Consider the following 72,089-nt stretch of genomic DNA (forward strand, 5'->3'; position numbering starts at 1 on the left):
ATTTTTTGGTACCGTAATGGATTAACGTTTTAGCATTTTGTTTTCTATTTAGATGATTGTCAATTGTATTTTTTATGATTGTTACTCTAGTTCGTGAGGAAAAAGAATGAAGAAAAATAACTTCATGAAAAAAGCAAGTAGTAAAAAAAGACAAAAACTAGAAAAAAAGGGTAAATATGCAATTTTCTAAAGTTCAGTAAAATGAAGGGTAAAATAGTCTTTCTATAATTTAATTTTAATAAATTAAATCAAAATAGGTAAATTTTCAATTTTACTAGTTAATAGAGGGAAAATATGCAATTTAACTTTTTGGCTCAGGTATATATATGCAATAGGGGTGTGCACGGTTCGGTTCGGTTCGGTTCGGTTTTTGGGTAAAACAAAAACCGTAACCGAAAGTTCGGTTTTTGGTTTTTCAAAACCGTTCGGTTTCAGTTTTTTCGGTTTCGGTTATTTCGGTTTTAGCAACGGTTCGGTACGGTTTTTGGTTTTTGAAACAAATTATGTAAGATTCAAAACTTAAAAGTATAATTCAAAGTTTAAGAATCTTTTCTAAATGTTTAAATTTAAGTTAATATATTTAGTCTTTTAAATTAATATTATTCACATAAAGCTAACCTTCTAATCTATTTTAATGTTTATCCAAAGTTTTTGTTAAGACGTTTTCTTTTATAATACTTTGAAAACTATTTAATTTTTATATTAAACTTTATTAGTTATTGTAAACAATGGATAATTTTAATGATAAATAAACATGGTAATGTTTTTATTATAAATATTTAACAAATAAGAATAAAATTAATATTTCTTAGTAGTATGGGTAAACACTTAAATAACTTAAACATAAAAATATATAGACTTGGTATACTATTAAAACTTATCGGTTCGGTTCGGTTATTTTCGGTTATTGAAAATGATTATTCGAAAACCGAACCGAAATTTTCGGTTATTAAAAATCCGAAAACCGAACCGTCGGTTTTTGTTTCGGTTCGGTTTTTTCAGTCTGGATTTTTCGGTTATTTCGGTTACGGTTCGATTATTTCGGTTTTCTGCTCACCCCTAATTATGCAATTTCAGGGTTTTTTAAGGGAAAAAAAAAAAAAAAAAACTCTTACTCGAAAATCTAAAAACTAACTAGGGTTTAAGGGTCTTTTCCTGTGTTTAGGGTTTTTGCCAGGAAAACCTCCACTTCACCCACAGGCCACCGTGCGTTTAAAACGTCATCTCTCTCACTCTATCCCCAATACTTCACTTCCAAAATGCACCATTCTCCATTCACCCTCTTCATTTCATAAAAACCCCAATCACCACCAAATGGATGACGTAGATGACGATTTCGGTGATTTATACGCAGACGTTGAAGTGGAGGCAACCTCCGCCATCAACACTGCTCCACCATTCTCCAAAACACAGTGTGTAACCGATGAAATCGATCGAGCATGTGTTAGTGTTAACAACGATGAGGATGAAGACGATGACGATGAGGATGACGATTTGGACATTGTTTTGAATAGCGATGATGATAGTATTAAGCGCAGTGACGGTTATACAATTTTAAGTGTCCGAAATAGAGAGTTGCAAGATGAAGATGATGATAATGTAGGTTCAGAGGTATTGTTTTTGTTTATGAATTTTGTTTGATTTTTTTTTTTTATATATTGATTGAGCTTAAAATGTTTAGGTATTGTGGTTTGTTTTCATGGAATGTAAGGGAATTGAAATTTGGTTTGGAATTTAGGTGTGTTCGTTGGAATTTAGATTTTTTTTCTGTTATTGTTCAAATCTCATTCTTCTTTTGTTGAAACGAATGACATAATTCCAATTCCATCCAGATTCCATTCAGTGTTGTAGGAATCACTAGGCGCTAGTCAGTCGGTGGGGTACCAACTAGCAATTAATCGGGATTAATAGGGATTACTCGGAATTAATCGGATTGGGATTTTTATATGTGATTTTTTAGTTATCTACACACACACATTTTTATATGTACTTTATTAAAGTAGACATACTTTAACCTCTTATTGACCCGTTTTTTAAGTAACTGGCGGAAATTTATAAGGTAATAAGGTTTGGTCGAAATTTGGCCGGAATCTGGACACAATTTGGCCAGATAGGACCGCCATTGACCGCCTAGCGATTAATCGGTGAACCACTGATTGGTGATTAATCGGCGACTGATCAGGATTTTTACAACCATGATTCCATTCCATTCCATTCTGTGAAACGAACACTACCTTAGTTTCTTTGTTGTTGATTGGATTTGTTTTTGTATGTAGTATCTAAGGTCTCAATCAGTAGCGTATGGAAGCGATTTGAAAGGAATCGGATGTTTGTCAGCGGCTTATTGGCAGCAGTTGGGGTCAAGGTCAATGGGAGCTCAAACTGCACAAAGATTCTCACTTCCCAGGGCTAGGTAAGTGTTAAAGTTTATACGCACAGAGTTCGGTCACATATGCAGGATTATTGTGTTATTAGTGATGGATAATTGGATACTATGAGCTGCCATAATAGGGGCTAATTGTGCATTATAGGAATTGTGCATTTGCTAAGTGGTTTCTTGTCGAATTGTTTGGATTTATGTGTACTTTACAGGAACATACTAGATGTGAACATTGATGTATTTGAGCAGAAGCCTTGGAGGCATCCCGGAGCCGATATAACAGACTATTTCAATTTCGGGTTTAATGAAGATAGTTGGAAGGTTTATTGCAACCAAGTGGTAATAATTTGATATTTCAGTATCCGGTATCTTCATTTAAGTATCTACTTAAATTTTAATTTTTGGCAAGCTTGCGGTAAATGTTATTAGATTGACTTTGATAGGGGAAAGTTGGTTAATGTTGTGAACAGGATGAATATCGTCATAGAGGATTTGTGTCTAGTGGGACCACACCCTCAGAGCCTGCTCAGTCAACAGAAGTGTACACGGTATGCAAAAACCGAGAATTTGTAAATTGAATTTAGTGCTATTTTCAAGGTCATTTAGTGCACATTTTGTTAGTTACAGAATAAAGGCCAAGCTATTCAAGTAGAAGACAGCATTTTTGAGCGTCAATCATCCATGGATGTAAGGCGCCAACTGGACCGTGATTCAGATGCTATACAAGTATTGCTTTTCACCCTTATTATAGCTAAAGTTTTGAACTACTTGAAGCTCTTATTCCTATATGTTAACGACATCCTTGTTAATGACATCCTTGTAACAGATCACCATTTTGGATCCAGCGGACACTTCCGTACCTGAAGCATCCGATCATGGAGATGGTTGTGGTGATGACATGACTGATCATCTTTCGTTTAGTAGTGCAAGCATCGATGAATCCGTTGAAGAGAAGGATGTGGAGACGTACATACATCCCCCTAAAATGAGAAGTGGTTCTGAAATTTATGCAATTCATCAGGTCGTAACAGATGAAACAGTCGGAACTTCAAATGATACAAAAGAATCTAATTTGGTAGAAAAATCATTTGAGGCAGAAAAGATCCCTGCAAATCGTTCTTATTCATATGAAGATGATGCGTATATGGATACGCGAAAAGCCTACACTCACGACAGATGTCTTACTCGGTTGACTCGGTCAATGAAGTCCGACTACCATCATTCGGAGGACTCAGGCAAATTAGACGACAACAGAAGACCTGACGAGAATAGATATCGTGCCAGAAAGTTGGGTGACGATAGAAAAAATCGCAACCGTATATATCATAAAAGGAGTAATAGTCCTGTATATAACAATCATGAAAATGATTACATCATCTCAAAAAGAACATATGACAAAAGAAAATCTGATGAGTATAGATATCATGCTAGACACAATAATGGGATTTTTCCCGTGTTTGATGAGGTGCACTCTACTTTTCGCCAAAGATTGCATGCTTTTGATCCGTATAATGCGGAAGACATATCATATTCAAAATCAGAAGTGCCTTCAGATTACTACGGTGAAAAGTTTTGTGGCTATGAAGATTGGGATACTGAAAAGTTTGGAGCCAATATGGATCGGTCCATTTCCAGAAGTTTAGAAGAGGATGAATATTATGATGAACGAAGAAGATATATTGAAGATAGAGGAGAAATGGAGGAATCTTATCTTGATCCGGGGCATTATAATGATACACATATAGAGAAGTTAAGATCTTTTACTAATAGTGACAGAAAAAGATATGATATTGAATATACTAGATGGGAATTTAGAGGCCCTGGAAGAAACAAGAGGACGGTTTGCGGTGTATATTCTGAATTAGATAATCCTTTGTTAAAAAGAGACAATGAACGGTCTTTTGCATCGCGATCTTCTGAAGAATCCCATATCAAGAGTTGCAGATGGGATGGTAACATGATGCCTAAACGTAGTGTTTACAGAAGACGTGAAAGTTACAGAGGACAATATTCTGAACCTTTTGATAGAGAAGATTACATGATTGACGTTGATGGTGGCGTTGAATGTGAAGATGAAATTATGTTTAGGCACGAAGATGCTAAATTTTGTGCTCACCGAAATTCATTTTTGTTTGGAAAGGTTTCAAGACGTAAAAGGTTTGTTTCTGAACCTGATCCTTATCCTGATCACGTGGAGGAGTTGATTGATGATCCGTATGATGGGTCTGGTTATGTCAAGGAGTTGACCGCTGGTCAACATGCAAATCGGTGTAGATATTTTAAACAGAAAAATGAAGTTTTCGGTGCTAGTAAATCTAGTAAAGCATATAGAAAAAGTCGTGAAAGACTACCACTGAGCTTCAGGAATCCACAGTTGGTTGTTGGGGAAGTAAAGGTAAAATTAGGGAAACTAAGGATCAAATATTGTATCGGTTTAATTATATACAGTTATATCATATATTGGCAATACTTCTTTGATCATGCTATTGCTTTCATTAATATTGATCTGCACTAGTTTTGTTTCGTCATTTTACTACAGGTAACAAGTCTGCAAGCTCCATTATTGTTCTGGTCCAATTATGAACTCATTATTGTTAGAGATACTTTGCGGGCAGGACAATATGAGTTGGCTCGGGTTGGACCGAGTCGTCAACACTTTTGTCTTTAAACTTTTTTGGATTTTTTAAACAATGCGTATACTAACTATAATTATAAAAGGCTATTTATTGAACATACAAATACCAAACAGAATTGTGAGATCCGCATAAACATTTGTACATTTTGTTTCAACTGTGATACATAAGATAGTTATGTAACGGCTTGCCCTACTTCCATACAATAGGCTAATTTGTTTATTTCCTTGTTTTAATCTCCTTGATATATTATTATTGTAACTACTACATGATGACAAGTTTTCAGCTCTCACGAACGGGTCTATAGGTAAAGCTATGATTTACCTTATTTTGACATGCATAGATGTCATGTAATTCCAAGAGATAATAACTGGGCGGGGCGGGTCACAACAGGTTCATGTCAAAACATGCAAGTTTTCATCCCTGCAAAAAAACGAACCATGTTACCCGAAAAACTTTTTTATTTTTTATTTTTTTTCTATATATAATCGGGGTGTCAAATATTATAACGTAATTTATATTTTTTAATTGAGTAATTTTGAATAAACTGATTTAGGAGGTTTATATTTAGAAAATACACTTTGGGCTACTTCTGACCTGTTTGACCTGCTCTCTTTAGCTAATTTTTTTTATCTTATTTGTTTGACCCATTAGAGATTATACCATATTCTTAATGAACCCAGTAACAAGTAAATTGGACAAATCTAGTCAAAATTGTCAATTCTGGTTATTTCTGTTGCAGTCATCACTTGTCAATGGACTTAGTTTGATGTAGAACTTATACATTTTGGTCCTTTCTCAACATATTTTATGAGATATGATGTGAACTTGATTTCACTGAAAGGAATTTACATATCTATCAACTCTGCAGTTCTCTAAAAAACACAAGAAACCCAAATGGATGGATCTCGACACATGTCTAAACGATAAGGCGGCCCGAGCTGATGAAACAAAAGCAGCTGATGAAGCGTTGGACATTGAGGAAGGCCAGATTCTAACTGAAGAAGTAAAAGTGGGACCCATGATGGATAAAACCAGGTCATACGCAAATGGGTCCCGCAATCAAAACGGAAAATCTGGGTTTGATAGTACTCGGATTCTTGAGGCAATGGCAAAGATGGAAAAACGAAGAGCACGTTTTAATGCTCCTGTTGCTGTCGCTAGAAAGGATTCATATAGCTCGATCAAGGTTGCCGCTGTGGACCCGATTCAAGAAACTGGCTCAAATAAGCAACAAAGACCTGCTAGAAAGAGGAGATGGGGAGCGAGCGAGAAGTGACACATGGGGAATACAGGTAACGAAACTGAAATGTTTTGTAGTTTTCCTGAACATATTAGCAGTAACATGATCCCAATTTTGTGAACATATTAAATCTTTTGATGTTTACAAAGTGAAATCAGATTTAATAAATGATAAAGCACGCTTACGTATTGATCTGCCATATTTTACGTCAGATTCATGCTATGGTCATGTTAAACGTGTTGTGTCATGTGTGTTATTAAGATACTTATATTTACTCATGTAAACATGTCTTGTCATGTTATGTAACCCACTTATTAAACATGCTCCTGTTAGTGTTTATGAAAATGAAAATATGTCAGTGTCAAAAGTGACCTTCGTAACACAACATGACATGTTTTGTTAGCTGTAAATAGATATATGTCTTGTATGGGCCTAATAAAGAACTTTTACTTGTAACAAAGCTATTTAACCAACCTAAAAATCTATTGAAGCAAAAAAGTTGATCAATTCATTATTCCTGAAGCAAATTCAAATATCAACCAGTAGTCTATGGATATGAGTATGTTTCTCTGTGATGTTATATGTACTTCACTCTACTGTTTTTTGCTTTCACCACTTCTTTTGTTTCAGGTAGTTTGTAGTTTTCTGGTACTCTTTTAGTGCTTGTTGTTATAGAGCTTAGGGTCTCTCTGGAAGCAGACTCTCTATCCTCAACGATAGAGGTAAGGTTTGCCTACATCCCACCCTCCCCACACCCTACCATTAGCTTTGCTAATTGTGTGATTTACTGGGTATGGTGGTTGTTGTTGTAACCAGTAGTAACCCACTTGGGGTCAAAACGATGACCCAAGTTAAGTAGAAACAATATTAATTTCAAGCGTGGCTCGATATTAAAACTTAAAGCTTGTAACTTGACTCGAATTTAACCAAGTCTCATTTTCAAGCTCGAGATCATCAATGCTTTCACGTACGAATTGACATGTGCCGAAATCCTTCCATTCGGGTTTGAATCAACTGCACATGCACTCTTGAGATCTGAATCAGCTGATTTCGGTTTAGATCGACTCCAGTCGTGTGCACAGAGAATTTTAGCACACAAGTTTGGATGGGCTTACAAGCTCATAAAGTTTATGGGTCTAGTATTTTAATACACCGATCTCATTTGACATGACTGTCTACTCGAATAGTTCATGCTTAAACTCGAATCAATAACATCAAGTTCTAGTATAGTTCATGCTCAAACACGAATCACTACCATCCAGTTGATTTTGATGATTAGTTTGGACTCTCGTGTGACTAAAAAATCCACTATCGACTGTTTGCTGGTTAGTAGGATGATTTAGTAAATGAAGAACGGCAAAACAATCTATCATTGCTTAATCCATCACCCAAGAAGATTTTGTAGCTTTATTCGTGGCCTCGAGTTTTCAACACTATGAGCAAGTCAATGAATATTTATTGTGATAATACATCAACAATTTATTTCCAACAATGATAAGTGCTCCAAAGGCGGAATACGCTTATAACTTAATCGTTAAAGAGGAGATTTAGAAACGAGCATGTATATCTGAAATATATTAGTACATATTTCATGGGTGCAAATCCTAATGCTTAGGGAAAACATTGGTTATATCTGATTATCTGTGACAACGTCCGTGCTCTCACACTTGTGAGGTCAATAGCAATGTGTGATGTTATTTCTTATTTATAATGCAAGATTATTTGAAAAAGAAATTTGTAAGTATTTGCATAACAAATGAATAACACCCAAATCGTCTAACACTTGGTTGTTGTTTGTTTTTTCTGAAAAGCTCTGCGCATGCTCTTTTGTCTGTGCCGCGCAGACCACGCGTAGACATTGTCACGCGCAGACTGTTTGTTTTTCCGAATACGTTTCATTAAAAAACGTCCGCGCGAGCTCTTCTTGGCTTAGACTTGGCCCAACCACTTCTAAGATCTTCTAAGGTCTGTAGTGGGTTACACAACACCACCCACCACCACCGTCCATCACCACCACCACCGGTCACCACCACTGTCCACCACCCACCACTGTCCATCACCACCACCACCATCGTCCGCCACCTACCACCGTCCATCACCACCACCATCGTCCATCACCACCACCGTCCACCACCATCACCATCCAGCAGCACCACCACCCACCACCACCGTTCGTACACCACCAACAGTTTATTTTAGAAGTCTGCATACGTTAAAAAAACAAACAGCCTTCTTTGTAGACTGCAGATGTTTGGTCCACCACTTTTTCTACAGATGTCTACAGATGTGGTCTACAGACCGGAGACATTTTACCTCTTAAAAAAACAAATAGCAGCTTGTGCCATAGTAAAGGGACTCGTATAGTCATGTCAACACCTAAGTAAAGGATCTCATGTCCCGGTCATGGAGCACAAGTTCATGTCACATAACACATATTCCGCTCTTAGATATATCGTGAAGGGCAAAGTCCAAAGGCACAAGCCCCAAACTCAAGAAGACTAACCAATAGAAGGCGAGAATAACGATATTTGGTCATGATCAAGTCATTGGTTTGAAATTTGACAAACCAACCAACAATAGACGAGGCAGACAATGAGATAGACACACCAAGTTAACTATACCAAGAATAAGCATTAACAATACATGTAAACCCTTTACACCATAGAGGAGAGAAATCTAGACATGAATAGATGACTAAATGCTTCCATAAATATAATGCTTTTTTTTTTCAAAAAAAAAAAAAAAAAGAGCATTATAAACGAAACCCAACAATTTATGTAGCATTCATTACACCCTCAACTACCTCATCTTTTGGCAAATTTGAATCACTGACGGACTACTGGAGTATCATCGTGCCACCAGCGGACCCATCCGATCATATCCATCTCCACTAGGCAATAATGTTTATACACCAATTCAGAAGAAAACCCAATAAACCTGGGAAAAAAAAACCCTTGTAGAAATCGAACCCATAACCTAATAGTCCATAAACCTTATCATATTTCTAAGATATCACTAGGCTATAATGTCATGGGTCAACTACCTCATCTAATACCTTCTACTCTAAAGTACTCATACTAGTAACGAGAAACATGTGAAACGAATGGTTTTCACAAACAACTTATGGATGTATCATGACAAACTCATTTTGTTGATGTATGTGGAAGGGATTACATACAATATTGTGTGTGATCTTCAAGATTATGAGGTGTAACAATAATAGTTTAATTTACAAAAGTTTACATTTACATTTACATATACATATATAGAAAGATCTCATACAAAGTATCTTATCGTACAAAATGTATGACTGGCATAAAAAAGTAAAAAACGCGATGAAATTTTTGTAATTATTTTACTCGTAAAATACCCTATAAAGATAAAAATTACCTTACAAGATCAAAATTATCCTACCGGCTCATTTTTCAAAATTACCTAAAAGAACAAAATTACTATACAAGATCATTTGTACAGTAATTTTGATAATTACCGTACGACTAAAATAATTATGAAAATGTCTCCTTGTTTTATATATTTTTCCACTCTATTGGTATGTTTTGTATGATAAAATACTTTGTATTTGATCTTTTATCTACATACATAAAATAAATAAATAAATAAATAAATAAGTAAACTTCCACTAAAATGTCAATATAGTATTAGGTTTTTCAATTTCACAATGCTGTTTAGATCAATCCAACCCCATCCTTCCATATGTGACCATGTGGAGTTAAAGAAGAACGAATAAGAGGACTTCTCAAACGACTTTCGATTTAAGAAAGACGGATATGAGATGCAACTCAAGACCGATATCCACTCTTATATATTTGTTTATACCAAAAGAAGGTTCATACAATTTTTATCTGTTTCATCAATCATACGTAATTTTCTACGCATTTTCAATGTTTTTTGGCGTAGAAAACCGGATAATTTTCCAGTAGTACTAAAAACAACTAAAACATGGAGACTTATAACTTGAATACGTGTGCACATGAACACCATAAACACCTACTTTTATGTTTATTATTCATAATTTCCTGGCTTTTATGACAAATTTATTTTCCACCAGTAGGTAGCCGATTGAATCCTCGTTTGTAACTACCATCTTTTCTTTTCTTGACAATGTACAATATTGTTACGCCTATTATCACACAACAAATCAATAAACCTACAACCAAATAAACAAAACCAAAATAAATTAAATTTCTAAATATTGTATGATTTTATTAATGAAATTATCTACCCTATATGCTTACCAATGGATAAAAGACCCCACTTGAACTTACTTGACACCAAACCTGCAACATAATTGAATCATTAAAGGTTATTCCACAACAAAAGTGAACTTTAAACTCTTTTATACTTGACACAATCATAACATGTTCTCAAACTAGAAGCTATATTTCAATTCAAAATTCATAAATAAACTTTGTAAAATAAAATATCACCTCGCTCGTGGCAATTTGCATAACGCCCCCCTTTGCCACACGAACAAGAGAACATTTGTTCATTATCATATACACATAATCCGCTACTAGCCTCGCAAGATGCACATTCGACGCTTGTTGACCATTTTAACTCGAAACCTTGTTTCATACCTTTTCCAAAATCTGTTGTTATAGAACTCTCAATACTCATAGGAATTGTTACCAACGAATCACAATTGGTTTTCCAATCGAACTTTGGAACCGATCCATCCAAGAACACATAAGAATGCCTAGCCCCGACTTGAAGACACTTTATTGGCTCAACACCAGAAGGATAAACCGTGCAATTATAAAAAAAGTTTACTAGCTTGACATTGTTGCTATAAGTCAAGAAACTAGATCTGTTTATCACAACATCATGTGGAGCCACGGGACAAGTTGTGTCACCTAGCTCATAAAATGATACAACAAAACTGTTTTCGGAGTTGTTGACACTTTTGACACGATACAAATGGTTATTATCTAGTTGAATTGTTGGCGTCTTGTTGATACATGTAACACCTAGACTCGTATATCCAAAATGATTGGGTTTTTGCGATCGTTGCCAAAAGGGGTAGGCGAAATTGACACCATCTCCACAAGAAAATGAGGGAGGAGGATATTTGGGCAAAGAGTTGCCTTTGATGATGAAGATGAAGAGAAAGATAGAGGGAATAAATTGATGTAGAGATGCCATGAAACTTTTTTCATCTTTTGAAAGATGGAACCTTATAAGAAAAACATATAATGGTTAATAAAATACTTATAGTTGTTATTTATTTTAATTTTAAAGTCAACTGTTTTAGTTTTAAAGTGATACAAAGTGTGCTAAAAAAATTTAACAATACACCAACTTAGGGTTTAAACTTATATGATATCGCATAAAATAAATTTAAGTCAATGGAGCAAGTAAGTAGTAAGTGGTTTATACTCTATTATAATGGAAATGTTTTTTTATAACTTGAAGAGGTATGGTCCCAATTCTATGCATACATAGCAGGGATCACATCACTTTCTTTGTCCTATATGGCGCCTACATCAGCAAGCAAACCCAGAAGAAGCTTTTGGAAGACGTCAAGGTGGCACCGAAGATGCTCCTCCAGACAGAAAGGACGATACGTGTCACCATTAATCGGACGCCATTTAGACTTGCGACATAACCTAGGGGCAGACCGACAACTGCAGTACAATTCCTCCAGCATGGACAAATGATGGCGCACCACGTGGACCACCATCCTGACCATAGCAGGGGAGACCAAGAGGATATTCCCCTTGGTCGGACAGCTGGCGCCCAATAGCAGCTGGCAAAGTCGTTCCTCCCTCCTTCACCCTCCGGCTATAAATAGGACCCTTCGTCATTCAGGTTATCCATTCTGTTCTCCTTACTTTCACCTAACAACACACAATATTTCTTTCTCAGGGCAGTACTTATTCTCACGCCGGTGTCACACCCCAACCGATGGCGGAAACATCGGGGCATGGCACTGAGCGAAACAGATTGTCAAAAGAAATTCCATAACGACTAAATTACCAAATAGGTGCTAAGTAACGTATGTAACACCCAAATGTGCGTAAAGCAAAAACGGATCAAGTATACTCACAGATTGTGTTTAACAAGTAAACACTCTCTTGGATTGAAGGGAGTATTGGGAGAGATTAGCCTGAACAGTTAACGATAGCATAAACGATGAGCGGCGCGTTAAACGATGCAAGGGTGATAAGTGTCGGATGGTAATCCGATCGGATGGCAATCCGATCGGATGGCAATCCAATCGGATGGCCATTCGACTGGATTGACAACTTGTTTGGTAAGAATGTGTTTGTGTATGATGGCTTTGAAGTTTTCGTTGTAGCATTTTGAAAACAGAGAAGTATCTCTACCCTTCAGGTCGATCGATCGAACGGCAGTTCGATCGGATGGCGATCCGATTAGTAGGACACTTAGTGAGAGCAAGTTCACCGCAGGTTTGTCACTTGATCGGATGGCAATCCGATCGGGTGGCCATCCATTGATTACTGACTATGCATTGAACATGTCGAAAATCATTTAAGTGTTGAAGTTCCAAACGTCACATGGTCGGATGGTCGTTCGATCGGATAGCAATCCGATCGGATGGTAATCCGTTCGACGTTCAGATCTTTTGAAAAGATGAGTAGAAAGTTTAAGTGGTGAACCTTCAAGGTGCAATCCGATCGGATTGCAGTTCGATCGGATGGCAATCCGATCGGACGGCAATCCGTCCCGCGACCTGATCGTGTTGCTAACTTGGAAATTCGTTAAGTTTGCGGTTTGTTCGAGACAATATCTCAACGTGCTAAACAACAGAAACCCCCATCAAGACCCAAGTGATCCGATCGAATAGGAATCACCCTAGTCCGATCGGTTAACTGTTCGAGACGGTGGTTCATGTTTAACCCGAAATCAGTTGTCTCTTGGATAGAATTTAGATCTTGAACCGACACATCACTAAAAAAGAGTAGCAGATCAGAATGAGCTCCGATTCTATCGGTTTTGAGTGCATTGAGTGTAAAAGAGTTGAAAGAAAGTTAGAAAACCATCTTTCAATCCTTTTCACCATGAATATGCGTAGATCTATGCGAAATCGTTGTGTAATTATGTGGAAATCCTTCAGATCCAAGTTGTTCTTGGTGGAATGAAGTCAAAACTTGAAGTTCATAAGAACTCCATGATGACATCACCCTAGAACACCTCAAATCCACTGATTTTACGGTTAAAAGTTAAGATTCAAAGGTGAAAAAGATGAAGGAGTGCATGTAGATCATAGAAGTACAAGATTTAGGTTGGAAACTTACAAGAATAGCGAGAAATCGAGAGAAATAGAGCTTGAGGGCGGCTGGTCGAGCAGAGGAGCTGTCACATCACAAGTGATGTAACAGGAGGGTATTTAGAGGGTTTCCAAAAGAGGAAAGGGAGCATGGATCGGATTGGTCACCGATCAGATGGCAATCCGATCGGATGGCCACTCGATCGGTTGGCCACTCGATCCTGGTGTTCGACCTGTTGAGTTTCGTCATTTCGATTCGCGTGTTGAGCGTTGCGATGCGTTTCGAGCGAGTGATGCGATAAATTAATAATAAACACACAAATACTATATCTAACATACAATCATCACAAATAACTGGCGTTCAGCGTCTGCGATTCGATTGTGATAGAGTTGTGATTGCGTTTCGATTAATCACCATCAACATAAACATAATTAAACATGCATAAGCAACACATAAAGAGCACACACACGTAAAACAATATCCAAAACGCATAATTCGGGTTGCGAATGCGATTGCGATGCGATAAGCGATATAACATCGATTAAACCTCGATTATTCACAGATACTCCACATAATACAACTAAAGTAAACAAAATAAAAGATTCGATTACAAGTTAAAGAAGTCAAAACAGTAGTTGATCAAGGAGTGGCAGATCGCAATTAGCAATCTTTTCTTCCTTTGACTTCAATCTTGACTTTGACTGACTTTCAAAACACGGGGTGTTACAGCCTCCCCTAGTTGAGGGAATTTCGTCCTGAAATTAGGCTTTAGCCGTAACAAACAACTGCGGGTATTTCGCCTTCATGTCGCTTTCGAGTTCCCAAGTGAACTCGGCGCCGCCTTTTCCTTCCCAGCGGACCTTCACAATGGGAATACGAAGTGTAATGTTTCGTCCACTTGAAGATCCTCCAGTAGAACTTGTAAATTATGCTCAGCCAGACACTTTCTGAGGTTCGAAACATGGAAAGTCGGGTGGACGTTGCTAAGTTCCTCCGGTAGTTCGAGTCTGTAGGCCACTTTTCCGATCCTTTCCAGAATCTTAATATGTCCAACATATCGAGGCGTGAGTTTCCCTTTCTTGCCGAATCTGACCACACCATTCCAAGGTGATACCTTTAGGAGTACGTGATAGCCAACGTCAAATTCAAGAGGCTTGCGTCGTCTATTGGCGTAACTTTTCTGATGACTCTGAGCTTTCAGCAAATTGTCTTTTGGAGGATTTTGTCAGTCGTTTCTTGCAACAGCTCAGGACCGGTTATCTGCGAGTCTCCGATCTCGTGCCATACAATAGGCGATCGACATTTTCTTCCATATAAAGCCTCAAATGGTGCCATATGAATTCTGGAATGATAACTGTTATTGTACGAGAATTCGAGTAAAGGTAAGTATGTGTCCCAATTACCACCGAAATCTATGAAACATGAGCAGAGCATGTCATCAAGGGTACGAATCGTTCTTTTAGTCTGACCATCGGTTTGGGGATGGAAAGCGGTACTTAGGTTAAGCGTAGTACCGAGAGCAGATTGAAACGTTTCCCAAAGACGCGAGGTAAACCGACCATCGCGGTCAGAAATGATGTCGCGAGGCGTCCCATGTCGACATATGATCTCATTGGTGTAGATTCTGGCTAATTTTTCTACCTTGTAGTCTTCTCGTATCGGCAGAAAATGAGCGGATTTAGTCAAACGGTCGACGACAACCCAGATGCTGTCGTGACTTGATGGCGTGCGTGGAAGTTTCGTCATGAAGTCCATAGCTATACTCTCCCATTTCCACATGGGGATCTCGGGTTGGACGAGTAAGCCAGAGGGTCTTTGATGCTCGGCCTTGACTTTCGAGCAAGTCAGGCACTTCGAAACATAAAGAGCGATATCTTTCTTCATGCCCGGCCACCAGTACTTGTAGCGAAGGTCTTGGTACATTTTGCCGGCACCGGGATGAATAGAATATCGATATTTGTGGGCTTCCTCCATCAGAATCTGTCGTAAATCGGTCCGTTTAGGGATCCAAATTCGGTCCAGATAATGGAATATCCCATTCAACTTATTCACTAGCTGGGCTCCATCATTGAAAATTCTTTCCTTCTTCAAGGTGCGTTCGGTGAAACAAGCATGTTGGGCTTCGCGGATAAGAGTTTCGAGCTAAGCTTGGATATTACGAACGTTGTGTAAATAGCTTCGTCTGCTGAGGGCGTCGACAATGACATTTGCTTTGCCAGGATGCTAATGAATATCACAGTCGTAATCATTGAGAAGTTCCAACCATCGGCGTTGACGCATATTCAGTTCTTTTTGACTAAAGATGTATTGTAGGCTCCTATGGTCGGTGAAGACCGTACACTTGGTACCATAAAGGTAGTGTCGCCAAATCTTCAACGCAAAAACAACTGCGCCAAGCTCGAGGTCGTGGTCGTGGGTGGTATAGTTCTTCTCGTGGATCTTGAGAAGACGAGATGCGTAAGCGATAACCTTGTCCCGTTGCATGAGAACACAACAAAGACCAAGGTTCGAGGCATCGTAATAGATAACGGAGTCATCGTTTCCGTCAGGTAAAGCAAGGACGGGAGCATTGCAGAGCATGCGCTTGAGGGTTTGGAAGGCAGTCTCTTATTCAGTTCCCCAAACAAAAGGCTTGTCTTTTTGCGTGAGAGAAGTAAGCGGCACAGAGATTTTAGAGAATCCTTCGATAAATCGGCGATAATAGCCCGCTAGTCCGAGAAAAGAACGAACTTCAGACGGGTTCTTAGGTGTAACCCAACTCTTAACAGCTACGAACTTCGTGGGGTCGACGTGGATACCTTGACTATTGACAATATGACCGAGGAATTGAACCTCCTCCAGCCAAAATTTACACTTGGAGAACTTGGCATAGAGTCGATTCCCCTGGAGTAGCTCGAGAACCAAACGTAGATGTTGCGCGTGTTTGGCTTCGACTTGGAATAGATAAGGATACCATCGATGAACACGATGACGAAGCGGTCAAGAAATGGTTTACACACGCGATTCATCAGATCCATGAAAACCGCGGGTGCGTGGTTAAACCAAAAGGCATAACAATGAACTCCTAGTGGCCGTAACGAGTGCGAAATGCAGTCTTGGGTATATCCTCCTCTTGAATGCGTAACTGGTGATAGCCTGAGAGTAGATCGATCTTTGAGAAACACGTAGCACCTTGTAACTGATCAAACAAATCATCGATTCGAGGCAGGGGATAACGATTCTTGATGGTCAGCTTATTCAATTCCCTGTAGTCGATGCACATCCGAAACGACCCATCCCTCTTTTTGAGGAAAAGGACTGGTGTGCCCCACGGAGAGGTGCTAGGGCGAATGAAGCCTTTATCAAGCAATTCCTGGAGCTGACTCGAGAGTTCGTGCATTTCGGACGGAGCGAGTCGATAAGGAGCTCTAGCAATAGGGTTGGCTCCAGGAATGAGGTTGATGCGAAATTCGATATCACGACTCGGAGGTAAACCAGGAAGCTCGTCAGGAAATACAAGAGGAAAATCACGAACCACAGGCACCTTATCTATCTCCTTAACTTCCTTTTTCTCCACTACTACAATGTGTGCCAAGAAAGCTTGGTATTCCTTGCAGAGATACTTGCTAGCCTGGACACACGACATGAGTTGGAGTTTCTTCGACGCGACTTCACCGTAAACACACAATTGATCACCATTAGCGAGCGAGAAGCGAATCATCTTATTGAAACAAATAACTTCAGCATGGTTTTCGCGAAGAAAGTCCATGCCTACTATAACGTCAAAACTACCGAGCTGCATCGGAATAAGGTCAATAGAAAAGACGTGATTGTTGAGTTCGAGAGTACAATCACGAAGAACAGAATTGACAGCGACGGTTCTTCCGGTGGCAACTTCAACATCAAACGTCGAGTGGAGATGGGCGCGCTTACGATTAAGGAGCTTTTTGAATTCAAACGATACAAAACAGTTATCGGCCCCAGTATCAAACAAACACAAAGCATAAATACCATTCACAAGGAACGTACCATTAACCACATTGTTATCGGCTTGAGCTTGGCGGACATTGATGTTGAAAGTGCGCCCGCGAGCTGCTGGTTGCTGTTGTTGGGGCTGCTGTTGTTGTGGCTCTTGCTTCACCACTCGATTCGGGCACATGTTCGAGAAGTGGTTGGGATCACCACACGCAAAGCAAGCTCTAGCATGGATCACGGGTGCAGGAGTCGCTTGCTGGCCTTGAGGAGCGGGAAGTAGAGCTTGTTGGGCAGGAGCTGGACCTTGTGCTGGAGTTGGAGCTTGACGAGGACCTGTACGGCAATTGGCGGTGAAATGGCCGTACATGTTGCAATGCACACAGTATCTGGAGGCGATTCCCACTGGGTGGTGATAAGTACAAGTAGGGCAAGCCGGGTGAGGACCAGTGTACGCACGCTTAGCCGGCGGTGCGTTGGTAACCGGTGCCGCTACTTGGCGGTGTTGAGGCTGCGGTTGAGCAGGAACTGATTGGAGCGGGGCAGCGGTGGTGACAGCGCAATTTTTGCTACTGTTGTTGTTGTTCTTCCTCTTGTGACGAGAGGACTTTGAAGATTGTGGAGCGGCGGCGGTTTCAGCGGTTGCAGCAGTGGTGGCTTGGTGTAGGTTCTTGGAGGCTTTATCCCAGTAACCAGACTTGACTCGCTTATCGTTGATCTCAGCGGCGAGTAAGTAGGTTTCCTCAATTGTTGTTGTCTTTGCAGCTTGAACGAAATCAGCCACGCAATCCGGAAGAGCATGGATATACTTCTTGATGGTGATTTCGGGCATAGTAACTTGGGCCTGGACAGATTATGCTTAGCTGCTTGAAGCGAGTAGTCAAACCAGCGTTGTCTCCATCTTTCTGCTTGATATGCCAGAATTCGTCCTCCATCTTTTTGTGTTCGTGGGGAGGGCAGAACTCTTGCATCATAACATCCTTCAACTCATCCCATGTCAACCCGTAAGCTGCATCATTTCCGCGTTTGTTTCTCTCGGACGTCCACCAATCTAGAGCTCGGGATTGGAAGACGCCAGTTGCGTTAAGAGTACGGAGATTATCAGGACAGCCACTCTGGCGCAGGGTGACCTCGATCGAATCAAACCATTGGAACATGGCCGTAGGCCCATCTTCACCGGTAAACTCTTTCGGGCCGCAGGCTTTGAACTGTTTGAAGCTAAAAGCAGCTTTTGGCGAATCAGTCCAAGACTCTTCAGAAGACTTGCTAGCGTTTTCATTCAGCTCACTAACAATCTGGGGGATGAGCTTCGCTATCTGCTTAGCAACCAACGAGGCGATGCGCTTGTCATCATGATTGCGGCGAGCTGATCGGGAGTGAACTGATCCAAATGACGACATTGTCTGCAACAGACATCGCCATAGGACTTAACACTATATAAAATCGAATAAACCCTAGTATAGATTCCCACTTCACTCTAAACCATTACATATAAAGCACAGGAACACATTAACCATACAATCACATAAGCACAAAATCACATAAGCATATAATCACAGAACACATAAGCACGTAGGGGCACGTAAGCACGTAAGGCACAGAAGCATAAGTGGCAGTCAGAACACAGAAACCTATTATTCAAAGTTCGTGCACGTTCGAGAATAGCGGTTGCGATTAGCGAGTAACACAGCGAGTAGTGTAGCATAAGCAGGTACTATAGCATGCGATTTTCAACAATTAGCAGCGATTTGTTAGCGTTGTGTAGTGTGTCGTGTGCGATAGGTGGAGCCAGAAGCATTAAATCGAAACCATCAGTATCTCAATACGCTAACAAATAAACGAAACCACATAAAACACATAAAATCCACATAAAACGATAAATATCAGAGTCAGCAGTTGCGGGCTCAAAATTGAAACACATAAAATCAACGATTGCGAGATTGAAATCGAGGATAGATTGTCTAAGGCTTGATAGATGTCGACTACCCAAAGTGATTCAACTATTCACTAGGACTTTCAGTACACGCTTTAGCTTTCGAGACTGTGCTCTCGCCTTGATTTTGGGCGAACGACACGCATCCTTCCAGTTACAGTGTGACTTCAAGTCGTTGGAGTCCGTCGAGGCTTTGGTGAGAGTTTTGTAAAACCAAAATAAAGGTCGGAACAAGTCGTCGAGGTTCAGGTTTCACCACTAACTTAGCGACTTTATTCCTGTTTTGATAAAATAGAGAAGAAAATCTGCGTTAAAGTATGGATTTCACTCCTTATTCAACGCAAATTCTCCTGTTTATAGATAAAAATGCGGGGCGAACAAGCAATTTAGTCGTGAGTTTGCGATTTTCACAGCTAATCTCGATCCAATCACTCGTTCATTTTTCGAAAATTAGAGTGCAGTAATAGTGTAGTGTAAGCGAGAATAGCGAGGAATAGCAAGTAAGCTCGTACGATAACCCCTAAAAGGGCATGCACAAGTCGGTCTGTTGGTACTTAGACTATAGACTAGGTCATTTCTAAGTCATCGACCCGGACTAGGTCGAGTCTTGCCTAATTCCCGGCTCTGATACCAATCTGTCACACCCCAACCGATGGCGGAAACATCGGGGCATGGCACTGAGCGAAATAGATTGTCAGGAGAAATTCCATAACTACTAAATTACCAAATAGTTAATATTATGTCCCATACCATAACCCATTAAGTAATCTAATTATTACAGACATAAATATTCTCAAAACAAAACATGTTCCGACAACTCAGATTTAAATAAATAAATTGTCTTTGTTTCTAGACTCCATCCTACTTGATTCCACAAAAGCAGATAAAGCACAACATCCTAAGCACCTGTCACATACGTTAAAGTAAAGGTCAATACACATAGTGTAAAGGTGAGCATACAAGTTTGATAATAATAATAATAGAGTTCGAAATAGTTTACGCATAACCAGCATGTAACATGTATAAAGTGAAAGCTAGTAGGTTATCGATAGAGAAATATGCACAGACGTGACTGCGAGTTGTAGAATGCGCAACACATATCCCCACTGGGACACGTGAAGTAAAGCCCTTAACAACCCCTGTCCATAACAGGTGCTAAGTCCAAACTATAGTACTATCGTTGCTAAGGTGTCAGGCAACAATCACTGTGTTAACATAACATACAAGCATTCATCGAATAACACGTAACATGCGATAGTGGTTAGCATATAAATAGTGTTTGCGTTGTGTGTCGATTATGATTTAGCATAAGTAACATATGTAACACCCAAATGTACGTAAAGCAAAAAGGGATCGAGTATACTAACAGATTGTGTTTAACAAGTAAACACTCTCTTGGATTGAAGGGAGCGCTGGGAGAGATTAGCCTGAATAGTTAACGATAGCATAAACGATGAGTGGTGCGTTAAACGATGCAAGGGTGATAAGTGTCGGATGGTAATCCGATTGGATGGCCAGTCGATCGGATGTCAATCCATTCGGATGGTCATCCAATCGGATGGCCATTCGATTGGATTGACATCTTGTTTGGTAAGAATGTGTTTGTGTATGATGGCTTTGAAGTTTTCGTTGTAGCATTTTGAAAACAAAGAAGTATCTCTACCCTTCAGGTCGATCGATCGAACGGCCGTTCGATCGGATGGCGATCCGATTAGTAGGACACTTAGTGAGAGCAAGTTCACCGCAGGTTTGTCACTTGATTTGATGGCAATCCGATCAGGTGGCAATCCGTTAATTACTGACTATGCATTGAACATGTCGAAAATCGTTTAAGTGTTGAAGTTCCAAACGTCACATGGTCGGATGGTCATTCAATCGGATGGCAATCCGATTGGACGGTAATCCGTTTGACGTTCAGATCTTTTGAAAAATTGAGTAGAAAGTTTAAGTGCTGAACCTTCAAGGTGCAATCCGATCGGATTGCAGTTTGATCGGATGGCAATCCGATCGGACGTCAATCCGTCTTGCGACTTGATCGTGTTGCTAACTTGGAAAATCGTTAAGTTTGCGGTTTGTTCGAGACGATATGACAACGTGCTAAACAACATAAACCCCCATCAAGACCCAAGTGATCCGATCGAACAGGAATTACCCTAGTCCGATCGGTTAACTGTTCGAGACGGTGGTTCATGTTTAACCCGAAATCAGTTGTCTCTTGGATAGAATTCAGATCTTGAACCGACACATCACTAAGAAAGAGTAGAAGATCAGAACGAGCTCCGATTCTATCGATTTTGAGTGCATTGAGTGTAAAAGAGTTGAAAGAACGTTAGAAAACCATTTTTCAATCCTTTTAACCATGAAAATGTGTAGATCTATGCGAAATCGTTGTGTAATTATGTGGAAATCCTTCAGATCTAAGTTATTCTTGGTCGAATGAAGTCAAAACTTGAAGTTCATAAGAACTCCATGATGACATCACCCTAGAACACCTCAAATCCACTGATTTCACGGTTAAAAGTCAAGTTTCAAAGGTGAAAAAGATGAAGGAGTGCATGTAGATCATAGAAGTACAATACTTAGGTTGGAAACTTACAAGAATAGCGAGAAATCGAGAGAAATAGAGCTTGAGGGTGGCTGGTCGAGCAGAGGAGCTGTCACATCACAAGTGATGTGACAGGAGGGTATTTTTAGGGTTTCCAAAAGAGGAAAGGGAGCATGGATCAGATTGGTCACCGATCGGATGGCAACTCGATCGGATGGCAATCCGATCGGATGGCAATCCGATTCGGATGGCACTCCGATCGGATGGCCACTCGATCGGTTGGCCACTCGATCCTGGTGTCCGACGTGTTGAGTTTCATCGTTTCGTGTTGAGCGTTGCGTTGCGATGCGTTTCGAGCGAGCAATGCGATAAATTAATAATATACACACAAATACTATATCTAACATACGATTAGGGGTGAGCAATTTAACCACCATAACCGATAACCGAATCATAACCGACATAACCGAACCACTAATAACCGATAACCAATATAACCAATGGTTATGGTTACGAAACTTTGTATAATCGCTCAATCGGTTATGGTTATGGTTATGAAGCTTTGGTTAACCGATATAACCAAAACCGAACCGAATTTGTAATGTTAACTTTATATAATGGATTTGTGTTTTACAAAACCATATAGAGAGTTTTTACTAAGATAAAAGTATGTTAGTAACAAAATGATCTTGATGTAGATCTCATTTATTTTGATAAAGAACTAAGGTGTTATGGCCATTATTTTTTTTTGTTTGAGAATTACCTTATTAAAAATAACCCCAAATCGGTAGTTTAACCAAAAAGTTTAGTCTTTGTTATCTTATAAAATAGGCTCAAGCTAAGTTCAAATCGTGCACAACCCTATTTATTTCAAACCTTGCTTGGTTAATTAACCGAAATTAACCAAAACTGAACCATAACCGACTTCATAACCGATTAACCGTAACCGAAGTTTGGTTATGGTTATGGTTACCAAAACTCCATAACCGAACTAGCGGTTATGGTTATGGTTAATAGTAAAAACCGAACCAAACCAACCCATGCACACCCCTACATACAATCATCATAAATAACTGTCGTTTAGCGTCTGAGATTCGATTGCGATAGAGTTCCGATTGTGTTTCGATTAATCACTATAAACATAAACATAATTAAACATGCACAAGCAACACATAAAGAGCACACACACGTAAAACAATATCCAGAACGCATAATTCGGGTTGTGAATGCGATTGCGATGCGATAAGCGATATAACATCGATTAAACCTCAATTATTCACAGATACTACACATAATACAACTAAAGTAAACAAAATAAAAGATTCGATTACAAGTCAAAGAAGTCAAAATAGTAGTTGAGTAAGGAGGGGCAGATCGCAATTAGCAATCTTTTCTTCCTTTGACTTCAATCTTGACTTTGACTTTCGAAACACGGGGTGTTACAGCCGGAGCCCGGTTAAGAGGGAAACCCCCATATTCCCCCCTTAACGAGCTAACGGTGTTGCTGTTTTGTAGGACCTCAGTCTTAGGCGAGTAGAGAAGGAGATTGAACCCACATAAGAGACGACCCAACTAGTTAACCTTCGATGTTAACCAGCGTTTCATCATTGGCACCCACCGCATCTTTTGCAAACCATTTTCATCTCCTTTTTCTTCGAAAAACTCTCTAAATGACTGAACCAAACCCTTCCCCTCACCTGGACGGAGAAATCTCTTCCTTTGAACTGATTACGGACACCGCTCACGTCCAATGGCATCAAGGGAACGAGACCGTCAGGGAGGAGCAAGTAAACAATGAGTTACCTGATATCTTTGGGAGCACCTCCAGAGTTATCAATCAAACCACAAACGGAGCAGCTTTCGAAACTCCACCCGGAGTAGTTAACCAAACACCCCCAGAAGTTCCAACACCAAACCATGGGGCTGGTCCGTCAGCACCATCGGGTCAGGCACAGTTGAACTTCTCGGCACTTTTAGGGCTACCTGAAGGAAAAACTCTGGCCTCCTGGTATGCCGAGCAAACGGGGTCTCTGCACCTTGTCTATGCACAACTCAGCGCACATCAAGCTTTGCTCCAAGCGCAAGCTAATCAGTCCGCTTTTGTCACTCCACCACAAAAGCCTCCAAACACCCATATCCCTCAACAAACGCATGCGCGGAACCAGCATCCCGAGAAAGCACCCAACATCAGAAGGCAAAGTGTGCACGACACGCGTGACACTTATGGTGAAACGGAAAGCAACTATGTGCAACACACTCACCAGCAGAGGAAACCAGTACACAGCCGCCTAGGCTCGGGCAATATAAACGATGAATGGGACAGCTACAATGAAGATGATGACACAACGTACAAGAGAGAAAGCATGGTATTCAGCAGATTGCCACCAGAACATGAAGCGTATAAACCCCATAAACGCGCGGGGTATAATCCAAATGCAGAACATGATTATTCGTTAAGCTACCGCCCTGAAGGCATAGCTGAAAAGTCAAAGTTCATCAGAGAGATCGCAACAACCGATATCGACAAGACCAAACTGCCACACAATGTGGGAAATTACAATGGCTTAACAGATCTTGATGACTACCTCCAAGTCTTCAACGGCGCAGGGTTAATAGGTGGTTGGACGCTACCAAGTTGGTGTCATCTCTTCACGCAAACCTTTGTCGGCGCAGCGCGCGTCTGGTTTGATAGCCTACCAGCAGGAAGAATTAAATCCTGGATGGATTTTCGAGATAAGTTCCTCGCGCATTTCTCCCTACAGCGCAGACACACTAGAGATCCAGCAGATTGTTTGAACATCTGGAGGAAAGACCATGAAAGCGTTGAAGACTTCATCACTAGATACAACAAAGAGTGTCTAGAAATCGGAGATGCAGGGGAGAAGATGATGCGCGCACACTTTATGAGGGCCGTTAAATGCGATGACCTGATCAAAAGAGTCAAAGGAAGGGATGGGGGTCCCAAAGACTGGGATACCTTTATTGAAGCAGCGAAAACAATTGCGAGAACTGACAAACAACTGACCGGCGATGATAGCCGTCAGTACAGTTACAACCAGCATGATAGACGGAACAAGAAAGGCAAGGGTCAGCCCTGGAAATCATCTGGTTATAGAGAACGAAGTCCGCCAGCTGAGGACGTGCGCGCCAAGATCAACCAGATCAGTCATCGCAAAGAAGTTAAAAAGAGAATAGAGAAAAGCAATGGACGCATTTGACGAAAACCCCCTTCGAAGTTCTGTCCACAGAAAATCATCAGTTCAAACCTCCCTTGCAAATGAGAAATAAGAGGGGGCAAGACCCAAACCTCTTCTGTGAGTTCCATAAAGACACAGGTCACCTCACAGATGACTGCATCAGCCTCAAACAAGAGATAGAACGCTCTTTGAAAAATGGCAAACTCACACATCTAGTAAAAGGTGGAAAAAGGGACAATCGACAGATCCAAAGAAGGGAAGAAGGCCCAGACAACAAAAAGCTTCGAAAGTTAGAAACTCACATGATCCAAGGTGGTTAAAGAAGACCACGGAAGAACTACAACAAGCGTGCCCAAGATGATTCTTGGCACGAAAGACAAGTCGTCTTCCCTGTGGTACGAGGGGGTCCAAGAGAAAGAAGACCTATAGTCATTCCTGGTGTGTTCGGCCATTACCAGACTGACTACATTTTTATAGATCCAGGGAGCACCGCGGACATCATTTATAAGCAATGTTTTAACCAACTCGACCAAGAAGACAAAGCGCGCCTAGAGCCAGTGGATTACCCACTCACTGGTTTCTGCAACGAGGCCGTTTTCCCTCTAGGCCAGATATCATTCCCGGTGCTACTCTCCGATGGAAGGAATTCAAGAACGGAAGAAGTCACATTCATGGTGTTACCAGCAAATTCAAGACATGATATCCTTTTGGGAAGAGAGTCCCAAGGAGATTTTAGCATGATTTGCTCAGGACCATATTCAGCTGTTGGTTTCCCAATAGAAATAGGGATAGCCATAATTTATGCAAGCAAAGAGGTCCTCGCGACCGATGAAATCAGACCAGCAAAAACAAGCAAACCCACTCCGCGCGCAGAACCCAAAAAATGGATTCTGAACAACAAGTATCCAGAGCAAACTGTCACCTTGGGCCCAGCAATGTCAGATCTCACGCGCGTGGCGCTAAAAAAGTTACTATTCGAGAACATAGACGTGTTTGCCTGGACACCAACCTATATGGTTGGCGTTCCACGGCACATAACAGAACACAGGCTGAATGTTTCTGAAAATGCCAAACCAGTGGTACACACGAAACGTCATCTGGGAGACATAAAGCACGATGCTATGCAAGAACAGATTACAGAATTACTAAACGCTGGTTTCATCAGAGAAGTTCGTTATCAAACCTGGGTGGCCAGCCCAGTGATGGTCACTAAAGGAAACAGCGGTTGGAGAATGTGCGTGGACTACAAAGATCTGAACAAAGCATGCCCGCGCGATTGCTACGCTTTACCGGAGATTGACGAAAAGATCGATTCACTAGCGTCTTTCAGGTGGAAATGTTTCCTCGGTTGTTATAAAGGATACCATCGGGTGCAGATGGCTATCCAGGATGAGGACAAAACTGCATTTCGCACATCAACAGGGTTGTACTGTTATACAAAAATGCCCTTTGGTCTAAAGAATGCAGGCACAACTTACCAGAGACTGATGAATGAAACATTCAGCGATGCTATCGGCAAATACATCGAAGTATACATGGATGACCTGGTCATCATGAGCAAAGAAAAAAGTATGATGCTGGTAAACATTCAAAAAACGTTCGATACGTTGCGCGGGTAAATATTAAGCTAAATCCAGCGAAGTGTTCCTTTGGGATGGAAGAAGGGAAGTTCCTGGGTTTTATCGTTACAAAGGATGGGTTTAAGGTCAATCCTGAAAAGGTGCAAGCGATAGAGCGGATGCCTTCACCATCGACGATAAAAGAAATGCAGAAGTTGGCCGGACGGTTAGCAGCACTCAACCGTTTCCTCGCCAATCACAGTAAAATCTTTCCCGTTTATCAAAACACTCCGCAACTGTGTAAAGAAGAATCAGTTCCAATGGACTCCAGAAGCCGAGCATGCATTCCGATAGATGAAAGACTGTCTCATACGATTGCCAACGCTGACAGCACCAATGAAAGGTGAACCCCTGGTAATGTACCTGTCAGCATCAGAAAAAGCGGTAGGAGCAGTTCTACTGGTAGACCGACAAGGCAAACAAACGCCAATGTATTACGTGTCTCGCATCTTGAATGACCCAGAAACAAGATATGCCATAATGGAAAAGCCGGTCCTCGCATTGATTCACGCGTCCAGGCAATTGCGCAGGTACTTTGCTAACCATGTCATTCACGTCCTGACGAATTACAACATCGGCAACATCCTGGCAAGACCTGAGATATCCGGAAGATTAGCGAAGTGGGCTATAGAACTGGGAGGCCACAACGTGGTTTTTAGACCAAGGCCAGCGATCAAAGGTCAAGTGTTGGCTGATTTCTTGACAGAGGTGCCCGATGACAAAGACAGAGAATGCAAAGCAATGGAGAAGACTGAAAAACAATGTTCAGAAGAACCATGGCTACTATATACGGATGGCGCATCGAATGAAGATGGCGCAGGAGCAGGACTTAGGTTGGTAAGTCCAGAAAAACATGAGTTCACATACGCCATCCGGTTAGACTTCAAGAGCACAAATAACGAGGCCGAGTATGAAGCATTTCTTGCTGGTTTGCGCTTAGCAATCAAGATGAGAGTCAAACATATAGAAGCGCATGTAGACTCCATGCTCGTAGCAGGACAGATTAATGATCAGTATGACGCCAAAGGAGATGTGATGGCACTATACCTAGACCAAGAAAAAACTTTGCTCCAAAACTTCAATTCCTACAAGGTGCATCACATTAACAGGAGCAAGAACAAACCAGCAGATGCACTGAACAAACTCGCATCCACCAGCTTCCAGCATCTAGCTAAAGACGTGCGCATTGAAGTTCTAAGAAACCCATCAGTACCATTAAGGCAGGTGAACGTCATCTAACTGGGAGCAACATCCTGGATGACTCCGATCATCATGTATCTCCAGTCTGGAATACTACCTGAAAACAAAGCTGAAGCAAGAAAAATACAGTACAAGTCCGAGCATTACCAAATGTCTGATGGCATTCTGTACAGGAAATCGTACCTCAGACCATTACTGAGATGTGTAGATCCAGAAGATGCAAATTATTTGATCCGCGAAGTACACGAGGGCATTTGCGGCATTCATGCCGGTCCAAGAATGGTGGTAGCGAAAGTAATGAACGCGGGTTATTACTGGCCAGGGATGCATCAGGATGCAGTCAAAGTCTTGAGGAAATGCAGTGGTTGTCAGAGACACACCCCAAAAACTATGCGCCCAAAGAATGAGTTAGTCCCCGTAACAACGGCATGGCCGTTCCAGCAATGGGGTATAGATATGGTTGGTCCTTTTCTAGAAGCCCCAGGAGCAGTGAAGTTTATCATAGTCGCAGTAGACTATTTCACAAAATGGGTGGAAGCAAAAGCGTTAGCATTAACCACATCTACTGTGGTGTGAAGGTTCATCTGGGAACAAATAATTTGTCGTTTCGGGCTACCTCTAAGAATCATAACTGATAACGGAACAAATTTCGTTGTTGAAGATCTTCAAAATTGGTTCAAGGAGCTGAACATAGAACACACCTTTTCCTCGGTGGCGCACCCACAAGGAAATGGTTAGGTCGAAGCAGTTAACAAAAGTATCGTGGACGGTATTAAGGCGAGGCTCGGAACGCAGCGAAGAGGATGGGTTGATGAGTTGCCCAGCATACTGTGGGCCCATAGGACTATGCCAAAGACAAGCAATGGTGAAACACCGTTCAGCCTAGTCTATGGGTCCGAAGCCGTGATACCAACAGAGATAGATCTGCCATCTCCAAGGATGTTGTCAATGAATGTTGTCAATAATGAAGAAGAAAGAAGGTTGGATCTGGACCTTCTAGAAGAAAGAAGAGAAATGGCAGCAATCAACGAGGCAAAATACAAAACCAAGCTGGAAAAATACTACAACAGCAAGGTCAGAATCTGCACATTCAACCCCGGAGACTACGTCTTGAGGGACAACGAGGCGTCCAACACCAAAAGACTGGGAAAACTAGCTCCCAAGTGGGAGGGGCCTTACGTCATAGATGAAGTCCTTGGGAAACGAGCGTACAAGCTGCGCACACTCGAAAACAAAGAAGTCCCTATGACTTGGAATGCCCAGCAACTAAGGAAATGTTATATGTAGATGGCTATAGTTTTATTTTTCCTTGTAATGAATGGCCGTGGGCCCAACACAGTTAACTTTAATACAAGAAGTGTTGGCTATCTTATCTCGTGCGAATTTCTGTCACAACTGCATATATTACTTCGGGCATACACGAAAACATCAATGGCTCATACATGGGAAACGTTGTTGAGCTCAAAGGCTCGTCGCAACTAAGCGCACAGCCGGGTCAAAAATACACAACTAAAGCCCATCAAGCCAAACACCACTTCATGCCCACCTATACACGAAAAACATCGTAAACAAGGTAAAACAAACATTGTAAGACCCCCAAGGCTGAACACAGCCGGGTCAACACAATAACCTATAAAACGATCACTTCGTATACACGAATCAAACTACGCGCCTAACGACAGACCAAACGTTGTAAAGTTTTCCAAGCATAACACAATACAGCGTAAAGCTACGATGACTAACACAATCTAACCTGTCTCAGCCATCATACATTCGTGACACCTAATCAAAGTAATTACACATTCACATATTATAACGATAACAAAATCCACAATGAATAAGACTAGTAACCCATAGTTAGCATAAATATACCAAGTGTATCAAAATACCAACAAACATAACAACCGAAAGTAAATTGTTGACAAAGCATGAAAGACAGGTAAATTGTTCAAGGGAATTGTCGAACGATTACAAGGCCATCAGGCCTATACACGACATGCAAGCCAGAAACCTTCAATCTTGATGACTAGTACCAGCACCCTCAGCTTAAGGGTTTTGATCACCAAGAGCCTTCTTGTAACACCCCAGCCCGAATAGGGCTAACGTGTCACCCAATACAGTAATCAGAGACTTTTCAAAACTTAACTCAAATAAAACATTAACTCCAAAGGTTTAAAAATTTAAAACCACACAACGTATTTTAATGAAAATAAAAAAAATGTCTAAAATTTAAATAGCAATTTATTTATACTCCTTATTTCCAAATCTAGCCATTTAGTTTTCTCTCTTCGCACTTTTCCCCAAGTTCCCCTGAGTACCTGTTTAAGAAACAAGAGAAAACAACAAAAGAAACACGGCTGAGCCAAAAATTGCCCAGTAACGGAAAAACAATAGCAATAATGGTAACGATCAATACAGTATTCGATAAATGGTGAAACGATACTATAACAATAACAATGTAACGGTACAGTCAAGACTAATCAATGGTCAATCAATACGAAACGAATCTATGTGGAAATACCCATGTGAGCCAATGACAATAAACAATAAGCAATGTGTACATTAGCTGCAGTTCCAATGTACCAATATGTAGAGGGGATGTGGGCACACACACCTATCCCAATACCAATAAGTAACAACAATATCCTAGGATCGATCCATACGCCTCTCAATAATCAATAAACCATATATTCTAATATAGAGACGCCGTGAACTAATCGCACCGTCACGGATGGTGCACGTCATCGGTGCCGATGATGACGCCCTATGTCCCCATAGGTGGATGTGCTCGGGTATTGAGGTCAATAAAATGGTACTCTTAAGTCAACTAGTACAATAATGCACATCTATGGCAATGATCAATAATTAATAGGAACATACGATAATGAGCTTAAGGAATTAATCTATCGCATGTGAATCAATGGGAACAATTCAATTCAATACTTGAGGAAACAACGATAACGGTTCGATGAACTAGACACTAAAATAACGATAGAAAACGCTAAGAGAAAAGACCACAGAATCCGTACCTTAATTAGCGGATAACAATAATCGTAGATTTCAACTAGTGTATGCCACCCTAGTGTCTCTCTTGAAAAATACGAGAACCTAAAGAAAATGTATATATATCTTGGTTAAATTCATGTTTTTAGCATTTGTATTGTTTTCATTTTTTTTTTATGAAAATTCACTTATTATAATTGCAAAAGGTCTTTTATATATATGTCTATATATCACCCCATGATTTTAGTTATATTGCCTTTAATCACAGTAACAAAAATGTTTCCTAGTAAATTACTTATAAGATTAGTGTAGGTATCTAATATAATGTTGTACACCGACTTCCTAAAAGAGTGACTATAAATGCTTAACATATAATATTTATAGAACCCACACTTTATAATTGAGACATCCATTTACAAACTCCTATAACGAAATAGACTACCAATGTTAGGATAAAAATTTTGTTGAAAATATATTCTTTATAATAGCCAACTCAAAAGACGATTCCAAATTAATTTACATAATAATAAATTGATGAAATTATTTAAATAGTCATTTCTAATTTGGGTAAATATAAGATGCTGTACACCAAATGGTTTTGATATTTGTATTACAATTTTGAAACACACAATTTTCATACTAATAAAATAATATAAATCCACTACAACCAACCCATTCATCTTCAACCTCAAGTCACCTTAAAACCACTGTAACTATTACAAAAACAACATTTAAATGGATTTAGTGGTGCATGCTTATGACAAGAATGAAATGTCGAGTGTGGAGGATTGGATGTTACCTTAATAACTAAGCGATACAGATGAGGAATCAATGGTTTACGGCTACGGATTGACGACAATAGAACAATGATTTGGCGGCTGTGCATAATTTTTGTAACGATTCGATATCATTAACTCAACTTCGTAGGGCCCGATTTAGCGAAAAAAAAAGAAATATTTGTACCTGGCTCACACAGAGACGAGAAAGAATTTACGGCAGCGGCCGCAGTTGATCGAACCGGAAGGTGTGCGGTGGCTGCCAATGTCGCCGGAATGAAAAAAAATCAACAAAACTGATCTAAACAACTGTATTCGAAATTCGACTAGGTTTCGACTAGATACCTTAACGGCCAAATAGATCCGAACGAAACCAACGGTTTTGGGCTTCCGAGTGATCGAACCTGAAGGCGCCGGTGTACACCCAACCGGTGGTACAGCAGTGACTAGCCGGCTGGTTGGAAACTACTCAACAGGAGTGAAGGTTTAGGTGTTGTGCGATGGAACTTTCTATGGTGATGGAACACGATTGGTTGAGATGTGTTTTATAACGAACTACTTCAATGAAACGCAATTCTTCCGGTATTCAGTTGAAAGTGATTTTGAGGATTTTTGGAGATAATGATTTTGAAATTGGACCATAAATTCAACGTGGGTTGAATGTGTATTATTAATGTTAGTCTTATTTTGCTATAAAGTTATATAGTTTCTTTCTTTTTTTTTTTAAGTTGAACAAAAGAAATGACAAACGTTCAAAACATTGGTTTTAACAGTTATAGTATTAAGTATATGAGTTTTAAAGTTTCGAATATGAGTTTTAAAGTATTTGCTCGACATCTTAAAATCGTGCCTTCTCTTTTGGATCACCCCTTAGCTATTTCCACACCTATGGGAAATCCTACTGTTATTACTCACATCTATAGAGATTGCCCGCTTGTGGTCGGGAATATTGTTCGTAAAGCGAATCTTTATCCCATGCAAATGGGAGATTTTGATGTCATTTTAGGCATGGATTGGTTGGCTATGCATCGAGCAACCATTGATTGTCACTCTAAGCGAGTTATTTTTGGTGACCTCCGTTATCCTGATTCTATTTTTCAAGGGACTCAACCTCGAAAATCTATCAAAATCATTTCTGCTCTTAAAGCTCTAAAGCTAATATCACACGGGTGTGAAGGATTTTTAGCTGCTATTAAAGATACGTCTGTGGATGCACCCGGTATTGAAAACTTTCCCATTGTTCGAGATTATTCTGACGTTTTTCCAGAAGAACTTTCAGGGTTACCACCTGATCGTGAGGTAGAGTTCACTATTGATCTAATTCCCGGGGCTGAACCTATTTCTAAGGCACCTTATCGTATGGCCCCTCTAGAATTGAAAGAGTTGAAGGAGCAATTACAAGAACTTCTGGAACGTGGACTCATTCGACCGAGTGTATCACCATGGGGAGCACCAGTATTATTCGTGAAGAAGAAGGATGGTAGCATGCGGTTATGCATTGACTATAGGGAGCTTAACAAAATCACCATTCGTAATCGTTATCCTTTACCGCGTATTGATGACCTTTTTGATCAGCTCCAAGGAGCGAAATTTTTCTCAAAAATCGATCTCAGATCAGGGTACCATCAGTTGAAGGTCCGAGATCAGGATGTTCCTAAGACAGCGTTTCGTACCCGGTATGGTCATTATGAGTTTCTAGTCATGCCTTTTGGATTGACAAATGCTCCTGCTGTATTTATGGATCTCATGAACCGAGTATTTCACGAGTATTCGGATCGCTTTGTTATTGTGTTCATTGATGATATTCTGGTATTTTCTAAGAGCCAAGAAGAACATGAAAACCACCTTCGCACTGTTCTTGAGACCCTACGTCAGAAGAATTTATATGCCAAGTTCTCTAAGTGCGACTTTTGACTTGAGAAAGTGGCATTCCTGGGCCACATTGTATCAGCTGACGGTATCACTATGGACCCGTCTAAGGTAGAGGCTATCACTAAATGGCCTAGACCGACCTCAGTTACTGAAGTTCGTAGTTTCCTAGGGTTAGCGGGTTATTACCGACGTTTTGTGGAAGGATTTTCTATTATAGCTCTACCACTCACTCAACTTTTAAGAAAGGGGATAAAATTTTCTTGGAATGACGATCGGGAAAAGAGCTTTGAGACGCTAAAGCAAAGGCTTGTGTCTGCTCCTATTCTTACTCTCCCTTCTGGCTCTGGTGGATTTGATATATACAGTGATGCATCGAAGAAAGGGCTTGGTTGTGTTCTCATGCAGCATGGAAAGGTCATTGCATATGCTTCACGACAACTTAAGCCTTATGAGGTGAATTACCCTACACATGATTTAGAGCTTGCAGCAGTGGTTTTTGCGCTCAAGATTTGGAGGCACTATCTCTATGGGGAGACATGTAACATATTTACCGACCATAAGAGCCTTAAGTATATTTTCACTCAAAAGGAGATTAACATGAGGCAGAGGAGATGGTTAGAACTACTTAAAGATTACGACGCCAACATTCAGTACCACCCTGGTAAAGCTAATGTTGTGGCAGATGCATTAAGTAGAAAGAGCTCAGGAGGCTTAGCTTGTTTAACTCTTCAGCCTCGTATTTTATCAGATTTGAACCGCTTAGAGATTGGTCTGCAGTTTGGTGAGTCTGTTGGTTATTTGGCGAGACTGAAAATTGAACCAAACCTTATCACACAGATAAAGGAAGCTCAACAACAGGATGGTGAGCTTTGGGCTATCTTGCAAAACTTAGAGGTGGGGAAGCAATCTGAATTTCGAGTCGATGAGCATGGGACGATATGGTGTGGGAAACGTTTATGTGTGCCAGATGATTTCACTCTACGCGAACAGTTATTAGCTGAGGCACATAGTTCACCATTTTCTATTCACCCTGGATCCACAAAGATGTATAGAGATCTAAGGCAACATTTTTGGTGGAGTGGTATGAAAGAAGATGTAGCTAGATATGTTGGCCAGTGCCTGATTTGCCAGCAAGTGAAGATTGAACATCAAAGAGCTAGTGGATTGTTACAGCCTTTGGACATTCCGGTTTGGAAGTGGGATGATACTTCTATGGACTTCGTAACGGGTCTTCCAAGAACCCTTAAGAAGAATGACGCTATTTGGGTTATAGTTGATAGGCTCACAAAGTCTGCTCATTTCTTGCCTATTCAAAAGGGGTATCCAGTGAGTAAGCTATCAGAGATATTCCTTCGTGATATTATTCGACTACATGGAACACCATCTTCTATAGTATGTGATAGGGATCCACGGTACACATCACGGTTCTGGAAAGGTTTCCAAAATGCTTGGGATACCAAGATACGGTTTAGCACTGCTTTCCATCCACAAGCTGACGGGCAGTCTAAACGTACTATTCAGACCTTGGAAGACATGCTTAGGGCATGTGCATTGGAGTGGACTGGCAATTGGGATGAGTACTTATGCTTGGTAGAGTTTGCTTACAACAATAGTTGGCAAGCTAGTATTGACATGGCACCGTTTGAGTTATTATATGGACGTAAATGTCGAGCTCCCATTTGTTGGGAGGAGGTTGGTGAAAAATTGATTGAGGGTCCCGAACTCGTGCAAATCACAAATGAAAAGGTTGCTATTGCTCGTGAGAAACTCAAGGAAGCTCAGAGTAGACAGAAAAGCTATACAGATCGTCACCGACGAACTTTGGAATTTAATGTGGGTGAAAAAGTGTTTCTAAAAGTATCACCATGCAGAGGTGTTCGACGTTTTGGCATAAGAGGGAAATTGAGTCCTCGTTTTATCGGGCCGTTTGAGATATTGGAGAAAATCGGTGGAGTTTCATATCGTTTAGCTCTGCCACCACAGCTGTCGCACGTGCATAATGTTTTTCATGTATCCTTGTTACACGGGTATAATTACCATCCTCTTCATGTTGTGAACTATCCTCTACATGAGATTCATGAGGACTTATCATACGAAGAGGAACCTGAGGCTATTTTGGATCGACAAGAACGTGTTATGCGTAATAAATCCATATCGTTTGTCAAAATCTTATGGAAAAATTACCCGGAACGTGAAGCTACTTGGGAATCGGAGGATGCGATCCATTCTCAATATCCGAGGCTATTTGAAACCTAGTTCATTCGTCTATATTGTGAGCTCCTATCCATTCTGTATTATGGTACGTACTTGATTTTAATTATTGACTTATCGGTAATGTTTTACAACATGTTTATTTTCCGTGTATATAGCTTTTAAATTTCGAGGACGAAATTAATTTAAGAGGTAGGGGGTTGAAATACCCGTATCGTTAGTGTCAATCGTTTAGGACAATAATTTCGAGGACGAAATTTCTTTTAAGGAAGGTATAATTGTAATATTCGAAACTTTAAAACTCATATACTTAATACTATAACTGTTAAAACCAATGTTTTGAACGTTTGTCATTTCTTTTGTTCAACTTAAAAAAAAAAAAAGAAAGAAACTATATAACTTTATAGCAAAATAAGACTAACATTAATAATACACATTCAACCCACGTTGAATTTATGGTCCAATTTCAAAATCATTATCTCCAAAAATCCTCAAAATCACTTTCAACTGAATACCGGAAGAATTGCGTTTCATTGAAGTAGTTCGTTATAAAACACATCTCAACCAATCGTGTTCCATCACCATAGAAAGTTCCATCGCACAACACCTAAACCTTCACTCCTGTTGAGTAGTTTCCAACCAGCCGGCTAGTCACTGCTGTACCACCGGTTGGGTGTACACCGGCGCCTTCAGGTTCGATCACTCGGAAGCCCAAAACCGTTGGTTTCGTTCGGATCTATTTGGCCGTTAAGGTATCTAGTCGAAACCTAGTCGAATTTCGAATACAATTGTTTAGATCAGTTTTGTTGATTTTTTTTCATTCCGGCGACATTGGCAGCCACCGCACACCTTCCGGTTCGATCAACTGCGGCCGCTGCCGTAAATTCTTTCTCGTCTCTGTGTGAGCCAGGTACAAATATTTCTTTTTTTTTCGCTAAATCGGGCCCTACGAAGTTGAGTTAATGATATCGAATCGTTACAAAAATTATGCACAGCCGCCAAATCATTGTTCTATTGTCGTCAATCCGTAGCCGTAAACCATTGATTCCTCATCTGTATCGCTTAGTTATTAAGGTAACATCCAATCCTCCACACTCGACATTTCATTCTTGTCATAAGCATGCACCACTAAATCCATTTAAATGTTGTTTTTGTAATAGTTACAGTGGTTTTAAGGTGACTTGAGGTTGAAGATGAATGGGTTGGTTGTAGTGGATTTATATTATTTTATTAGTATGAAAATTGTGTGTTTCAAAATTGTAATACAAATATCAAAACCATTTGGTGTACAGCATCTTATATTTACCCAAATTAGAAATGACTATTTAAATAATTTCATCAATTTATTATTATGTAAATTAATTTGGAATCGTCTTTTGAGTTGGCTATTATAAAGAATATATTTTCAACAAAATTTTTATCCTAACATTGGTAGTCTATTTCGTTATAGGAGTTTGTAAATGGATGTCTCAATTATAAAGTGTGGGTTTTATAAATATTATATGTTAAGCATTTACAGTCACTCTTTTAGGAAGTCGGTGTACAACATTATATTAGATACCTACACTAATCTTATAAGTAATTTACTAGGAAACATTTTTGTTACTGTGATTAAAGGCAATATAACTAAAATCATGGGGTGATATATAGACATATATATAAAAGACCTTTTGCAATTATAATAAGTGAATTTTCATAAAAAAAATGAAAACAATACAAATGCTAAAAACATGAATTTAACCAAGATATATATACATTTTCTTTAGGTTCTCGTATTTTTCAAGAGAGACACTAGGGTGGCATACACTAGTTGAAATCTACGATTATTGTTATCCGCTAATTAAGGTACGGATTCTGTGGTCTTTTCTCTTAGCGTTTTCTATCGTTATTTTAGTGTCTAGTTCATCGAACCGTTATCGTTGTTTCCTCAAGTATTGAATTGAATTGTTCCCATTGATTCACATGCGATAGATTAATTCCTTAAGCTCATTATCGTATGTTCCTATTAATTATTGATCATTGCCATAGATGTGCATTATTGTACTAGTTGACTTAAGAGTACCATTTTATTGACCTCAATACCCGAGCACATCCACCTATGGGGACATAGGGCGTCATCATCGGCACCGATGACGTGCACCATCCGTGACGGTGCGATTAGTTCACGGCGTCTCTATATTAGAATATATGGTTTATTGATTATTGAGAGGCGTATGGATCGATCCTAGGATATTATTGTTACTTATTGGTATTGGGATAGGTGTGTGTGCCCACATCCCCTCTACATATTGGTACATTGGAACTGCAGCTAATGTACACATTGCTTATTGTTTATTGTCATTGGCTCACATGGGTATTTCCACATAGATTCGTTTCGTATTGATTGACCATTGATTAGTCTTGACTGTACCGTTACATTGTTATTGTTATAGTATCGTTTCACCATTTATCGAATACTGTATTGATCGTTACCGTTATTGCTATTGTTTTTCCGTTACTGGGCAATTTTTGGCTCAGCCGTGTTTCTTTTGTTGTTTTCTCTTGTTTCTTAAACAGGTACTCAGGGGAACTTGGGGAAAAGTGCGAAGAGAGAAAACTAAATGGCTAGATTTGGAAATAAGGAGTATAAATAAATTGCTATTTAAATTTTAGACATTTTTTTTATTTTCATTAAAATACGTTGTGTGGTTTTAAATTTTTAAACCTTTGGAGTTAATGTTTTATTTGAGTTAAGTTTTGAAAAGTCTCTGATTACTGTATTGGGTGACACGTTAGCCCTATTCGGGCTGGGGTGTTACACTTCTTCAACAATTCAACCCCATCGGGTTTCCGAGATAATTTTCCATCAGCTTTGACAATGGCGAATTCGAGAAACTCATACTCCTGCTGTTTCTCAGCGTAACGAGCAGCACAGTCAGTTTTATACAAGTCAAAATCCTTCAGCGCCTCTTTCGCCTCAGCAGCTGATCTTCCTTCGCCATAGCCATCTTTGCGACCATTATCATACGCAGTTTCACCGAGTTCATAAATGTACGTGGCTAACTCTTCAGACCTCACGATACGATCAGCAATCTGGAGAAAATAGAATGAGCATACAAAAAAAAATAACACAAAGCAAAACAGAAAAGTGAAGAAAAAGAAAACATACCAACGGAATGCCACGCGCAAGCAACCACTTGCTATCGGCGTTAGCTTCTTCCGCTATAATCTCTGAAGCCCGAACTTCTACAGATTTTTCTGTAACAAGCTGTTGCAATTTGGCAATCCGTTCGAGGTATTCACTTTCTCTTTTCTGGTGCGAAGCACATTCTTGCTCAGCCTCATCTCTTATCTTAGCTTTCTCTCCTGACAACCTAACAATAGTATCACGCTGGGTTTGCATTTCTCGGTTGGTTCATTCGCAAGCAATTTCCCACTCCTTCTGCTTATTAGCGTTAAACTGTTTTTCCTTAGCAAGTTTGTCATCCACATCAGCAACCCTCCATGCCAAACCTTTCTTCTCAGCATTGAATTTCTCCCTCTCCTCAGCCAACGCCTTCTTAGCAGCCTCAAATTCCAATGTGTCCTCCCCCATCAATTGCCATTCCCGCGCAATCTCTTGGGAGGTAGCATAAAAATTAACCCCAACATGGATATGGTCATCCAAGAGATCCACCATCCGATCGTGTCTTTTCTGAAACAATCTTTCAGCAGGGGGGAGGGATAAAGAAAAGAATTCACGGCAGTTGCCAAGATCGGTCATCCGAGAGCGCTGAGTCAAGTTCCATCGAGGGGCATGTGGGAGATCAGCGCATGCAGGATTGTGGGTATCCCAAGTCCCAACCTGAACATGTTCATACTCTGGACTATGGTGAGTCCCAGAAGCACCACCCTCTCCAGAGCCCCGGACAACCTTAGTGTAAATGGTGTGGTGGGGAGTAGCCTCACTCGATTCTACTCCAACATCAACACCTCCACCACGACCACCATCGCCACCATCAACAGCACCAGCAACACCAACAGCACCACCCTCCCCAACTTACTCAACTTCCACATTATCTTCTTTCCTTTTTTTTCAACCAGATCAGCATGCGGAGGAGATAGACCAAAGGTTCTAGGAGGTGGAGAGGTAGGAGGAGTAATCTTGGAAATATCGACCTTACGAGCACCCTTACCTGATTTAACACCTGTTGGTGCATGTATCTGTCGACTTCGTCTTGTATCGAGTCTTAGTCTTAGAGTGTTAGATCAGGGCGCGTTTTACGAGAAAACAGGATATTGTATGTGTGTTTAGATATAGGTTCGCTTATTGTGACATAGGAATAGGTCCGCTTGTATGTCACCTGATAGATCCGCTTATACGTACAATGGAGGTCCGCTTATTCAGACATGTCCATTGAAGCGGATCTCCTAGCACTATATATAGGTCATTTAAGCGAACCAGAAAAAAAAGTTCTTGAAAACTGTACCGAAGTGCTGCCGGTCCAGGATTTGGATGTAATCAGTGTCAAATCAATGCAAAAAGGTGTTTAAAGTGATTTGCTAGCTGTTTCTACGTTGATTACTTGTTTTCCGCACCTGTAATTGATGAAAACTCCTCTGAACGACTCGTTCGGGTCGAGACACGATCCTACAAGTGGTATCAGGGCTTCAGGAGGAGGAGTTCTGCAGAGAATAGCTGGAATTCATCAAGTTTTTCTTACTTCTACACTTTCTTTCTTCAGTTCAGAAAGTTCCACCGGTCAAAATCAGCTCAAAATTTCAAAGATTGTGCGTAATAGTATATTGACAAACCCTGGAAAGTTTGATGTTAAAATTCACATTAAAAATGGGTCAAATTAGCTTTCGAGTTAGTTCCGCTTTTACGGACATCCCATAAGTTCCGCTTGTGTGAACATATTAGGTCCGCTTATTGCTACATCATATCAAGAGGTTCCGCTCCAAAAACATCCTAGGTTCGCTTCAAAGGTCAAACTGATCCGCTTTTGTGTACACTTCACAAGTAGATCCGCTTCAGTGAACAACATTTAGTTCCACTCTTGTGATCACCTAGTTTCGCTTATCTGAACCAAGTAGATTCGCTTTTGTGAACAACTCTATAGTTTTGCTTTTGTGAATATTTGACTGGTCCGCTTATTTGAACAGTCTGTGGTTCGCTTATTTGTACACTCAGTAGTTTCGCTCCAGTAAACAATCTGGTCTCTCTTATAAGTACTGTTGTGAGATTTTTGTAAAATTTGAAAATGGACGAGGAATTTTTCAACGCATTCGCTACTCCGGTTACACCGATCACTTTTGCACAAAATACAATGCTCGAGAATGAAACGGGTACAATGCAAAAACCACCCAAACTCATGAACATAGAAGAATTTAAAGGTTGGGAAGGTCGTTTTGAGAATTGGGTACAAGCTAATTATCTAGATGCTTGGGAATGTGTTGAGACAAAATACGTTCGACCGATGAATGATGATGAAGAGCCTGTTCCGATAAAAGATCTAAGTACTGATGCTAGAAAGAAGTACAAAGATGAGAAAATGATGCTAAGTCTTCTTCAACAAGCAGTGAAAGAGGATATTATGGTGCTTTTGCAACACAATGGAACTTCTTATTCGATTTGGAAAGCTTTAAGGTCAATGTTTCGTGGTAGTGAAGAAATGGTCAAAAGCAAGAAATCGCTTCTAAAGAAAGAGTTTGATCTGTTTCGCTGGTTAAAGAATGAAAGCACAAGAGAGATTATCGAAAGATACTGCAATTTGCTTGCTAACATGAAGAGATTAAGTATTGGGAAAAACAATGAAGAGTTAATCGAAAAACTTGCTGATGCTTTGCCATATGAAACTTGGGGCACATATCTTATGATGTTAAGAAACAAGAAAGGTTTTAGCAATTTGACACTCAGCAAGTTCATTGAAAAGATAGAAGCTCAAGAAATGGAACAACGAAAAATTATTCGAATGAAAGATTTTGATGGTGAACAGGATATCGGGTTATACTATAAAGCAGGGGTGAATGAGAAATCATCAAATCTATCTCCGAAAGTTGAAACTGCCTACAGTGTCAAAAATTCATCTGAAAGCTCATCTAAAGGATCAAGCAGCAAAACAAGTTTTACATCATTTCCATCTTTTGATCCAAACGTTTCTGCTACGAAAAATGGGAGAAAACTTCAGTGCAATATTGTTTTAAATCTTGAAAATGATCAAGATTATTCTGATGAAGTAGCCAAAAGTCAAATGTCTTTACTAGGAATGGTTTTGGAATCTTATACTTGTTTTGTTGCAGGTTGTATCGGGAATTAAATGTTAACCAAGGAAGACTACGACCAGATAGATGCTGAAGAGATGGAGCTGATGGATATTAAATGGTGTTTGGCTAGTGTACTAAGGAGAGCTGAGAAATTTAAGCAGATAACGGGGAGAGATGATCTTCGTGATGCTAATGTTTCTACTTTAGGTTTTGATAAATCTAAAGTCACTTGTTTCCGTTGTAGGGAAAAAGGTCACTTCAAGAGGGAGTGCACTAATCGCGAAGCAAGTGGAGCTCAAAATCCTTTCAACAACAACAATGATTATTACAGAAAAGCCAGCTACCATCAAGTTGCTCAATCACCATCACAACAACATCAACATCAAGCACAAACTGCACATGGAAGACCCATAATTGAAGATTCTGGAAAGAAAGCATGTGTGGTTAATCAAGATGGAAAGAAGTCATTCAACTGGGATAAATATATTCCTGATAATGCAAAAGCTTGTTTGATTGATCAAGAAGATGAAAAGCTACCAGAGGGTTTTAGCTGGGAAAATTTTACTTGGGATGATTATATTCCTGATCAAACTAGAGCTTACACTGCTTTCATGGCAAAGGTTGAAAGTGATAGTGATGATGATACTGAGTATTGGGCAAGAAAATTCAAAGCTGATATGAAGCTTATCGTTGAACGTGATAGTGATGGTGAAAAAGTTAAAAAGAAAAAGAAAAGGGTCAAAACACCGGTGAGCAGTGATGATGAAGATATTTTTGTAAACAGAAGGCAAAAGATGAAAGAGGTTCCAAAGTTTAAAGTTGATGCTGAAGTTAATGCTAAAAAGATTCCTGTGATGTGTGAAAACTGTGAGATTTTCAAGAAGAAAAACAGTGAACTGATTAATAACATAAACCAGTTAAAGGAATCTTATGATGTTCTGAACAAGTCCATAAGTCAATACAATCAATCAAGTGAAGAACAAGCAACAGCAATGAAGACACTTCAGGGAGCATTCATGGTCAAACAGAAAGTTGTGAATAATTACATCAAGAAGTGTGCTGCTTTGGAATAAAAACTTGAGTTGCAAAGAATTGAAACTGAAAGAGTTAACCGTTTGTTAAAAAGTTACTCATGTACTTCTTATGTCATTGACAGGATTTATCCGACGGTTGAAAGTATGAAGGCATGGGAAGATGATGAGGTAACTGAAGAAAAGGAAGCTGAAAAATTTGCTGATGAAAAGACTTCTGAAAAGAAGAAGAATGACACGAAGAAAAAGACTGACAAGAAAGATTCTGGTAAGAAACAAGGTGTCAGTTATAACAAGTGTCCACCCCCGCTGGAAAATGGATATTTGCCAAGATATCCAAACGATGAAAGAGTCAAAAAGGCAACAAATTTACAGTGGGAATCAGAGTCGTTAGTCAATCTACCAAATAGTATTGATGTTGTGTTTACATCGTCTGACACTGATCAACAGTCTCAATTGATGAAGAAAGTCGTGGATCATGTGTTAGAAAACGATGAGATAGAGGTGTCAAAGTCGGAGTTTGTGTCAGAGTCAAAGTCTGGGTCAAGCACTCCATGTCAAACAGAAAAACAGGACAAAATAGTTTATGATAGAAAATTTTTCTTATCAAAATCTAATTTGGATGATGGATTGTTCAAAGTTGCTTACACTTTGAATGATTCTGACAAATTATATTCTGATGATGAATTTCCAATAAGAGGTGTCAAAACTGAATTGATCAACAAGGTTTTCAAACTCACAGAAATTAATATTTCTGAAATAAAAGATGAAAATCTTACAAGAAAACCAAGACCTTACACCTCAAGAGTGCAACAAAGATTGAACAAGAAAAAGAATTACAGTTCTGGTTCAGGTTTCCAAAAGAAATCAAACCATAATGGTAATTTCAAAAAGAAAGGGTTAGGTTTTATTCCTACAGAAAAACAGAAAAATGAAAAATATGTTCGTGATTTTAAGTCCAAAATATCATTTATTTCAGGAACATCATCCGAGGAAGAAGAAAAGAAAGATTTCTGGAGACAGTCAAACAATGAGTTTCTTGCCAACAAGCTAGATGAATTGAAAAAAATGGTTGAGGAGAATACAGATACAAGAACCTGTTTTCGGTGCAACATTGTTGGACATATTGCCCGAGATTGTTCTAAGGCAATACAATCAAAACAGGGAGTATCTCGTAAACTCAAAGAGAAAGTGGTTGAGTTTGAACCACCAATTGATAGAACAAAATTGTTTAAAGATTCTACATTTGAAATTGGTGAGAGTTCGAACAAGTTTTACAAGAAGAGAGCTAAATTTGAAAACCAGAAATGGGATGTTAAGAAGGTTGGTGAAAGCTCTAGCAATGATTCTGATAGGTCAAAATCAGAGGAGCTATCTTCGGGCGATGAAACTGATTCCATAAAATCAGTTGAGCCACAAGCTGTTTCAAATTGTGAAGCTGTTTTAAAAGATGAAAAATCAGTTCCCACTATGGATGATGACAATTTTCCATCACTTCGGGCTGAAAATTATAAAAAGAAAATTGGTAAAATTGAAATTTCTAACCAATTTTATAATGACAAACAGGAGTTTGATGCTGAGAAGGTCTTTAACCCCAAAGTTCAACATATCTTTGGTAAAATGATTGATCAAAAAGTCAAAGGGGTTAAAGAATTTTATGAGAAGAAAACAAAGAAAAAAAGGTTGAACCATCCCTGGTTTGTGACTGGGATGGTACATACTACGAACAGTAAGTTTCAGGACTTGCCGGAGCTCCCAGGTTTGTAAGCGTGGAGCATGAATCGGCATCTTTCTTGAGTCTTATTCGGTAACGTCAATCATTCAAACAGTAAAAGGTTTGTTTGTGTTTGCTTGCTAGTGGTATTTGTTGGTTATAATTACAAGTGGTTAGGAGAGTTGATTGTGCATTGTTTGCATATGGTAAATCAAGGACATTAATTTGTACTTGTATTTTCCTACAACTGGTTCTAAGACAATATGATGAACCACAACCCCGAACTTGTTATTGATATACCTACAAGTGATAAAATCAATCAAACTTATTTTCCGGAAAAACCATTTTGATTAAAACAAACTTAAGTGTTTTGAAATCTAAATGGGAAAATAGTTTGTTGATAGGGGGAGTTCTGATTGTTTATGCCAAATGAATGGCGATTTGATGTATTTTGACATCAGTTGTCATATTTTTGTATAGTTTGGTTTATTTTCATGTTTCTAGTGGGTCAAGAGTTTACATAGTTTTCAAATTTCTTTAATGTGTTTGCATTTTAGGGGGAGTAGAAAATTTCAGAAAATCCAAAAACATTAGAAAATTTGAAAAAGCCAAAAACATGATAAAATCTAAAATAAGTTTTGTTGTGAAAAAGAAGAAGTGATAGTACATCAGTGGACTATCACAACATGCTAAAGATATGAAGTGTTAAAATGTGATAAACAATCTTACTGTGGATGTGTCAGTAGGTTTTCGCACATTTAGTAAATTGAAACGAGATATAAACCTAATTCAAACTTGCTTAATTCGTGGGTAACTATTCTTGAATATATGGGTAACCCCCAAAATCTTGTTTGAAAGGTCCTGTATTCTGAGATACTAGGTCTTTATACTCAGTGATATCTAGGGTATTATTCCAGGACTTCTGCTGTATGGAAGTACTGACCTAGTCCCCGAATAATACTTTCTGCAAAAAGCTTTGAAATATAAGCTCGCCCTCAGCAATTTGATTAACCAATAAAATTGATAATCTTTGCTGTTGTAACAAAAGATCCTCTAAAGGGGACCCACCTAAAGTCGAAGCCGTCATCTCTCTGCGTATACGGAAGTATTGACCTGAGCTCTCACGGCCCTCGCACATAACCCCTTTACAAATATCATCTGTGGTATACTCACCTGTAAGACTGAATATTGGGATCTGGATACAGGAGTATATTCAAGTGGATTGATACACAATTAAGTTTAAGTTTCTAAAACATTAATATCATATCTCGAATCAATTGAAATTTGTGTGAAAATTTAAAATGGACCAATATACTGACAATCTAGGTAAATTGTTTGGACCTGAGTATGTTTAAAGCTTAACGGTGTTGGTGGTTTGTCACAAAACTGATATGATCCTCTTGCACAAACTCACAAAAATATTGTCTGTAAATATTTCATTCTTGCAATATTTTGATTTACAAGTGGTGTCAGTTACTTTCTTTCAGAAAATTCAAAAAGATTTTTGGTGTGTTTTAGCATAAATTTTGAAAAAGTCAAAAAGATTTTCGACAACTGATATTGAAAAGCTTATTTTCAAAATTCTAAGTGCTAAACATGATGAACAGATGGTTTGGGAGAGTGTGTTGTTTTGATGAGAAAAATGTTACAATTCCAAGTGGTTCATCTGATGAGTTTGTGATAGTTTATATGCTTAAACGTTTTTCATAAAACTTATGTATGTGGTAGAGTTTTATGCAGGTAAAGTCATTATTTGAGGGGGAGTGAATGTTGGAGATGAGAAACTTAAAAGATGTCAACATCCAAGAGAAGAAGCTTGTTGGTGATAAAAGAGAAAGAGATGAAGATAGAGAGAGAGAGAAGCCCAGAGACTGATCAAGACTGAAGATGTGAAGACACAGCATTGTCATGACTCGATAGTCGACTCGTCAACATCTGAGGGGGAGTCTGTTGGTGCATGCATCTGTCGACTTCGCCTTGTATCGAGTCTTAGTCTTAGAGTTTTAGATCAGGGCGCGTTTTACGAGAAAACAGGATATTGTATGTGTGTTTAGATATAGGTTCGCTTATAGTGACATAGGAATAGGTCCGCTTGTATGTCACCTGATAGATCCGCTTATACGTACAATGGAGGTCCGCTTATTCGGACATGTCCATTGAAGCGGATCTCCTAGCACTATATATAGGTCATTTAAGCGAACCAGAAAAAAAAAGTTCTTGAAAACTGTACCGAAGTGCTGCCGGTCCAGGATTTGGATGTAATAAGTGTCAAATCAATGCAAAAAGGTGTTTAAAGTGATTTGCTAGCTGTTTCTACGTAGATTACTTATTTTCCGCACCTGTAATTGATGAAAACTCCTCTGAATGACTCGTTCAGGTCGAGACACGATCCTACAACACCTGCTACAAGGCAAGCACGATAGTCAAAAGCAAGAAAGAAAGGCAAAGAAAAAGACATATACAAACGAAAATACTGTACCTCGGGAACCAAAAGCTGACTTATATATCTTCTCAAGGAGGTTACGAGGTTTCGCACTAAAAACACCCAGGTTAACCTCTGACTCAGAAGGTGCAGCGGTAGTCTCTTTCTGAGACCTGGATTTTTCTCCGCAAGCGCAGCAGCAGCCTGTTCGTCAAGTTCTTTCTTCTTGTCTTCCACAGCTTTCTTCTTTTTCACTATTTCTATCAGCGTGGCATCATCATCTGGATCACGTTCAGCACACTTATCTCCTACGTCTAAACCAGAGAGCGTGTCAGAAACGACAACATAGTCCAGGAGGGAGAAGTTAGAAGGTTGCTTACGAGGTGCTCCAGTCACAGGTTCCTCAACCTTCTTCTTCTTCTTCTCGGACTTATCTACTTTTTTCTTCTTCTTCCTGTTTTCAAGCTGTTCAGCAGTATCAGTAGGAACATCAACATCGTCGCCAGCAGGCTCATTTACAGGATCGTTCACAGCCCCTTGTGATGGACCTGCACGCGGGGAACGAGGGATTAGACCTTCAAGCGATCTATCAGAACCCTCACTCGAAAGGACGATAACCTCCTCTCGAGTAGGACTAAGTACATCGTCAAGAACATCCCCACCATCTTCACCTAAAATGGTGTTAGCATAAGTAGCAAGGCTTTCACTGGTAAGGTGCAAGAAGCAATCTCTTATCTGATCTAACCACACGGGCTTCCCTTCGGGCAAATATGCAACAACCATAGCACCACCAGCTTTAGGGTCAAGAACGTTCAACAAACTATATCCTACTGTAAAATACAACACCATGAGGAGACGCATGACAAATTAGAAAAGAACATAACAATAAATTAGCAACGGTAATACCTCATCCCGGCCGCCACCAGTACCCTCTCTTCAAATTGAGTCATAGAAGTAACCTTCCGAGTCAACACTTTGTACCACTCTTGCTCAGCAAAATCTATGGACACATTCACATGAGGGACCCCTTCACTCTCTTCACGGTAATGCATATCAATGGGAATGACCCCACGGTGAATGTAGAAAAATTTATGTTTCCAGTCATGCAGACTCTTTGGTGGGTTAGCACTACAAGGATTAACTCCACTGGTTCGAGAATTGAAGGAATAGAAACTGCCAATATAACTCACAAAGTAGAACACACTAAGTTTCTCGAAGGTTGGTTCGATACGATTGGCTCTGCATATAAACTCAAACTGAGTAATCCGGGGTAGCCCTAGAGCGTTTATTTGCGAAATATGCAGCCCATAGTTCGTCAACACCTCTCCAGTAAACTTCGTCATAGGAAGGCGAAAGTTATCTTCCCGGAAGAAGGTGGCATACAACGCTATGTATCCCGGAGGAGCATCCAAGGCGGTGGAATTAGGGGTTGGAAACTGAGCACCTCACTCTGACCGGAAACCCATATCCCGGACAAGATTGTGGAACTCCTCCTCCTTCCAGTTTATTTCCGCACGATCTGGACCAGGAGGATTCTTGGGTTTGTACTTCCTTTTTCTCGTCGGATTACCACCGGTGGACATGATTATGGAAGACAAGAAAAGATAAAAAACGAAGAACTCAATGAAAGATGAAGAGAGAAAAAGGAGGAGATTAAGAGAAAACCCAAAGGAAGAAGAGGAATTTGAATTTTGAAAGTAGAAGAAAGGGTAAACCGCCACCTATTTATACCCATCGCATTTATTGCGATGGGTACCGAACCGTCAGGAAGGCGGAAAGGTATCCAATAGGGAGATGACACGTCAGGGGAGTGAGAAACCGTCGCCTCGATTCCTGGGCGCGTGGCCGCCATGCACCTGACAGACAGTGAAAAAGTAACTGACGGTTCTGAAAAGCAACTGTTCACCTCCGAAAAGACAGCCACCTCAAATGGCACACCAGTTATGACAGTTGTCCTCATCCCAATAAAAGAAGCTTCCCTTAGAAGAAACCGCCAAAAAAGCAAAGATAACATCATGTGCCGTGCGCCATTTTGGCTCAACTTTGCAAGGTTACCACCATGCGCGATGCGCCATTCTGGCTCAACTTTGCAAGGTTGCCATCATGCGTCGTGCGCCATTCTGGCTCAACTTTGCAAGGTTGCCATCATGCGCTGTGCGCCCTTTTGGCTCAACTTTGCAAGGTTGTCACCATGCGCCGTGCACCCTATTGGCTCAACTTTGCAAGGTTGCCACCATGCGTCGTGCACCCTTTTGGCTCAACTCTGCAAGGTTGCCACCATGCGCCGTGCACCCTTTTGGCTCAACTTTGCAAGGTTGCCACCATGCGCCGTGCACCCTTTTGGCTCAACTTTGCAAGTTTGCCACCATGCGTCGTGCACCCTTTTGGCTCAACTTCGTAAGGTTGCCGTCACGCGCCTTACAAAGGCAAACAACAAAGACCACTACCCTTATAAGTCTAGAATCCCTCCTAGACGATCAACTCAACTAGGCACACTCAACTAGGGGGACTTGAAGAGGTATGGTCCCAATTCCATGCACACATGGCAGGGACCACACCACTTTCTTCGTCCTACATGGCGCCTACATCAGCAAGCAAACCCAGAAGCTTCTAGAAGCTTCTGGAAGACATCAAGGTGGCACCGAAGATACTCCTCCAGACAGAAAGGACGATACGTGTCACCATTAACCGGGCTCCATGTAGACCTGCGACATAACCTAGGGGCAGACCGACAGCTGCAGTACAATTCCTCCAGCATGGACAAATGATGGCGCGCCACGTGGACCACTATCCTGACCACAGCAAGGGAGACCAAGAGGATATTCCCCTTGGTCGGACAGCTGGCGCCCAATAGCATCTGGCAAGGTCGCTCCTCCCTCCTTCACTGTTGGTCCCCTACGACGGCCCTGTTAGAACGGTGCAACTTTCTTCGCTCGTTGAGACGGGTGTTTGTGAAGTATATAAATATTGAAAAGAGTAAAAAATATAGACAGTGAGAGCGATATATCTTCAATAATTAATTCTTATTAATTAAAGAAGAAGGGGTCGATCCGAGAATAAACTCGAATCTAAATTTCACCCCCTGGGCCAAACCAGGGGGTAAACTCTCATGAAAACTCTATATGAAATATTACAATACAAAAGCATACTTAATTCCTACGAAGGAATCATGCACTTATAGAGAAATTCATAAGCCTATCTCAAATGTGATTGGTTGTTGGTATGTGTGCCCATCCACTTGCATGTGCCTTATCTTCTATCCACCAACTTGTTCTTTTCTTTTCTGGTGAACCTTCACATATTTAATATTTTCCTTTTCTTTTCTTTTATGTGAAAGCTTTTCGCATATTGAGATATTTAAAATATCTTTTCTACTGATTTCCTTTACAAAAGGAAAGATTCCTCTTTCAACAGAAATGTTTTTCTAGCTTAGATTCCTTTTCTTTTCTTTTGAAAACATTTCTTTTTCTATTGAAAGCTTTTTCATTGAAAAAATTACATTATGTGTTAATAAGATATATTATCTTATTAACACAATTCTTTGACTTTGTATCATGTAAACTCCATAATGTCTTGCTAATACTTTGAAGTCTTGTAACCTTGTCGAGATCTTTAATCAAAGAATTTAGAAGCTTGATTTTTTCTTTCTCGGTCTTCATATTTAGCGCTTCTGGGATGGTTCGTCGGTCGATTCGTGTTGACGAAATTATTTCTAAGTACTTAAACTATTTTTAACAACAAATACAATAAAGTTGCCTAACATTCACCCTCCGACTATAAATAGGACCCTTCATCATTCAGGTTATCCATTCTGTTCTCCTTACTTTCACCTACAACACACACTATTTCTTCCTCAGGGCAGTACTTATTCTCACGCCGGAGCCCGGTTAAGAGGGAAACCCCCATATTCCTCTCTTAACGAGCTAACGGTGTTGCTATTTTGCAGGACCTCAGTCTTAGGCGAGTAGAGAAGGAGATTAAACCCACATAAGAGACGACCCAGCTAGTTAACCTTCGGTGTTAACCAGTGTTTCATCATAACTTATGAGTTATGACAGCACCTATGTAACGTAACAAATATATTTTTATCTTAACTTTATTAAACTATGTAAAAAGCATTAGAAATATTATATATTTATATGCTATAATCTTTTTACAACACTCCCGACTGACACTTTTTAAACTTTGGGAGTAACTGCCTCATTAAAACTTCACTAAAGAAAAACCAAGTAAAAAAAAACTTCAGCTATCGATAAAAGAGTGCAGAGTGTAGTTTCTTCTCTGATACTTCTAGATAGCTATGCTGCCTTGTTAAAAACCTTACTAAGAAAATATAATGGGATAAAACTTAGTGAAAGGAAAAAGAGTGCAACTTACTCCCCCTGATCATTGTGTCATCTATATACATGTTGCATCTCAATATCATGAACATGATTCTTGAATATTGTTTGTGATAAGATCTACTGAATTATTGCTAAAATGAATGTATTCATTTCAATCTAATTGTCTTTATAATCCCCTTAGTGTATGAAAAGAATCTTGGTGGTATGTATTTCTTCTGTCACTTTTGATATATCCTTCTTTCATCTGCGAAACACAAGTTGCATTATCTTCGTAGATTGGGGTTGGATTTCCATCTTTCTCTAGTCCACAAGAGGTCAATATGTGTTGTGTCATAGATCTTAACCACACACGTTCTCTATAAAATTCATGTAGCGCAATAACTTTAGCATGATTCGAGGATGTTGCAACAAGAGGTTGCTTCTGGGAACACCATGAACTTGCAGTTCCTCAATTCGTAATGTATCCAGATTGAGATCTTGCCTTGTGAGGATCAGATAAATAACTTGCATCTGCATAACCAACCAAACCTTCTTTTGAATCGTTAGGATAAAATAAGCCCAAATCAAATATTCGTTGAATGTATCGGAAAATATGTTTAATTCCATTCCAATGTCTTTTAGTAACACTAGTACAAAAGCAGTTTTTTGGTGCTAGGATTTATGCCTTTTTGAGAGAGCACCAACAAATATACCACCAAATAATGGGATTTGTTAGTGCTGCTTAATAAGAGCACCATTAAATCTCTAAACACACCGCCAAAAAATCAATAATAGAAACAAAATCAGTCCACCATTAAATCTCGAAACACCACCAAAAAATCAATGATAAAAACCAAATTAGTCCACCATTAAATCTCTTAACACACCTGTAACACCCCGTGTTTTTCGAATGTCAAAGTCAAAGTCCAAGTCAACTTTGATTTCTTTGACTGTTAAGGGTTCTTTTTGCTTTTAGTATTATGTGGAGTAAGTGTTGTCTAAATGAAATGATCGAATGTTTAATCAATGCGACCAATTTACGACTGTGAATAGTAGGAAGTAACTATGCGATAAACTTAATCAATCGATAATCAAACTAATCAAATCAATCATCGAACTCGAACCTCGAATTATGCGAATTTAGTATTGCTATATGTATGTGTTTGCCTTATGTGTTACTTGTGCATGTTTACTTTATGTTTTGTGTGGTATTCAATCGAATCAATCGAAACTCGAAAAGCAATCAAACTCAATCGAAAACGACATCAAAACATGACTTATAGATGATTGTATGTTAGATATAGTAGTTGGGACTGAAAGTAATTTGACTAGGAACTCTATCGTATTCGTATCTTCGTCCGTCGAAATCGAAATATCGAAAATCATCGCGAAACACTCAAGAAGGTGTTCCTGATCGAACAGGAATCACCGATCGAACAGGCTAGCCGATCGAACATGCTGTTCGATCGAGCACCCCAGCCGATCGGAGATCCTGGCCGATCCGCTACCACTTTCCTCTTTTGGAGCCTATAAATAGCCCTGTCATTGTCACTCTTTCTACTTTTGGAAAGCTCTGACCGAACCAGCCTTATTCTTCACCTTTTCTCAGATTTCTCTCAACTCCGCTAAGTTTTCACTCTAATTCTTGTACGTTTTTTATCATTACATGATTCTACACCTTTCTATCTTTCAAAACTTGATTTCTAACCGTGAAATCACCAAGATCTAAGTGTTCTTGGGTGATGTCATCATGGTGTTCTTGAAGAACATCATACTTTGGCCTCATTCAACCGTGAATAGCTTAGATCTGACCGATTTCCACATAAACAAACAAGGATTTGTAAGAATCTTAACATTTTCATGGAAGGATTTCCAACTTTCTTTCAACTCTTTTACACTCAAAACCTTAAAACCGATAGAAACAGAGCTCGAACCAACTAACTAATCGTTCTAAACAGTCAAGAGGTTCAAGATTCGGATTCTATCTACGAGGTTCACCGATTTCGGGTTAAACATCAAACTACCGTTCCGAACAGTTCACCGGCCGGACTTGGGTGATTCCTGTCCGAACCGATGAAGCAAGTAAGAACCCACGTTTTACGGTTTAACTCACTGTCAAAATACCTTAAAATCATGACAAATAATCAAACAGCCAAGTGTTAGACGAAAGGCCGACCAGGTCAGAATTGCTGGCCGAACGGCTAGGCTGTTCGAACGAACAGCCCAGCCGATCAAACATAGCAGCCGATCGGCCGGGCCAGCCGATTGGCTAGCACATGGTCCCACACTTTTCAAACTTCATGAAGTATGCTATTGATGAAGTGATGTTCGATCGAATATGCAACTCGATTGGTAAACATTATTCTTCGGATCATGAGACACTATGCTTCAACACTTAATCGATTTTGCAACTCGTTCGTAGTATAGAATGCCAGCCGATCGAACAGGTTGTTCGATCGAGTGACATTCTGCTGAGAACTACTTCTGAAGTTCCTAACCGATCGGTTAAGCTGGCCGATCGAACAAGCCGTTCGATCAATCGACCTGAAAGGTAAGAACACTTCAGTGTTCTCAAATACTACAACGAAAAATTCAAAAGTTCAAACCATCATACACAAGCACATCAGAGGAAGAAACAATCCACTCGAATGGCCCAGCCGATCGAGCCTACCGGCCGATCGAACAGGACTGTTAGCCAAACGAACAGCCCGTTCGATCGAACCTTCTGTTCGATCTACCAGGCTATTCGATCCATTTACAATTGTTTACATTTCCGCGTTACTCATTATTGTGCTATCGAACTATTCAGGCTAACCCTACTCTCAGCGCTCCCTTCAATCCATAATCAATCACTGTGAGTATACTCGAACCCTTTTTGCTTTAGCACTTTTGGGTGTTACATACGTTACTTATCAAAATCACAATCGAACACACTATTCAAACTATTTGAACGCTAACCGATTGCATGTATTACGTGACTAAATGTATGCTTGTTGTTATGTTTACACGTGGAATGCTGTCTACCTGCCTTAGCAACGTAGTACTATAGTTTGGACTCAGCGCCCGTTCACACGGGGGTTGTTAAGGACAATTACTTGCATGGATTACGGTGGTAATCATGTATTCCGAACTGTCTCGGACAGTCAACCCGCAGTCGTTGGTATCGATAGGTCTATGTCGATAATTAACATGCATCATTTCCCTCTGTGTACGTGCTGGTTATGCGTAAACTATTCGAACTCTATATGTTATTATTAAACTTGTATGCTCTCCTTTACATTTTATGTATTGACATTATTTTAACGTATGTGACAGGTGTTTAAGATATTTGCTTGCTAGGGAAGTGAAGCTAGAATAAAGCCTTAGAGGCCCCCAACAAATAGTTGTCTGTCAGGAACAAGCAACTAGGGCATAGTTGTCTGTAGATCTTGTCAGGCTGGGTCTTTAGGAGCATTTGAACAATATTTATGTTTTGTATTAATTTAAATCTGAGTTGTCGGAACAGAACTACTTGTTTGGATGTTATCTGTAATAATGTATTTGTTTATTCGGGATATGGTATGGGACGTATCTTTAACTGGATTATATAGATAGTTGTTATGGAAACTTCTGAACAATCAGTTTCGCTCAGTGCCGTGCCCCGATGATTCCGCCATCGGTTGGGGTGTGACAACACCACCAGAAAATCAATGATAAAAACCATAACTCTCTAACATGTGTCAATATGCATTTACCACCATTTAATCCACTACTAGAATATCAAAAAAAAATTACACTGCTTTGATTGGTTCACTTTGGTTATCTTTATATTTTTAAAAAATAAAATATAAAAAGGTTATTGGCGATGGATTTTTTGAACAAATGTTTGTTAGTTTTATTTTATTTATAAAACATCCAAGATCTAACACAAAGGCAAATAAATCAAAAAATTATACAAACAAAAAATGTATAAAATCTACAACCATAATGAAATAAAATTACATGTTCGTGGGAAGCTACAAAGAATGAGATACAAACATGATTTTTATAAGGCCATTTCCTAAAATAACAATTTAAACACATACAATCAAACCAAATCAACATAGTGTATAATTTTACATCCTTGGCACTTCAAAGCATAAATGACATCCAACGCCGTAATAGTTTTCTGGAAAGTATCTTCGGTGTATTTGATGGCATCACCATAAAATCATCAAGAAAGATATTAAAAAATCACGTGTCTCTTCGTAGATAAGGCCATTGATACGCTTTACGCCACATCGCCGGTTTCTTGATATTGTGGAAGCCATTCTGGAAAACTTTCCAGTGATGCTTTGCTCCTCCTTAACATTTTTCTCTCTCTAAAAAAGATTTTGATTTTAACATTGTGTCTGTATATATATATATATAGGGTAAGGTTCATTTGAGAACCACCCTTATTGTGAGAACCGCGAGAAGCAATGTGAACACAAAAAAAAAAATATCTAAAAAAATCCAAAAAAAACCCACAATTTTTTTAAATATTTTTCTAATAAAAATCGCTATATTTTGTTACAAAAAAAAACGTTTTTTTTTTCGAGTAACATTTATGGATGCACATGTGCATATGTATATTTTCTTGGACAAATTCCATAATATATTACCAGTAGTAGAAAAATGCACTTTCATTTAAACTACCATATATAATACACTACTTTTACATTACCAATATTAGAAATGCACATGTGCATCTATATGTATCAACATGAAATAAGGTGTTTTGGTACAAAAATTTTGTGATTTTAAATGATGAAGTAGGCCCATATTGTCACACCCCAACCGATGGCGGAATCATCGGGGCGCGGCACTGAGCGAAACAGATTGTCCAGAAGTTTCCACAACAACTATAATATAAATTCAGTTTACATGACACGTCCCATATCGTGTCCCAAATAAATAACAAGTTATCATAGAAGCAACTAGGCAAATAATTCTGTTCCGACAACTCAGATTTAATTATTACAGACAAGTGTTTATTATTTCTAGACTCCCTAGCCTCGATTTCATCACCATGCGCCTAAGCATCCTAGCAACTTAAGCACCTGTCACGTACGTTAAAATAAAGCCAATACATAAAATGTAAAGGTGAGTACACAAGTTTGATAATAGCATATAGAGTTCGCATAGTTTACGCATAACCAGGCACGTACACAGAGGAAAACGATGCATGTTAATTATCGACATGGGACCATCGATACCAACGACTTCGGGTTGACCGTCCGAGACGGTTCGCAATACATGATTACCACCGTAATCCATGCAAGTAATTGTCCTTAACAACCCCCGTGTAAACGGGTGCTGAGTCCAAACTATAGTACTATGTTGCTAAGGCAGGTAGATAGCACTCCACGTGTAAACATAATAAACAACATTCATTTAGTCAAATAGCACATGCATTCGGTTAGCGTTCAAATAGTTTGTGTTTGTTTGTGATTTGATAGGTAACGTATGTAACACCCAAAAGTGCTAAAAGCAAAAAGGGATCGAGTATACTCACAGTGATTGATTGTGGATTAAAGGGAGCGCTGAGAGTAAAATTAGCCTGAATAGTTCGATAGCATAATGATAAGTAACGCAGAAAAGTAAACAAGTATGGATGGATCGAATGGACTGGTCGATCGAACGGCAGGTTCAATCGAATGGGCTGTTCGGTCGGCTGGTATGTCCGGTTGGACAGTCCTGTTCGATCGGCCGGTAGGCTCGATCGGCTGGGCCATTCGAGTGGATTGTTTCTTCCTCTGGTGTGTTTGTGTTTGAGGATTTGAACTTTTGAAGTTTTTGTTGCAGTATTTGAGAACACTGAAGTGTTCCTACCTTTCAAGTCGATCGATCGAACGGTTCGTTCGATCGGCTAGCTCACTCGATCGGCTAGCTCACTCGATCGGCTAGGAGCTTCAAGGTTAGTCCCCAACTGAATGCCACTCGATCGAACAGCCTGTTCGATCGGCTGGCATTCTCTACTATGAACGATTTGTGAAAACGATTAAGTGTTGAAGCATAGTATCTCATGATCCGAACAGAAATGTTCACCAATCGAGTGCCATGTTCGATCGAACACTACTTCGTCAATACTATACCTCATGAAATTTTGAAAGTGTGGGACCATGTGCTAGCCGATCGGCTGGCATGTCCGATCGGCTGGGTTGTTCGAACAGCCTAACCGTTCGGCCAGCATTTCTGACCTGGTCGGCCTTTCGTCTAACACTTGGCTGTTTGTTTATTTGTCATTCTTTCAAGGTATCTTGACAACGTGTTGAACTATGATAACCTCCGTTCCTACTTGTTTCCTTGGCTCGAACAGGAATCACCCAAGTCCGACTGGTGAACGGTTCGGAATGTCGGTTTAGAGTTTAACCCGAAATCGGTGAACCTTGTTCATAGAACCCGAATCTTGAACCTTTTAACTATTTGAATGATTAGTTAGCCGGTTCAAGCTCCGTTTCTATTGATTCGAAGGCATTGAGTGTAAAAGAGTTGAAAGTAAGTTGGAATTCCTTCTTTCAATCCTTCACAACTTGTGGATGTTTAGATCTTTGATAGATCTTAACTTGTTTATGTGGAAATCGGTTAGATCTAAGCTAATCATAGTGGAATGAGGCCAAAACATGATGTTCCTCAAGAACACCATGATGACATCACCCAAGAACACCTAGATCTTGGTGATTTCACGGTTGGAATCCAAGTTTTGAAAGATAGAAAGGTGTAGAATCAAGTAATGATCAGGATCGTACAAGAATTAGAGTGAAAACTTACCGGGATTGAGAGAAATCTAAGAAAAGGTGAGGAAGATGGCTGGTTCGGTCAGAGCTTTCCAAAAATGGAAAGTATGACAATGACAACCCTATTTATAGGCTCCAAAAGAGGAAAGTGGCAGTCGATCGGCCGGGGGCTCCGATCGAGTGGGCTGCTCGATCGGCTAGCAAGATGCTAGCCAATTGGCTGGCCTGCTCGATCCGGTTGCCTCCTGTTCGTTCGGCGACACACTTTGGGTATTTTGCGACGATTTTCGATGTTTCGATTTCGATGGACGATGATATGAATACGATAGGGTTCCTAGTCAAATTACTTTTAATCCCAACCACTATATCTAACATACAATCTTCTATAAGTCACATTTCGATGTCGGTTTCGATTGTGTTCGATTGCTTTTCGAGTTTCGATTCGATTTTCGATCGCTTTGCTTGAATACCACACCAAACATAAAGTAAACATGCAAAAGTAACACATAGGGCACACACACACACGTATATCAATACCATAATTCGCATAATTCGAGTCTCGAGTTCGATTGATTGTTAGATCGGTTTGATTACTGATTAGGTTAACTTTATCGCATTGTTACTTCCTATCATTCACAATCGTAGATCGGTTCGCGTTAAAACACATTTGATTACTTCGATTCTTGCTGATTACAACACTTACTCCACATAATACAACTAAAACACAAAAAAATCGACTATCTACAGTCAAAGTTGACTTGGAATTTGACTTTGACTTTGACATTCGAAAACACGGGGTGTTACAGCCTCCCCTTGTTTAGGGAATTTGGTCCTGAAATTAGGCTCGAAGGCTACACAACGCCGTGATTTACCAATTTGATGCTTCAGATCTATTTATTTAAACAACTGCGGGTACTTGGCCTTCCTGTCGCTTTCGAGTTCCCAAGTGAACTCCACGCCTCGTTTGCCTTCCCATCGGACCTTCTCGATCGGGATACGAGAGCGCCTGAGTTGCTTGGTTTGGCGATCCATGATTTCGACAGGCTTTTCCACGAAGTGTAACGTTTCGTTGACCTGAAGATCGTCTAGCGGTACGATTAGATCATGATCAGCAAGGCATTTTCGGAGGTTAGAGACGTGGAAAGTCGGGTGGACGTTACTAAGTTCCTCCGGTAGTTCGAGTCTGTAGGCGACTTTTCCAATTCTTTCCAAAATCCTAAAAGGTCCAACATATCGAGGCGCTAGTTTCCCTTTCTTGCCGAATCGAACTACACCCTTCCAAGGTGATACCTTTAGGAGTACGTAGTCACCAACGGCGAATTCCAGGGGCTTGCGTCTTTTATCGGCGTAACTTTTCTGTCTGTTCCGAGCTTTTACCAAGTTGTCTCTTATCTGGTGGATTTTGTCAGTCGTTTCTTGTAGAATCTCGGGACCGGTTAGTTGCGAGTGACCGATCTCGTGCCACACAATAGGCGATCGACATCTTCTACCATACAAAGCCTCGAAAGGTGCCATTTGGATGCTGGCATGATAGCTGTTGTTGTACGAGAATTCCACCAACGGCAAGTGTTTGTTCCAACTACCGCCAAAATCTATGACACACGCTCGGAGCATGTCTTCAAGAGTACGGATCGTTCTTTCAGTCTGTCCGTCGGTTTGAGGATGGAATGCAGTACTCAGATTAAGTGACGTAACAAGGGCCGCTTGAAACATTTCCCACAATCGCGAAGTGAACCGAGCGTCACGGTCTGAAATGATGTCACGAGGCGTACCATGATTACGAATGATCTCGTCGGTGTAGATTTGGGCTAGTCGTTCCACCTTGTAGTCTTCTCGTATCGGCAAAAAGTGGGCTGACTTCGTTAGACGATCAACTATAACCCATATACTGTCGTGACCTGATGGCGTGGGCGGGAGTTTCGTTATGAAATCCATAGCTATACTCTCCCACTTCCATATAGGTATCGGCGGTTGTTCGAGTAAGCCAGAAGGTCTTTGATGTTCAGCCTTGACTCTTGCACAAGTTAAACAGTTTCCAACGTATAGAGCGATATCCCGTTTCATACCCGGCCACCAGTACTTATAACGAAGATCCTGGTACATCTTGTCTGCACCGGGATGAATAGAATACCGGGACTTGTGGGCTTCGTTCATGATAATCTTTCGCAAATCGGTCCGCTTAGGGATCCAAATTCGGTCCAGATAATAGAATATCCCATCTGATTTGCTTACTAACTGAGCTCCATCATGATAGATTCTCTCTCTCTCTTCAATGTACGCTCGTTAAAGCAAGCATGTTGAGCTTCGCGAATAAGGGTTTCGAGGTTATGCTGGGCTTGGATGTTTCGAGTACTGAGCACGTAACTCTTTCTGCTGAGCGCGTCAGCAACCACATTCGCCTTGCCTGGGTGATAACGAATCTCACAGTCGTAATCATTGAGAAGTTCTACCCATCGGCGTTGACGCATATTAAGCTCTCTCTGATTAAAGATGTGTTGTAACTCCTGTGATCAGTGTAGATCGTACACTTAGTGCCATACAGGTAGTGTCGCCAAATCTTCAATGCAAAGACAACTGCGCCTAGCTCGAGGTCATGGGTTGTATAGTTCTTCTCGTGGATCTTGAGCTGACGAGATGCGTAGGCTATAACCTTGTCTCGCTGCATGAGAACACAGCCGAGACAAAGGTTAGAAGCATCACAGTAGACAATGAAGTTGTCGCTTCCGTCGGGCAGCGTAAGAATCCGTGCGTTGCACAGCATATGCTTGAGGGTTTGAAAGGCAGTTTCTTGTGCGTTTCCCCACACAAAAGGCTTGTCCTTGTGCGTAAGAGCAGTGAGCGGCACGGCGATCTTGGAAAATCCTTCGATGAATCGTCGATAATAGCCCGCTAGTCCGAGAAAAGAACGAACTTCTGACGGGTTCTTAGGTGTAATCCAGCTTTTGACAGCTTCAATCTCCACAGGATCGACATGGATACCTCGACTATTCATTATGTGACCCAGAAATTGAACCTCCTCCAACCAGAATTCGCACTTGGAGAACTTGGCATAGAGTTGGTTTCCCTGAAGCAAATCGAGAACCAAACGTAGATGTTGCGCGTGTTCGGCTTTCGATTTCGAATAGATCAAGACATCGTCGATGAACACGATGACGAAACGGTCAAGATAGGGCTTACACACGCGATTCATTAGGTCCATAAAAACCCCGGGTGCGTTGGTTAGACCAAAGGGCATAACAACAAATTCGTAATGGCCATAACGGGTTCGAAAAGCGGTTTTAGAAATGTCTTCCTCTTGAATCCGTAGCTGATGATATCCTGAACGTAGATCGATCTTAGAGAAGCATGCTGCACCTTGTAGCTGATCAAACAAATCGTCAATTCGGGGTAAGGGGTATCGGTTCTTAATGGTTAGCTTATTCAACTCCCGATAGTCGATGCACATCCGGAACGATCCATCCTTCTTTTTGACAAAAAGGACTGGCGCGCCCCAAGGAGAGGTGCTTGGGCGAATAAAGCCTTTTTCGAGTAATTCCTGGAGTTGGTTCGAGAGTTCCGTCATTTCGGATGGAGCGAGTCGATAAGGGGCTTTGGCAACGGGGTTAGCTCCAGGAATGAGGTCGATGCGGAAGTCGATATCACGACTTGGTGGTAGTCCGGGAAGATCATCAGGGAACACCTGAGGAAATTCACGAACCACTGGAACATCTTTGACTTCAACTTTCTTTTTCTTTCCCTTCTCTGCTACTACAATGTTGGCCAAGAAGGCTCGGTATTCCTTGCGGAGATATTTGCTGGCTTGAATACACGACATGAGCTTGAGACCTTTTGACGTTGTTTCACCGTACACACACAGAAGATCACCATTTGCGAGCGAGAATCGAATCATCTTTTCGAAGCACACAACTTCAGCATGGTTCTCGCGAAGAAAATCCATGCCTATTATGACATCAAAACTTCCGAGTTGCATTGGAATAAGGTCGATTGGGAAGATGTGATTGTTGAGTTCAAGGGTACAATCACGGAGTACTGAATTAACGGCAATAGTTCTTCCTGTAGCAACTTCGACTTCGAATGACAAGGATAGATATGAGCGCTTATCAAATTCAAACGACACAAAGCAGTTATCGGCTCCAGTATCAAACAAACATGATGCATAAATACCATTCACAAGGAACGTACCATTAACCACGTTGTTATCCGCCTGAGCCTGGCGGGCATTGATGTTGAAGGTTCGAGCATGGGCTGCTTGCTGCTGTTGCTGAGGCTGCTGTTGCTGCTGCTGCGGTTGTTGCTGCTGGGGCTCTTGCTTAACCACCCTGTTCGGGTATCTGTTGGCAAAGTGGTTAGGGTCACCACATGCAAAGCAGACTCGAGCGTTGACTACTGGTGCTGGAGCTGCTGGTTGGCCTTGAGGGGCAGGGAGTAGAGCTTGGTTGACAGTAGCTTGAGCTGGGGCTTGACGAGGACCATAGCGACAGTTCGCAGTGAAATGACCGTACATATTGCAGTGAGCGCAAAAACGACAAGCTAGACCCACTGGATGATGATATGAACATGTCGGGCAGAGTGGGTGAGGGCCTGTGTATGCACGCTTCGTTGGCGGTGCATTGATCACTGGAGCTGAGCGCTGGTGCTGCTGCTGTTGAGCTGGTACAGCTTGGAGTGGAGTAGCAGTGGTTGCGGCAGCACAGCTCTTGTTGCTGGAGCTGTTGTTGTTGTTCTTCTTCTTCCTTCTTGAAGACTTGGAGGAATGAGAAAATGAGTCAGTGGGTGTTGCAGTGGCTTGATGCAGAGACTTGGTTTGCTTATCCCAGAAACCAGACTTGACTCGCTTATCGTTGATCTCAGCGGCGAGTAGGTAGGTTTCCTCGATCGTTGCTGGCTTGGCAGCGTGAACAAAGTCGGCTACACAATCGGGTAGGGCTCGGATATACTTCTTGATGGCTTGATCGGAGGTCTTGACTTGATCAGGACAAATGATGCTAAGCTGCTTGAAGCGAGCAGTGAGAGCAGCGTTGTCTCCATCCTTCTGCTTGATTCCCCAGAACTCGTCCTCCATCTTTTGGCGTTCATGAGGAGGGCAGAATTCTTCGATCATAATCGCTTTCAACTCCTTCCATGATAGCCCGTAAGCTGCATCATTTCCGCGCTTGTTTCGCTCGGCCGTCCACCAGTCTAGAGCACGGGACTGGAAGACGCCTGTAGCATTGAGAGTGCGGAGATGTTTAGGACATCCGCTCTGGCGCAGAGTGACTTCGACTGAGTCGAACCAGTGAAACATAACTGTTGGACCATCTTCGCCAGTGAACTCTTTTGGTCCGCATGCTTTGAACTGCTTGAAGCTGAAAGCAGCCTTGCTTGAATCCTTAGGGATTTCAGCTCGAGATTCTTCTGACGACTTGCTAGCGTTTTCATACACCTCACTCACAGCTTTCGCCACAGTTTTGGAGATGATAGCAGCGAGACGTCTGTCCCTCTTTTCCTGGCGGGTAAGTGGGGTTCGGTGTCGGGATCCAGACGACGACATGGTCTGCATTAGACATCATCACGAGTCTCAACACAACGAAATCGAATCTCACCTCACATGTCTGCTACTACCTAAAGCTTAGAATCACGTCGAAACACGTATCACATAAACACATAAACCACAGATACACGTAAGCACAGAAGCACATAAGCACAGAGTCATATGAACACAAAAGCATGTAACCACTTAATCACAGAGGCAGGTAATATCACTTAATTCCCCTATAAGCACATATAGTTTTCTGACTACCTCAAGATTCTATCATTCAAAGCGTGCGTGTCGTGCGTATAACATATCGAGTAGCATCGTATGGTATAGTCTAACTTAGTCGTACAGCATAGCATAGTATGATATCGTCTAGATTTGGGATAACTGGGTGTCGAATCGAGATAGAACAGCAATTGTTAGTCGTGTGTGTTGATCGAAGTGGTAGTAAAATCGAATATCACCTCAAAATAAAACAGAGAAAGCAAATATAACACAAAACAGAGAAAGCACACTTAAACACATAAAATCAACGAGTCATCAGAGTACGCGGTTGCGGTTCTCAGAATCGAATCACAAAAAATCGAGAGGTAGATTGTCTGCGGCTACTAGACATCGACTACCCAAGGCAACTCGACTATTTGCAGTAAACTTGTCATCACTTTCGACTCTAGTGGTCGTGTTTCTGCCTCGATTCTTGGGCATTCCACACGCGTTCCCTAGGTCATACTTGTGAGTTCAGATCGTTGGAGTCCGTCGGAGCCTTGGTGAGATGAACAAAATACAGGACAAACTGCTAAGGTGAGGGTTTCACCCCTTGGCTTAGCAATTTCTTCCTTGTTTTTAGTAAAACCGAGAAGAATTTTCATCAAAATGGGGGTTTCACACCTGATTTGGTATAATTCTCCTCGTTTGTTGGCAAAAATGTCGAGATGAAGGGGTAAATCCCCATAAGTCAGGAAATTTAGTCGGGAGTTTGCGGTTTTCACACCTATTCCTGACTGAATCGCCTGACGTTAGTTAAAAATTTGAGTGCGGTGATAGCGAAGAATTACAGAATAAGGCACATAAACTGGGTCTGATGGTTCCTAACTATAGTCTATGTCTCTAAGACAGCGACCCGGACTAGGTCGTGTCTGCCTAATTCCCTATAGTTATGGCTCTGATACCAATCTGTCACACCCCAACCGATGGCGGAATCATCGGGGCGCGGCACTGAGCGAAACAGATTGTCCAGAAGTTTCCACAACAACTATAATATAAATTCAGTTTACGTGACACGTCCCATACCGTGTCCCAAATAAATAACAAGTTATCATAGAAGCAACTAGGCAAATAATTCCGTTCCGACAACTCAGATTTAATTATTACAGACAAGTGTTTATTATTTCTAGACTCCCTAGCCTCGATTTCATCACCATGCGCCTAAGCATCCTAGCAACTTAAGCACCTGTCACATACGTTAAAATAAAGTCAATACATAAAATGTAAAGGTGAGTACACTAGTTTGATAATAGCATATAGAGTTCGAATAGTTTACGCATAACCAGGCACGCACACAGAGGAAAACGATGCATGTTAATTATCGACATGGGACCATCGATACCAACGACTGCGGGTTGACCGTCCGAGACGGTTCGCAATACATGATTACCACCGTAATCCATGCAAGTAATTGTCCTTAACAACCCCCGTGTGAACGGGTGCTGAGTCCAAACTATAGTACTATGTTGCTAAGGCAGGTAGATAGCACTCCACGTGTAAACATAATAAACAGCATTCATTTAGTCAAATAGCACATGCATTCGGTTAGCGTTCAAATAGTTTGTGTTTGTTTGTGATTTGATAGGTAACGTATGTAACACCCAAAAGTGCTAAAAGCAAAAAGGGATCGAGTATACTCACAGTGATTGATTATGGATTGAAGGGAGCGCTGAGAGTAAGATTAGCCTGAATAGTTCGATAGCATAACGATAAGTAACGCAGAAAAGTAAACAAGTATGGATGGATCGAATGGACTGGTCGATCGAACGGCAGGTTCGATCGAACGGGCTGTTCGGTCGGCTGGTATGTCCGGTTGGACAGTCCTGTTCGATCGGCCGGTAGGCTCGATCGGCTGAGCCATTCGAGTGGATTGTTTCTTCACCTGGTGTGTTTGTGTTTGAGGATTTGAACTTTTGAAGTTTTTGTTGCAGTATTTGAGAACACTGAAGTGTTCCTACCTTTCAACGCAGTATTTGAGAACACTGGAGTGTTCCTACCTTTCAAGTCGATCGATCGAACGGTTCGTTCGATCGGCTAGCTCACTCGATCGGCTAGCTCACTCGATCGGCTAGGAGCTTCAAGGTTAGTCCCCAACTGAATGTCACTCGATCGAACAGCCTGTTCGATCGGCTGGCATTCTCTACTACGAACGAGTTGTGAAAACGATTAAGTGTTGAAGCATAGTATCTCATGATCCGAACAGAAATGTTCACCAATCGAGTGCCATGTTTAATCGAACACTACTTCGTCAATACTATACCTCATGAAATTTTGAAAGTGTGGGACCATGTGCTAGCCGATCGACTGGCCCAGTCGATCGGCTAGCATGTCCGATCGGCCTTTCGTCTAACACTTGGCTGTTTGTTTATTTGTCGTTCTTTCAAGGTATCTTGACAATGTGTTGAACTATGATAACCTCCGTTCCTACTTGTTTCCTTGGCTCGAATAGGAATCACCCAAGTCCGGCAGGTGAACGGTTCGGAATGTCGGTTTAGAGTTTAACCCGAAATCGGTGAACCTTGTTCATAGAACCCGAACCTTGAACCTTTTAACTATTTGAATGATTAGTTAGCCGGTTCAAGCTCCGTTTCTATTGATTCGAAGGCATTTGAGTGTAAAAGAGTTGAAAGAAAGTTGGAATTCCTTCTTTCAATCCTTCACAACTTGTGGATGTTTAGATCTTTGATAGATCTTAACTTGTTTATGTGGAAATCGGTTAGATCTAAGCTAATCATAGTGGAATGAGGCCAAAACATAATGTTCCTCAAGAACACCATGATGACATCACCCAAGAACACCTAGATCTTGGTGATTTCACGGTTGGAATCCAATTTTTGAAAGATAGAAAGGTGTAGAATCAAGTAATGATCAGGATCGTACAAGAATTAGAGTGAAAACTTACCAGGATTGAGAGAAATCTGAGAAAAGGTGAGGAAGATGGCTGGTTCGGTCAGAGCTTTCCAAAAATGGAAAGTATGACAATGACAGCCCTATTTATAGGCTCCAAAAGAGGAAAGTGGCAGCCGATCGGCCAGGGGCTCCGATCGAGTGAGCTGCTCGATCGGCTGGCAAGATGCTAGCCGATCGGCTGGCCTGCTCGATCCGGTTGCCTCCTGTTCGATCCGCGACACACTTTGGGTATTTTGCGATGATTTTCGATGTTTCGATTTTGATGGACGATGATACGAATACGATAGGGTTCCTAGTCAAATTACTTTTAATCCCAACCACTATATCTAACATACAATCTTCTATAAGTCACGTTTCGATGTCGGTTTCGATTAAGTTCGATTGCTTTTTGAGTTTCGATTCGATTTTCGATCGCTTTGCTTGAATACCACACCAAACATAAAGTAAACATGCACAAGTAACACATAGGGCACACACACACGTATATCAATACCATAATTCGCATAATTCGAGTCTCGAGTTCGATTGATTGTTAGATCGGTTTGATTACTGATTAGGTTAACTTTATCGCATTGTTACTTCCTATCATTCACAGTCGTAGATCGGTTCGCGTTAAAATACATTTGATTACTTCGATTCTTGCTGATTACAACACTTACTCCACATAATACAACTAAAACACAAAAAATCGACTATCTACAGTCAAAGAAAGTCAAAGTTGACTTGGACTTTGACTTTGACTTTGACATTCGAAAACACGGGGTGTTACACATATACATGTGTTTTAGTTAGGTATATCTAGTGGTTGATGGTTTGATTATATTTGTCACTTTATGACGTAATATGTTGTTTGGATGGTATAAAGGGTGTTGATGTACATATAATAAAGTGAAATATTGGTAATAATATTATATTATGGATGATAAAAAGCAATGGTATTGTATTACGGATGGTACGAGATAATGGTAGTGTAGTATGGATGGTATGATAGATGAAAGGGAATGTGTATTCAAAGTGGTGTACTAAAACACGTTATAACATGTTCATATATATAGATGCACATGTGCATTTCTATTATTGTTAATGTAAAAAGTAGTGTATTATGAATGGTAGTGTAAATGAAAGTGCAATTGTCTGATATTTGTAATGAATTACAGAATTTGTCAAAGAAACAATACAAATACATATAAACTTAATATGGTAGTTATTAATATTAATTAACCAACATGGTAACTGATCCCTATTTTTTGTGAATCAATTTATTGATCCAATAATCAATAATTCAAATCCATTATTCAAACAAAAATGAATTTCACGATTTCCTTTTTCTTTCAATCGATTGGACAAGCATCATATTTCTTTAAAAAAAATTACACATCTAGTCATTTTATAATTTGCTTAACCACTTTTATACCATATATCCAGTTATTAAATTCTACATTTAACAGAAACAATATGATTTCTATCAATACACATATGTATAATTGGATGATACACAGATGTATAACACGGGTTCTAATATATGGTGTTTGAAATAAGCCAAGAGGACATAAGCCAATTATAACTCATTAGTATATGGTTAATACACCGATGTATAATTTCAGGGGTTCGAATATATATGTGTATACATACTTTACATGTGTCATGTTCCAACAAATGCTTATTATACATACAAAAAAATTGACCAAAAGTTACTTATACACATGTGTAATTTTTACACCTCGTCTAAACAATTATTTTTTTCAGCAATACACAAGTGCCTAATTAAATGATACACATGTGTATAACGACAGTTTCAATATACGGTGTCTGATGAAAGCCAAGAGGACAACCAAAGAATCAATAAAAAAACAAATGAGAAAGAAGATTACATATGAAGACCTAGAAACTTTGTGCGTTATGTGTATAAAAAGGATATACATATGTGTATAAAACATAAAGAACTAATAAATGGTTTATACACATATGTACTTGTGTTGAATACTCAAAGTACACATATTTATTATTCAAATTACATATGTACGCATGTGCATAAAACAGATATACGTATGTGTATAAAATAGTTTGTTGAATAGTAACTATGTATATTTTTAAATTAATAAATTAGTTAATTGGTGAGAGAAATGAAGAGAGAGAATGTACTTAAATATTTAATTGGAAAGAGAATTAGTTAACAATTTACCCTTATACCCTTTTCATTTATTTTCTACACATAAATAATTAGAAAATTGTCATTATTATTAATCTCAAGATCTCCTAAATCAATAGACAAGATTTGTTTATTTTGTTCACAAAAACAATAGGGTTCACTCTTGAACCCTACCATATATATATATGAGTATAAAGGTTGTGTTTTTGGAGGCTTGATTTGATCCATTGATTGAATAGGATGAGAGCAATTGAAAACCGTAGGATTATGATCCATGTGATGCCTAACAAAATGTTTTGATTGGTTCACTTTATTGGTGCTATTAACAACTTCACCCTCAAAAAATCAATTTAATGGTGCTATTAACAACTTCACCCTCAAAAAAATCAATGGTATGGTGCTTTGTAATCTATTTTTTTAGTGGTGTGTTTATTTATTAGTGTGGTAATCTTGTTATTTGGTGCTTTGTATTCTAAAACGCCACCAAAAATTGAATTTGACACAAAAAAAATGGTTTTGTTCTAGTGTAAGAGTTGAACTAAATCTTGCTAGCAAAATTAACTGCAAAAGAAATGTCAGGTCTTGTACAATAAGTAAGATACATGAGAGCCCCAATTGCACTAAGGTGTGGTACTTCTCAACCAAGGGTTTTTCCATTATCTTCACAAGGATGGAATGGATCTTTATCAATATTTAGTGATCTAACAACCATTAGGGTGCTTAAAGGGTTTGCCATGTCCATATTGAAACGTTTTAAAAGCTTTTCAGTATAGTTTGATTGATGTACAAGTATTCCGTGTAAGAATAAATATAATAGTATATTTATTTAACATATGACCATTATAATCATTTATATAATATTAGATCAAGATATTAAATTATATCTTCTTATATATTAGTTAGTAATTGTAGATGTATCATATTACTCGTATTAACTAATAAAGGGTTTCCCTTTGCGTATAGAAATTATTAGAGAGATAAAGGGTTACACACATTCATTAACCTCATAATCATTCTTTTTGTCCTTCTTCCCTCTCTCCTAAGACGAGTTCATCAACAACTCATAATCACCATCAGAACTGTACACCTTAAACGGGAACTTGACCAAGCTGACAATTATGTCGTCTACATCTATTTTTGTTGCAGTTGTCGGCTTAACAGGTACACTTTTACATGTTTTCTATTACATACATACATAACTGATCAACATTCTATTTTTGATATGTTCAATTTGTAAATCAAGACAATATTTGGTCTTTCTAAGGTCTTTCATTTCAAATTCTTTTTCAAAAGAATAAATACTTCATGAATTTCTTCATGTGTCCCAATTATATTCAGACCATCAACATATACAACTATGATCACATATCCTGATGTTGTCCTTTTAATAAAAATGCATAGACAAATTAGGTTATTTGTATAACCTTTACTTCTCAAATAATCATTCAGTCTATTAACCACATCCTCCCAGATTGTTTCAAACGATATAAAGATCTTTGTAATCTGATTGAACACATTTCTTTAGGTTTTAAATTTAATGCCTTTGAGATTTTAAATCCTTTTGGGATCTTCATATAGAAGTCGTTATCCCAAGTCAGTTTAGGTCTACCTCTTCCTCTCCTCCCCTCCACAGTGAGATTTTCCACTACTCTAACTGGTACCAGCGTTTTCCTTCGCTTCACATGCCCAAACCATCTCAATCTCCCCTCCTTAATCTTATCCGATATACTAGCCACTCCTAATCTTTCCCTAAAAACCACATTTCTTATTCGATCTAACCTCGTGTTTCCACACATCCACCTCAGCATCCTTATCTCTGCTACCTCCATTTTGCGCGCTTGTGTCTTCTTGATAGCCCAACAGTCTGTTCCATATAGCATAGCGGGCCTAATTGCTACCCTGTAAAATTTCCCTTTTAGTTTAGTTGGGAACCTCCTATCGCACAATACCCCTCTAGTTGCCCTCCATCTACACCAGCCAGCCTGTATGCGATGGGTTACATCACTATGTCACCATCTCATTGTACAAATGACCCCAGATACTTAAATTTAGTTACATGCGGGACCAATTGATCCTCAATGGTGATTTGGGTGTCATCGTCATCGTGTAGACCACTGAAATCACAGTGTAGATACTCAGTCTTAGATTGACTAATTCTTAGGCCCTTACCCTCTAAAGCTACTCGCCACTCCTCTACCCTCTCGTTCAAGCACTTTTTAGTCTCTACAATCAACACAACATCGTCTGCAAAAAGTTGCACCACGAAACTGTCTCCTGGATCAACTTGGACAACTTATCCAAGACAACCGCAAAAAGAAAAGGGCTCACCGCAGACCTTTTAGATTCCTACCTCCACCGGAAAGAAGTTTGTATCCCCTATAGGCGCGCGAACACTAGTCTTCGTTCTATCGTATGTATCCTTAATTATGTCTATATACTTCTCAGGTAGCCCTCGACCTTCCAAAGTATCCCAAATCAGTTGACGTGGGACAGTGTCATATGCCTTTTCAAGGTCGATAAACACCATATGTAAATCTTGCTTCTTCGCTCTATATTTTTTCATCAATCTTCTTAGAATATGTATCGCCTCTGTAGTTGACCTCCCTTTCATGAATCTAAATTGGTTTACTGAAACCTGAGTTTCTCTTCTAATTCTAGTTTCAATTACCCTCTCCTAGAGCTTCATAGTGTGACTTAGCAGTTTGATTCCTCTGTAGTTACCACAACATTGGCCATCTTTTTTATTCTTGTATAAAGGCACCATGACACTACTCATCCATCAATCTGGCATTTTTCCAGTCTTGAAAATAAGATTGAACAAAAATGTTAACCATCGGACTCATTAAAAGTTGTAGAAAATCAACAAAAAAAAGTTGTACGATACTGTTCCAGTCTTGAACGAAAAAAAACGAAATCATTAAAAGTTGAAGAAAATCAACAAAAAATGTTGTACGATACCATTGTTGTTTGTACGGTACCCACAA

The 72,089-nt window shown here is 40.0% G+C and overlaps 2 protein-coding genes and 2 long non-coding RNA genes across 5 annotated transcripts; 2 read left to right on the forward strand and 2 right to left on the reverse strand.

The window, feature by feature from the left end:
• Positions 1-1,171: 1,171 nt before the first annotated feature.
• Positions 1,172-6,634, forward strand: LOC110940981 (FIP1[V]-like protein). 2 transcript variants are annotated; one of them, XM_022182557.2, is made up of 7 exons: positions 1,172-1,611; positions 2,277-2,413; positions 2,593-2,719; positions 2,851-2,928; positions 3,008-3,106; positions 3,207-4,775; positions 5,885-6,634. In XM_022182557.2, the coding sequence occupies exons 1-7, from the start codon at positions 1,315-1,317 to the stop codon at positions 6,290-6,292; spliced, it is 2,715 nt and encodes a 904-aa protein (XP_022038249.1). In that variant the 5' UTR covers positions 1,172-1,314; the 3' UTR covers positions 6,293-6,634. The 2 variants fall into 2 exon arrangements, with proteins under 2 accessions (XP_022038249.1, XP_035846062.1); XM_035990169.1 differs by having other exon boundaries at positions 1,172-1,599.
• A 3,367-nt stretch (positions 6,635-10,001) lies between these two features.
• On the reverse strand, positions 10,002-11,411 carry LOC110940980. Its single transcript, XM_022182555.2, has 3 exons — positions 10,705-11,411; positions 10,513-10,554; positions 10,002-10,424 (listed from the first exon to the last, which is right to left on the reverse strand). The coding sequence occupies exons 1-3, from the start codon at positions 10,892-10,894 to the stop codon at positions 10,312-10,314; spliced, it is 345 nt and encodes a 114-aa protein (XP_022038247.2). The 5' UTR covers positions 10,895-11,411; the 3' UTR covers positions 10,002-10,311.
• An 18,461-nt stretch (positions 11,412-29,872) lies between these two features.
• On the reverse strand, positions 29,873-32,342 carry LOC110939016. The gene is made up of 5 exons (XR_002591891.2): positions 32,079-32,342; positions 31,921-31,992; positions 31,757-31,835; positions 30,984-31,062; positions 29,873-30,272 (listed from the first exon to the last, which is right to left on the reverse strand). It is a non-coding gene; the product is annotated as an uncharacterized LOC110939016 (long non-coding RNA).
• A 3,962-nt stretch (positions 32,343-36,304) lies between these two features.
• Positions 36,305-38,553, forward strand: LOC110939015. Its single transcript, XR_002591890.2, has 5 exons — positions 36,305-36,568; positions 36,655-36,726; positions 36,812-36,890; positions 37,583-37,661; positions 38,373-38,553. It is a non-coding gene; the product is annotated as an uncharacterized LOC110939015 (long non-coding RNA).
• Positions 38,554-72,089: the final 33,536 nt, after the last annotated feature.

Source organism: Helianthus annuus, chromosome 5, assembly GCF_002127325.2.
Source record: "Helianthus annuus cultivar XRQ/B chromosome 5, HanXRQr2.0-SUNRISE, whole genome shotgun sequence".
NCBI lineage: Eukaryota > Viridiplantae > Streptophyta > Magnoliopsida > Asterales > Asteraceae > Helianthus > Helianthus annuus.

What these genes read in the sequence shown, in the direction of transcription:
- LOC110940981 (XM_022182557.2), top strand. Translation starts at nt 1,315, where the DNA reads ATGGATGACGTAGATGACGATTTCGGTGATTTATACGCAGACGTTGAA. An exon ending in AGGTTTATTGCAACCAAGTG is followed by an intron (nt 2,720 to 2,850) that starts GTAATAATTTGA and finishes TGTTGTGAACAG; the next exon opens with GATGAATATCGTCATAGAGG. An exon ending in AGTCAACAGAAGTGTACACG is followed by an intron (nt 2,929 to 3,007) that starts GTATGCAAAAAC and finishes TGTTAGTTACAG; the next exon opens with AATAAAGGCCAAGCTATTCA.
- LOC110940980 (XM_022182555.2), bottom strand. Translation starts at nt 10,894, where the DNA reads ATGAGTATTGAGAGTTCTATAACAACAGATTTTGGAAAAGGTATGAAA. An exon ending in TGCAAATTGCCACGAGCGAG is followed by an intron (nt 10,555 to 10,704) that starts GTGATATTTTAT and finishes ATTATGTTGCAG; the next exon opens with GTTTGGTGTCAAGTAAGTTC. An exon ending in GTGGGGTCTTTTATCCATTG is followed by an intron (nt 10,425 to 10,512) that starts GTAAGCATATAG and finishes ATTTGGTTGTAG; the next exon opens with GTTTATTGATTTGTTGTGTG.